This window comes from Pleurodeles waltl, chromosome 9, assembly GCF_031143425.1.
Source record: "Pleurodeles waltl isolate 20211129_DDA chromosome 9, aPleWal1.hap1.20221129, whole genome shotgun sequence".
Lineage (NCBI taxonomy): Eukaryota > Metazoa > Chordata > Amphibia > Caudata > Salamandridae > Pleurodeles > Pleurodeles waltl.
Genome location: NC_090448.1, coordinates 173,871,847 through 173,943,935, shown reverse-complemented (window position 1 = coordinate 173,943,935; position 72,089 = coordinate 173,871,847).

Here is a 72,089-nt window from a genome sequence, read left to right as displayed (position 1 = left end):
GAGAGCCATCTAAAGTGGGAAAGGGGAACCTAACAGGTACACCTAGCTTGCACATAGTAGTCAGAGACTACTATAAACATGGTTATGAGCTTTTTTTCTGGTATGTAATTTATTGTAGGAAATCACGGCTCTTCAAGGACCATCACCAGTCGTTAAGATCTCTCTCTCTCTCTCTCTCTTTTATCCATCCCCTTTCCCCCGGGGTGTTCTGATGCCAATCATGTGCATTTAAGTGGGAGGCACGTAACATCTAGAAGCAATTGGGAATAAGCAACTTGATCAATATTGTGTCTCCGTGGGACAAACAGATTAGTGCCTGACAGGAACAGATGTGAGCGCCATTGAAAGGGAAGCCTTTGCTGTGGTCTAGACACTGAAGACATTGAGATCATACCTGTTTGGGACTCACTTCTGGTTTCATACATACCAAGGCTCCTCAGGTGGTTAATGCAAATGAGGGGTGAGAACCCAAAATTATTGAGTGGTCCATCTCCCTACAGGGAAAGGACTTTACTGTAGAACACAGAACTGGGTCAGACTGTGCCAATACTGATGGTCTCTCTAGGTTCTTCTGTCTTAGTGATGAGAACTCCCATGAGGTTGGGTAGTTCTCCCTAACTTCAGACTAATCGCCAAAAGAAATCGCCCAGGTTTTCCCCTCATCTGCTGCATTTAAAAAAAGAATGCAAGCAGATGGAGAGGAAATGGAGGATATCATATGACCCTGGCCTAAAAAAGTTTTATAGGGACCTGACTCTCAGAAATCAAAGAGGCGCAGGCATCCTACTGTACCGTTAGGATTGAACAGTCCTCCCATTCCCCCAAAGAGATCTTTCCAATTGTCAAGGAAAATGACTCAGCTTCTTTCTGCCAAAAATGTGACAGAAGGCTCCAAGGAACATAGTAATGGACTAGCCTGCTTCTTTCAAAAGAAAGTATCTGACATTCTGGCAACTCTTCCTAATAATTTTATCAATGTGGATAAAGCGGTCTCGTCCACTGATGATCAAGGTTCTTGAGTCCTACTTTAAACTTTCCAGCTGATTAATTATGAGGTCGTGGATAAGCATCTCTGCTCTATAAAATCTGGGTCCCTTTGGACCCATTCCCTTCTTCTACCCTAGCCTTAGGATCAGAAGTCGTAACGCCGGTTCTAACTAAGATTCTTAACGACTCTCTGTCCCCTGGGCACATTCCCCATCACTGGAAACATGCTGTGGTCAAGCCTCTGCTAAAAAAAACCTAATCTTGACACAACCTCACCCAACAATTATATACCAATTGCTCTTCTCCCAATTGCATCTAAAATTATGGAGAAACACATCAACTCCCAGGTGTCAATTTTTCTTGAGAAAAACAATATTCTTCACAACACCCAAATGGGTTTTAGACCACTCCACAGCACTGAATCTGCCCTTTTGGCTGTTACCGAAGACAATAGACACTGCTTAAATGCTGGTGGACATGCAGCCATCATTCTTCTTGATTTGAGTGCTGTATTTGATACTGTGGACCTTTTACGCCCAATCACTCAAATGGGAATTGAAGTAATTTGGCTTAAATGGCTTTTGTTATTTCTTGAACAGAGGTCGCTTCAAGTCCTGGATCAGACATACTACCCAGACATTTTCTCCTTGACATGCAGGGTTCCTCAGGGCTCGTCCCTGAGTCCCACACTTTTTAACATTTTTATGGCCTCGTTTGGCAAAGACCGTGGAATCATACGGGTTATCACGTATCTACTATGCTGATGATATTCAATTGGTCTTTTCTTTTTTTACCAACAGTAACCCAGAATCTGCTGCCCTTTCGTCAGGCCTGGTGGACATTGCTGGTTGTATGGCTGATAGCAAATTAAAATTAAATGATGAAAAAACAGAGGTTATGCTGATAGGAAACTCTCCGTGCCTTCAGTCCCCTATGTTAGCCCCAGCATGACTAAACAACCTCCCCCGCCTAAAGAAACTATTAAAAGCTTGGACTTCTGGTTGGACACACAATTTACAATGGAATGCCATGCAAAGAAGCTAGCCACCTCTTGTTTTTATGTCTTGAGGACCTGTAGGGCAATTTTCACATTTCTCCCTTTTTTAGCCAAACGACTCATTGTTCAGGCCCCAATTTTATCTCATCTGGACTATGTGAATATTTTATTCATGATTTCTCCTAAAAAGAGGATGCAGGTGGTACAGAATGCCGCTGCCCATTTTTTGATGGGCACTCCTAGACATCTTTCAGCGAAATCCACCCTAGCCTCCCTTCATTGGCTACCCATTGAACAGCGCATCAACTTTAAAGCTGCCTGCTTTGTCCACCGAGCTCTTCATAACAGAGGTCCGGCCTTTCTTAGACAGACTATAAGCCCCTACATTCCCCAATGTCTACTCAAATCCTCTTCTGCATCCCTGATTAACATACTTCAGGTTAAGAAAGGGAGATGGGGTGGCAGATCTTTCGCCTTTAGGGCAGCTCATCTATGGAATTCTTTTGTATCTGAGCTTCGCTTAAAAGACTCTAAATGTTCTTTTCGTAAACTGCTGAAGACTTTCCTCTATAGTGTGCCAGTTTTGTTTGTTTAATTTGGTCTCGCACTAGCGCTGGGAGGCTTTCGGGTAGCCATGTGCTCTATAAATTACTAAAATAGAAATAGAAAATAGAAATAGACACATGTTAGACCTGACGGTCTTAGGGTGGTCTTCCATGAAACATTTTGCCTGCTTGCCTCACAGTTTTGCTTCTTTCTCTTGGTTGGCCTAGGACTCTGAGCACTTTACTACTGCTGACCAGTGCTATGGTGCATGTGCTCTCTCTTGGTTTGATTGGTATATACCTGATTGGCATATTTAATTTACTTATACATCCCTTTAATTTACTTATGAGTCCCTGTGCCCAGGGCATGTACATAAAATGCTACTAGTTTGCCTGCAGCACTGCTTGCGCCACCCACTTAAGTAGCCCTCTAAAGCATGTCCCAGGCCTGCCATTGCTGCCTGAATGCAGCATTGAACTGCCATGCTGACTTGGCATTTAAAACCCCTTGCCAAGCCTTTTACTCCCTTTTCATTACATATACGTTACTCCCAATGAAGGCCCTATGTAGCCCATAGGACAGGGTGCTATGCAATTAAAAGGCAGGACATATGTTTTTAAGTTTTATATGTCCTCGTAGAGAAAAACTCACAAATTTGTTTTTCGTTACTGTGAGGTCAACACCTCTTATAGGATAACATTAGGGATTCCTTATTACAGTTAATAATTGTAATTCCTGATTGAGAAGGAGTAGACCTGTCATGTGTAGTATCTATGTGTTAGAAATGGCAATTTCTGCATGGTCTCCCTAAATGTGTTTCCTTCCTCCTCATGTTTTTTCTGACCTTTTTTTGTTGGCTTTAGGCCTCTGAGCACTTTACCAATGCTAACCAGTGCTAAAGTGCATGTGCTATCTCCTCTAAACATGGTAATATTGGCTTAACCCCAATTTGAATATTTAATTTACTCATAAGTTCCTGGTAAAGTCTTCTACATGTACCCAGGGCCTGTAAATTAAATGCTGCTAGTGGGCCTGCAGCACATATTGTGCCACCCAGCTAAGGAGCCCTCGAACCATGTCTCATGTCTGCCATTGCAAGGCCTGTGTGTGCCGTTTCACTGCCACTGTGACTTGGCATTTACAACTACTTGCCAAGCCTTAAACTCCCCTTTTTCAACATATAAGTCACCCCCAAAGTAGGCCCTAGGTAACCCATAGGGCAGGGTGCTATGTAGGTAACAGGCAGGACATGTACTTATGTGTTTTACATGCCCTGGTAGTGGAAAACTCACAAATTCGTTTTCCACTACTGTGAGGACTGCTCCTCTCATAGGCCAGCATTAGAACTACCCTTATATACTTTTAAGTGGTAGAGTCAGATATGAAAGGAGTAGCCCTGTCATGTTTAGCATGGCCAGAATGGTGATAGAAAATCCTGCTTACTGATGAAGTTGGATTTATTATTGCTATTTTAGAAATGTCACTTTTAGGAAGTGAGTATTTCTCTGCACTTCCTACCATCTGTGCCTTACAGCCTGCTTCCAATCCACGTCTGGTCTGTGCTTGTTGATGGCTCCCCTTGAGCATTCCACCCAAACAGACATAAACACAGGACACTCAGTCACATCTGCATTCATCTGCCTTCTGAATGGGTTTCCCTGGACAGGAAGGGTGGAGGGGCTATCTCTTACACTTCAAAGGCCCGTGGCCTGCCCTCACACAAAGCACTGATAGCCCCCCCAATGGGATCCTGGCAGACACGACTGGGCTGAAAGGGGAACTTGTGAACTTCAAACCCATTCTTTGAAGTTTCCCCCACTTCAAAGGCATGTTTGGGCTATATATACTGGGTCTCTGACCCCACCAAATCTGACTCTTCTGGATCTACAACTGGGCTCCGTCACAGGGACTGCCTGGCTGCTCAAAGAACTCATCTGGACTGCTTTGCTGAGAATGACTGCTGCCCTGCTTGTTGCACTGTTGCTTGCTGACCTCTCACTCTGCTGGAAAGACTCTGCCTTCCCCACAAGTGTTCTCCAAGGTCTCGGATTGGCCTTGCCTTCTGTTCTGAAGTCTTAGGGCCAACAAAGACTTATTCTACAAGCTTCTACCTAGTTCACCGAATTTAATGACTCCTTCACTGACACAGCTGCCCGACGCTGCACCACTGTTCGTTCTGGCTCCTTGGTCCTCACTGCACGCAATGACCGTGGCCTGTAATGCAAGTCCAACATTGCCAGATTCCGCTAACATCCTGTTGTGCGATTGCAGCACTGCGAAGTCGACTCATAATGTCTTTACGGACTGGATTCATCGACCCCGCCGGGTCACAAGGCACCGATGCCTTGTCACTGACGCTGCAACAGCTCCCCTGCAATCGAACAGAACCAACGCCTCATCTCCCCTTCCTTGCAGTACAGAATCAATGTTTTACCTCCCCAAATGACAGAAGGGACTCATGCCCACCGTCTCCAGTGATGCATCATCCCTCCGACTCCGTGTGACGTCTTTGTTTCTTCGTTTTCAAAGGTACTGTGCCTGGGGGTCCATGAGACACAGTGACTAGTGCCAGTGGCATCGATTGTTGGGAATACCTCCGCCAATTATGTTGTGATAGCCCTAGTTCGAGCTATTACATGCTTAAGAGCTTTATTGGAATTTAATCTTTAAACATTCATATTTTGGCTTGTATGCATTGGATTGTTGACATTTTGAACTTATTTTATTCAGACAAATCTTATATATTATCCTAAGCTTCTGTGGAGTGCTTTTGTGGTGTTTTCACTATGTTATTGAGTTATTGCATAAACACTTTACACATTGCCCTCTAATTTAAGCCTGCCTGTTCTGTGCCAAGCTACCAGAGGGTGAGCACAGGATATTTGAGATTGAGTTATGACTTACCTGACTTGGATTGTGAAACCTAATTGGACAAGGGTGTATACCTCTGCCAACTAGAGACCTAATTTCTAACATTAATTTACTATAGAAAGAGGTTTTTCACAACAATGAAAAACCTGTGTGTGTAAATGTATGTGGGAGACGGTGTCTGCAGGTGGTATGTGTGTGTTAGTGTGTTTCTGACAGTTTTATGTGCAACTCACATGTTTTTGCAAAGGCAAATTGAGGTTATTTTTTAGCAATAGTTTGCTGTCACATTATTTGTTCCTGTATTATTGACTACAGTGAAAATGGCTTCTGCAGGCATTTTGTAAACGGAAAACAAGGCAGGTGCTGAATGGCCCTTCTTTGACATCTACAAAGAATGGCACATAAGTGCACATTAACTGATGTGGACCACATTAGCTTCCAGCTTTAGCCATCACATACTAAATTGTCATCAGCAAAAAACACCTAGACCAAGGAGAAATTCATCACAATGTCTTCTGGCATTTCTGCTTCTTACTACCCGAAGCCTGAATGTGCATTTCACTCTGTGGAAATCATCCCAGCAGAGTCGTTCACCAATTCATTTAAGGAAAGGTCATCTGTACTACAGTTCACTGCTGATGGTGTATCAGGAACTATTGATCAAGTGGCCGACATTGCACTCCATACAGAGCAGTCAATTACTTTGGTTTATTCTCTGAAATGCTGGCCAAGGTACCGCAAATCAATTTAGCGTCATATTCTTTTGTGTGGGGCACAGGGGTACCATATGCCAAGCAGCCAAGATGCAGTTTTTCTCTCTTTCTGGTTAATGTCTGTCGAAGCTCGATTACTTTAATTTCCCCATCGCGCTGTCAGGGACTCTTTGTTAAATATAACGTGTAGTGCATGTTTTCTCACTCCAACACTTCCACATTCTGAAATAGTTTTTCTAATAAAAGATGATTCTTGCAAAAACAACAAAAAAAAGTCAGCAACACACTGAGGCAAGCATAATTCGTTTATGTTAACAAATTCTAGTTTTAGCTTTCATGGATAGATAGCATACCTCTTAAACATCAAATTAAATTAAATGCAAATGGCCATAGACTTTCACGAAAATCTGAGGGCGTCTTGCAACAACATTTATGGTGTCTTAAACTTGTATTATTAAGTTGTCGGTAGCAATGATGCAATGCATTAGAAAGGACATTGTCTAAAATCCTAAAAAGACACACAGATGTGAGAACTTGAGAGTGTGGAAAGGCACATTTCTGCAATTTACTTGCAAGATATCAAGTGGGCTATTTCTGTCTGCATATTAGACGCTGCGGGTTGACAAGACAGGAAACAGGGTATTCGTCTTTCGCTTGCAAGGTGTGGCCGCACATACAGCGCTCATGGGAGACCAAAGGGTCACATGTAAAAGGCACATTCAAAGCACTTTTAGTGTCTAATGAACTAGCATGTTTTACTCATGTATTTAACTCCAGAAAAAGGCACAACATCGAAAATGTGTGGAGTCGAAAATACTTATTGAAAAGGATCAACTGTCTGCTTTCATATTTATAAGACTTTTCTGAATTAAATGGCATTCTGTAGTTGGTTTTGATTTAGGTGCCTGTCTTACCAGAACTACGAATGTAGGAGCCTTTCCAGGTGTCACCTAACATTTACCTGTGCGAGGAATGGTGCTATCACATACATTTAAGTTAAGGGCCCACCCTACAATGGTCTTTCTGCCAAGGTAAAAAACATCTTCCCAGTCTCCTGCCTTTGCTTGATAAATCTGACTTCACAATTGAGTTGGGCTTCTAAAACAATATGAAAAATAGTTGTTTATTCATTGTTCTAGCCTCCCTCTAATCAGAGACAGCATAATTTATATTTAGTATTGCTTCTACCTTTTTCCCAATGGGCCAGCCTGCCTCGGCAGTAAAGCTACAGTCAAAAAAGATTTTGGGTGTTAACCATTGTAAGGACTTGTTAATTTTAACACTCTAAATGACTGACTTCTAAATCCCATTCACTTTGCTTTTTGGGCTACAAGGTTTACATGGGATGACATCAATATTCTAAAATAATATTTTCTCCTATCAAAACAGTTATTTTGACAAGTCAGACTGCGGGTTTTAGGCTGCAACAGTGGCAGGCCTAGAGTCATGTTTGCCTGGTTGCATTAGTGGATGTCACAGTAGTGATGTATTCCATTGGTGACATTTAACTTTCAGTGCCATGGGTGTATTTTGGCACGATATAGTATGGCCTTTCAGAAAAAGTTAAAAATGCCAATTAGGAGGTAGCCAATTTAGACATGTTTTAGAAATCACAACAAATGCACAGGGACCTGGTTAGCAGGTTCCTAGTGCCCACAGGCAAATAATCAGCAGCATCAGCCCATAAAAACTGATGGTGACCACATAAAAAGAGAGACCTTCTTACAGTTTCTTTTTAGGGATCTGGTGTAGGCTATCATTGGTAGAGTATTAAGGGCTTGGCGGTAGTTTATTTTCAGTTTGGGGTGCTGTTTTTTAAGATTTAGGAACATGTTATTGGCTTTATAGAGGTTATGGGTGGGCAGTGTATTGTGTTTTTGGAGTAGTTTTTTTTAGTTTTCAGGAATAGTGTTTTCGTTTTGGCTATTAGAGGTTGCTAGTGTATCTATTTGGTGTGTTTGTTCATAGATAGGTTTTCAGGGTTCAGTGTTCAGGTTTCCACTGCTTTTGGTAGGTGTGTAATTTTTAGTTGTTTTGTAAGGGCTCAGGGTGACTTTGTTTGGGGATCGGTGGCGGGGTTCATATCATTGATTATTCTGAGTCTAAGCATGAGCAAGGACAGTCTATCATAGGTTAATAATTCTTTTAGTATTTAAGGGTGGGCTTATTGATATGGATTATTGAGTTTAAACAGCAATCAGCAATGTTTTATCAAATTAGACAAGTTGCACATCTAATTATTTTAAAAATGAATAAAAGAAAGGCAGTACAACATAAATATTAATTTCTAAACTATTATCTATAAATGTAAGTAATTTTAGTAAACTACATTTATTGTAATAAATAATCTGTGTTTATGAAACAAATTAAATGAAAGCATAGATAATTTAAAAACATACTATATGAATCCAAGTTAGAGATACACTTTTATCATAAACATAATCTAATAAATTTTTTCTTCTATTTCCCATTTAGTTCCACTGCTTTCTCTGGTGGAATTGTCCTGTTTTTGTTTTTTTGGAGGCGTCATTACTCTTCTTTGTTTCTGTTGCTGTGTCTGCTTCTTCAGTCAGTGGAAGTTTGTGGTCAAGAATGAATGGATGTTGCAACATTCATGTAACAAAACTTAGGGCCTGATTATGAGTTTGAGGTCCAGGGACTGCCATGGTGGCTGCGGTCCGACTGCCACCGTACTGGTGGTCCAACCATGGTATTACGATACATGCATTTACATAGACAAAATATTGCCGCAGTTCCGACGACCCCGCCATCAAATCTATACCATGGTGTTGCCGATATAGGCCAATGCATCTATTGGAGGGTGGACCCCCAGTGCAACTGCCGTCCCAATCACGATGTTGCTTCCCGCTGACATGACCATGGCAGTCCAACCACCACTTTTGAGCTGGTGGGAATGGAGGCATATAAGACTGAAACTCAACTGTAGGCAGCCTCAAACATCTGGTGCCACCATGGAGTCGATCCCATAAACCGCGCCGATGCTTGTGCTGCTCAATGGTGCACAAAATCAACGTCATTGTGGATGCAACCAATGGTAAGTCAAACACCTACCGTTTCCTCCAACTCCACAGTAACTCGATGGTCCGCCATGGACCTGGCATGTGTACTGTGCTCTGTGCCCCAAATTCATTTTGTGTGCCCCGGTTTGGAGTTGTACACAACGTATGTCCCAACATAGCCCCATGGCATTCCCTTTGGCCAGGTCACTGACACTGAACCACCACACTCTACAAAACTTGTTATGTGTGCGCATCTCAGTTTCAGGGATAGTGATGTCTTCATAACATTGTGTCACACAGTAGCAAACCCACATCAGTATCACACTGACAAATTGTAGTGACACCCTCACAATGTACACATGCCATGGCCTGTTGTGACAGAACATATACATCTGTATGGATGTTTCACTGAACCCAAACACATCTTCCCTGCAAAATTCTTGTAATGTACCCACGTATATCACCCACATTGCAAGACAATGTAAGGTAAATGGGATGCTGTTAGAAATTGGGTCTTTGGTTGACAGTCAGGTTACCCCCTGTTCAAGCAAGGACCCTCACTCTAGTCAGGGTAAAAGAGAATCACCCTCAGCTAACCCCTGCTCACCTCCTTGCTAGCTTGGCAGAGCAGTAGGCTTAACTTCAGAGTGCTAGGTGTAAAGTATTTGTACCAACACACACAGTAAATAGGAAATTTAGATCTAAACAAAAAAAGAGCAAAACAACAAAAATCCGACATACACAAGTCAAGTTATTAATTTTTAAAGATTAAACTCAAAAATAGCACTTAGAAACACAAAATGCTTCGATGAGGTGTTAACACGGCGTCGTAACGGAGTCGTTCCCAACAATCCGACACCAATGGCGCTGGACACGGAGTCACGTAGACCCCCAGGTACAGTACCTTGGTGAAGAAATGAAAACGAGCTGATGCACGAAGTTGGGGATCGTGGTGTCTGTGCGAAACGTTGAATCCGCGCACTTCGAGCGGCGTCAGTCACAACGTGGTGCATCGACTTCCACGGAGTCGCGGACTTTGGCAGGGCTGCAGCGATGTCGGGCCTGCGAAGGTCATTGCGTTCCAGCAAAGATCCCGGAGTCAGATACAGGCGGCGTCACCGGATTCAGCAGCAGTGTCGGTCCAAATTCATCCGAAGTCGATTTCCTTGGATTTTCACCAGCTTTCCTTTCAAGGGCCCAGGGACTGGATAGGGCACCACTGGTCAGAGCAGGAGTCTCTCCAGAGACTAGAGGTGCTGGTAGAGAGAAGTCTTTGCTTTCCTTGAGACTTCAAACAACAGGAGGAAAGCTCTAAATCAAGCCCTTGGAGATTTCTTCACAAGATGGAAGGCACACAAAGTCCAGTCTTTGCCCTCTTACTCTGGCAGAAGCAGCAACTGCAGGATAGCTCCACAAAGCACAGTCACAGGCAGGGCAACACTTCTGCACTGAACTTTGAGCTCTTCTCCAGGCAGAGGTTCCTCTTGTTTCCAGAAGTGTTCTAAAGTCTGTGGTTTTGGGTGCCCTTCTTATACCCAATTTCTCCTTTGAAGTAGGGACACTTCAAAGTAAAGTCTCTTTTGAATGTGAAATCCTGCCTTGCCCAGGCCAGGCCCCAGACACTCACCAGGGGGTTGGAGACTGCATAGTGTGAGGGAAGGCACAGCCCTTTCAGGTGTAAGTGACCACTCCTCCCCTCCCTCCTAGCACTGATGGCTCATCAGGATATGCAGGCTACACCCCAAATCCCTTTGTGTCACTGTCTAGTGTGTGGTGCAACCAGCCCAACTGTCAAATGGACCGAGACAGGGAATCCACAAACAGGCAGAGTTACAGAAATGGTATAAGCAAGAAAATGCCCACTTTCTAAAAGTGGCATTTTCAAACACACAATCTTAAGATAAACTTTACTAAAAGATGTATTTTTAAATTGTGAGCTCAGAGACCCCAAACTCCATCTGTCCATCCACTCCCAAGCGGAATCTACACTTTAATCCGATTTAAAGGTAGCACCCATGTTAACCTATGAGAAGGAACAGTGAAAAACGAATTTAGCAATATGTCACTGTCAGGACATATAAAACACATTACTATGGTGGTCATTCCAACCCTGGCGGTCCATGACCGCCGGGTTGGAGGACCGCGGGAGCACCGCCGACAGGCCGGCGGTGCTCCAATGGGCATTCCGACCGCGGCGGTAAAGCCGCGGTCGGACCGGCAACACTGGCGGTCTCCCGCCAGTGTACCGCCGCCCATTGGAATCCTCCAAGGCGGCGCAGCTAGCTGCGCCGCCGAGGGGATTCCGACCCCCCCTACCGCCATCCAGTTCCCGGCGGTCCGCCCGCCGGGAACCGGATGGCGGTAGGGGGGGTCGCGGGGCCCCTGGGGGCCCCTGCAGTGCCCATGCCACTGGCATGGGCACTGCAGGGGCCCCCGTAAGAGGGCCCCTAAATGTATTTCACTGTCTGCTGCGCAGACAGTGAAATACGCGACGGGTGCAACTGCACCCGTCGCACAGCTTCCACTCCGCCGGCTCGATTCCGAGCCGGCTTCATCGTGGAAGCCTCTTTCCCGCTGGGCTGGCGGGCGGCCTGAAGGCGGCCGCCCGCCAGCCCAGCGGGAATGTCAGAATTACCGCTGCGGTCTTTCGACCGCGGAATGGTAACCTGACGGCGGGACTTTGGCGGGCGGCCTCCGCCGCCCGCCAAGGTCAGAATGAGGGCCTATGTGTCCTATCTTAACCATACACTGCACCCTGCCCTTGGGGCTACCTAGGGCCTACCTTAGGGGTGTCTTACATGTAAGAAACAGGAAGGTTTAGGCCTGGCAAGTGGGTACACTTGCCAAGTTGAATTTACAGTTAAAACTGCACACACAGACACTGCAGTGGCAGGACTGAGACATGATTACAGAGCTACTTATATGGGTGGCACAACCAGTGCTGCAGGCCCACTAGTAGCATTTGATTTACAGACCCTGGCACCTCTAGTGCCCTTATATGGACTTACTAGTAAATCAAATATGCCAATCAGGGATAAGCCACTCACATACACATTTTGTAAAGGAGCACTTGCACTTGCACTTTAGCACTGGTTAGCAGTGCTAAAGTGCCCAGAGTAACAAAAATAGCAAAATCAGAGTCCAGCACACATCAACAACCTGTGGAACAGAGGCAAAACATTAAGGGGGACCACGCCAAGGATGAAAAGTCTAACAGATTCAGAATAATTTGTGTGACACACATTCTATGCACACAATGTAAACAATCCCTGCAGGGTAGGTATGGTGGCATCAGGGTGACCCCAGGAAGGCTGTTGTCCTGTAACACATTTCACTTTGCACATGCCTCAAAAAATACTAATTGCTTAGGAACTGTGGCCTGATGAATATCAGGGACAATCAATAGCATAACCAAGTGCCATGCCAATGCGGCAAATGCATAAGTGCAAGTCTAGAAAGCAAATGCACCAGTAACAGCATGGGTCACACATTGATATAAATTAGGTGTAAGGTACACACATTAAAATGACACTTCCTCATTCAATTGTATAGGAAGGTAGCACAATTGAACACCCTCCATTTGTGGACAAACAAACCTCTGGTTTGCACACAATAAACATATGTCCAACCTACATTGAGGGAGAATTATAACCCAATAGATGTTAACAGTAGCCAATAGGAAATACTTACTATATAAAACAACACCCAGTGTAATGCCAGCCAAATTGGATCACATCCCACACATCCATCCATGGAAAATTTCCCCTTGTCCTGGGTGACTTTGGCACTGGTTCTAAAGTCAGAAATTACCAACCTTTGCAAATGGATAATCGATCAGGGTGAAACAAATACAACTGTAGCTATACCTCACATATTAATCATGAACATCAAAAAGGTAGAAAAGTAATGGCAGGACCAATGTATAGTGAAGTAAACAACTGAAGTTTATTTTCAAGCATCCAAAAATTAAGAAGAGGCCAATGGCCAATCCTTGGTAAAAGGTGTGCTGAACACACTGCTATGCCCCACAACTTTCCTCACAGATCACTGCCACAGAAGCCTCCACAGGAAGGGGCATTTAGTGGGCATTCAGGCACATCAATGATCACCCATGGGTGGGATGGGGTAAGCTAGGGCTAAGGATGGGTGGGTTTTGTCTTTTGAGGGCTAGGCTTCAATTTCGGAGCGGTCAGTTTCTCCTTGGGTTTGGGTGGGGTATGGTGGGGTCTGTGATTGGGGCACATGCCACAGTGGAGGACTTGGATGTGGATGGGATGGGTTGGGGTTGTGGTCAGAGTACTTTTTGCTTTGGGAGGGGGGTGGGATCCACGGGGGTAAGGGCAAGGGCAAACATAAGATTTTCTTTGGGAAAATGGGGAGGGTGTACAAGAAGAATTAGGGGTTGGGAGGTTGAGTAAGTGCCTGTGTCAGGTATGGATTTGGGTGTTGTTGGCACTGGTGCATGTGTGTGTCTGATGTATGTTTGTGTTCAGTTGGTGTCTGTTGCATGTGTGTGTTTTGCGTTTGTGTCTCTTGGTGGGCTGTGATGAGGATGTATCTATGTGGGTAGGGGTAGTGTCTGGAGGTATGGTGGATATGGTGGCTGTGTCTGAGGGCATTGTGGTGGTGTCTGGAGGCATGGTGGATGTTTTGGCTGTGTTTGTGGGTTTTGGCGTGGTGTCTGGGGCTATGGTGGATGTGATGACTGTTTTTCTGGGTGTTGGTGTGAAGTCTGGGGGTATGGTGGATTTGATGGCTATGTCTGTGGGTGTTGGGGTGGTATCTGGGGGTATGGTGGATGTGGTGGGTGTGTCTGTGCGTGTTGGGGTGGATGTGGTGGTGGTTGTGAGTGGGGTTGAGTGATTGCATGCTTGTGTGCCTTTTGGTGTTTGAGTATACATGAGATGTTTGTGGCTGCTGAGGTGTGTGCATATGTGTGAGTGTGCTTTGCACAGGAATGGGAATAGGGAAATTAGATGGGGAAGAAGAAGGTGGTGAGGGAGAGGATTGTGGGGGTTGGAAGGCTGCCATGATCGAGGACACCAGAGCCTGAAAACATCTCTGTAGGGTGGACATAGCACTGTGAATGCCTTCCTGGTACGCACCTATCTATTGTTGCTGGGTGCTCCGCAGCTGGATGGCATTTAGAATGGCAGTCTGAGCCTCAGGGATGTTCCCCAGGAGGGCAATAGCTTACTCATTCTTAGCAGCAGGGGTAGCAGGCACAAAGGTTGAGGTGACAGGCAAGAAGGAGACGGCTACCATCTTTGGGGAGTGGACCCAGCCAACTGGGTGGGGAGAAACAGAGAGGGTGGAGATGGAACTGGGGGTGGTGGACAAGGATGGAGCAGGTGCAGGTCCTGAATGTTCCACCACCACTAGGGAGTGCCCACTGGAGGTCAACTCAGTAGATGATGAAGTTGAGCTGGTCTCCTCTGTGGCATTCCTTTCACCCTATGGGCTACTGGGTCCCTCTGTGTCGGATATCTTGTTACTAGAGGTACCGTGGCCAGCTGCTTCCTCACTGATGTCAATGCTGTCTCCTTCACTTGGCTGTGATGATGCTGAAATGACAAAGACAATTAGGGTCAGTCCATCTGCCAGAACACACGTGAACAACAGCTTTGATTACAAACCATTACCATAATGTACAGTAGCCCACAACCGCAAGATGCCTCCAACAATTACAACACCACATGCATGCAAGCTACATGAACTGTAAACATTGGCACACAGGAAAATCAGATATATGAGATTCACAGACAACTTCAGCTGCATTAGTGAAGTTCAATCACAGTACCCATGGATCAAGTAGGAGACATTGACACCTTGAATGGTTTAGCTCTTGTAGCATCCCTCACTAACCTGTTGGCATCAAATATATTGGCAATGCCAAGGACATTCTCACAGATTCCACACAAGGTCCTGCAACCAGAAAATATCCATATACACAATACCGCATTGGAATGAAATGGTGGGTAAATAATCCAGCCATGTTGCACTAAGAAGTACAGTAGCCCAATGAAAGTGACATGGAAACACCCATGTCACACTGTAAAAAGTCAACAATGGTAATTTCACAATATTTACATTGTCAAAATAGTGTAATCGAAGTTGTACTAATGTTGATTTGCTAGATAACACATCTTGCACAGAAACGTACACTGTAGACAGTCTGGCCAAAATGTCTGGGAGACTAGTTGACAAATATCCACAGCACAATGAATCAGCTAGGCTTAAGGAAATCACCTGTTTCGATTGGAACTGCTGAGAACACCCCTCTAATATTGCATTACTAAAAGGTAATAGTTCATTGAATGTTGTTGTGACTCAGGGAATCTAACACGTTTCTGAATGGAAAGGCACATCTCTGTACCTTTATGTCATGCAAACACAGATTCCTTTGGATTAATGAGTGTACACCCCCACATATGAGTCCACCATTTCTGCATGTCTCTCTTGGGTGCATGTCAACAGTCAGGTAATGAACCTTCAACAACTGGCTTGTGCAAAGCACTTAGCCAAATGATTCAACATCAATGGCATGGAAATGCACGTTGTGAGCAAGTAAATACTGGAGGTCTACCTGTCATGCCCTTCCTTGCGTCTGCAATTGTTCATGATAAATGTCATGGAGTAATGGGTTAGAGTATGTGTGACCCAACATGTGAACTGTACACCCATCATATGAAACTATTTAACAAGAGACTTTGGCATGCACACACATGTGATTGAATCAGACATCATCCCATGAAGACAGATAGTTCATGGTTGAAACAGTAGTGGAAATGTTTCTATGAAAGTGCAAGGTACGCATGCTAACATGTAGGCACAAATCCTGATGCCAACTGTGAGGTTATACAAATCATTTAACTCTACATTCCTCACTTACAAGGGGAAAGTATTGCTCAGTGACTACAAACAAAGGACAATGTCTGCTATGTGACATGTATGATGGCCACCACCACATGAGAGACAGTAGTGAGGCACCAGTACTCTTGACACACTGAAGACAAGTTGCCTGTTGGGTATTATATACCAATATACTCCGTTGACCAGACACATGGCTGAGTACAGTGATCTATTAACTCATGTTGTTTGTTACTGGGACTGGCACACTGAAGACAAGTGGACTGTTGAGTACAAATGACACCCACAATATGAAACAAGATAAGATGATTGACCACTGCACTAAGCCATGTGTCTGCTCAAGAGAGTATATTGTTAGTGAACTGTACGCTGTTGTTTACCTGGTCACTAGGACAAGTGGCAAGGCACATCATCATGCACCAACTGCCATACCTACACAAACAATAACTATTATTCTGTATTGCACATTGGCTATCTCCAATATTCATGGGGAAATGGCTGACTCTAACACATCAAACTGGCAATGTAATAAGTATGAATCTGCTTAGGATTCAGCCCCAGGTAGCTGCTGTGCTCCCCTCAAACGTCCATCAAGCTCGGCGAAGGCCATCACCAGTATGCATGCCGTTGGGGGGTTAGGGTCCGCCATGTGTGTCCATCATATTTGGAGGGAACCCCAGCTGGACCTCCGCTATCTTCTGGACCCAGCGTCTCAGGTCCTCCCACCTTTTTTGACAGTGGACACTCCACCAGTGATAGACCCGAAGGGTCTGCAACTTCCGGGCATTGGCTCTCCAAATTTCTTGCTTCTGATGGATATTGACCTGTATGGATACAGCAGACAAATGAAAAGATCATAGTTGCACTTTTTAAGGGTAACTGATTGTGTAACACACATTTGTGAAAAAACTAGCACAAGGATTTTGTAATTGACAACACAGAGCATGTGTAATGTTCACATGGTGATAAGTACAGGGACATAAATGTACAATTTTGTAGTCATCTGCTGGCTACCCACAAACCTGGTCATGGCCTACGCTGACCAAGCAAGCCCACTGATATATTATACCCCAATGCCAAGCAAAATATACTGTGATGTGAGCCACTAGGAAACACAACACACTATTGTGACCTTCGGAAGGGTAAACTACTTGTGTATGGCTGTAGAGACACCTTTACATCCAGGCACATTAACTCGCTGCATACTGTCAATACAGGCAACTATCATAGTACAGACTATACCCTAAGACTGATGTGACAATGAAAGGGCTGGCATGGGTGTCACTGGAAGATCCTTTTCTTTTGATCTGTTTAAATGTGGTCTACCTAATGGCATATCATCCCAATTCTGCGTGGGTTTGTTTAGTATGTACGAGTATCACAGGAAGCACCTCTTACCATATGTGGCAATCATTCAGAGATGACAGTCAATATACTAACGTATGTTTGGTTTGATTGGCTGCATGTAACAAAGCTAGTAATTTAAATGTCACGATTTCCACTGCATCAATCAACTATCTGATCTATGGGTTTGTCACTTGTTCAATAGGCCTGTACTGTACAAACAAGACTTTTGGAAAGATTACAGCAGGCCTGTGGGAGTAGGGGCCTGCCACAAGTCAATGACACATATTGACAATGAGGGTAAATGGAAAGAAGTCCCAGATCAGGTGGTTACCTCAGTCCACATTCCTAATGTAGTCAATGTAAAAGCATGCAAGCCAAATCTTGATTCAGAAGACTCATTTTGGCCACATCCAAGGATAAGAAGATCTACAGGGAGTGGGCAGAGTGCCTCAGTTGCATAGCCACAGTTACTGTGCACCAGCCTGTGGTATGTCCCATACTGTGAAAAGGCTTTTACCAGCCTTGTTCTTTGCAGGCTGAGCATGCAGAACCTACATGAACAGCACATTACCATGCATGATAGCACATCCTGTGGCCATCCTATATGTGAGTTCAGGGTTCTGTGACACTCTGAAGGGCTCAGTGAATTATACATGGATCTCATATGACAGATTGCCAAGGCCTATTCTGGGCTGAGTGTTTTGTGGGACTTTACACATTGCTACCAACATCGTCCAATGACTCAAAAAGTATACATATTCAGCTCATGCTGTAATGCAAATACATGTATTGTGTTATTTACCATCATCAGATCACCAAACAAATTATTGTTTGGGTGTAAATTTTACTTGCACAGATATTTGACTGCAACAGAAGTAGGATCTAGAGCTTATCACACTTCACAAAACACAATGGTCATTTGGTCAGGGTACAGAGCTCCATAATCCACAACCTGTACATCATATGGCTGGACCACAGATTGTGACAACGGGCAACCAAATGACTCACTGGGGTTCAAAGGCACATTTTTGCCTGTGAGGAAGGAAAGGATGCTCTCAAAAATAGACAAATATGTATGTAAGATAGTTACATGTTCCTCTGGTGACCCATTGAGATGACCATACAGGGGAAGGGCCTCCTCAACAAGTTTCTCCTGCTCCTCTGGAGAGAAGGCAGGGGCCCTTTCCCCTGCTTGGCCTGGCATGATTGCTCCCAGAGGCAGCACACAACAGCTGAAGTAGTGGAGGTGTCGATGGCAGCAGTGTCAAGAGGCAAGTGAAGTATTTTACAAACTGCAGCGTACATGTACACCACATACGCAGTCATCACCATCGACGGGCAGAGCCATTGGGTTGTGACTTTCACAGTCAACAATAGCCTATGGCTGTGTCCACCGTGGTTGGAACCACCCACAGCATGGTCGACTTCCACCGGTGGCAGGAGGTTGCTAAAGTTCAATTACTGAATTTGGCTTTATGTCTAATAGTTATCATTTTGAATTGGTGTCTTCTGCCTAAGTTTCTTTTGGACTTTTTGGTATCACAGCACATTTTCATTCAGTTACTCTTTTTTTGTAATCCCTGTTATGTCTCTGAGTTGAAAATTAAACTAATATGTAAGGTAGCACATCATTTCATTTTTTTGAAGCAATACTATTTTTATCCTTGTAAATTGGAATGTGTTACAATCCACAGAGAGACCAGTATACCACACTTGGGTGGCCTGTTTGTTGTGTCTAACCCACAGATCTTGGCCTGATGCTTGCCAAGCACCTTACCATTGAGGCCTGAGTCCATGCAAAGGTACAGCCCTGCACAGAGAGGACACATGCGGCCTCCATAAATACCCATTAGCAAGCAGCTGGAACACTATCCTGGAGGCCTGCCAGATGATATTACCACCCAGCGACACACCCTTCAAACCACCTCCATCAGTGCAGAACCCCTAAACAACCCTACACCAGTTTCCTAACATGCCTATTTGCCATCCCCTATGACTCTTCCCCCCTTCCACTTCACAGTCCCAGCCATTGGCTCATCCTTCAAGCAGATTAACACCTCAATGCCTCCCTACACTGGCCCTTTAAATGTGGGAAGGAGTAAGCAATTTATGTGCTGTGTATCTGTCATCTATAGTTTCCATTAGTGACTCATTGTATACAACAAAATGTAATTGAAAAGTGCAATAAAGATTACAAAAAAATAGAATGTGTTACCATCCCTTATTTTTTCCTTTAGTTTTGTTTCCTAGAATTTAATAATCTGGGATTTTTTGCCCTCATTATATGCTGAAGTGTTTCAGAATTATGCTGGCTTATCACTGTGGTACTTTTTCCCAAGGAGAGATGAGAAGGTGCTTCTTTTGTTTCAGTTGTGTTGTTGGGCATTTTTTCTTCTCTCCAGATTAAGGTTTACTGCCACACTTTTAATGGGCCAATGAACAAAATTGAATTCCAAACTATTTTATTTTAGTGCAGGTTAATTGTTATTTCTTGCTTGAAAATGTGTGTGCGTAACTATTTTATAAATGTACTTTGCAATGTTGTCTTCTTTCTCACAGTTTGGCAGTCATATTTTTACAGGACAGAATACTTATGTATTATTTTGTAGTAATCAATTTTCTCAAATAAAAGAGTTTTTTATGCTTTGCAACAAAATGTATTTTTTTAATGTAACTGGACATTATTTTTCTTGAAGTTGGTGACTCTCGTGTTGTAAAGGTGGTAGAATGCCATGACATAGCTGTCATCTTGGTTAGGAGCTTATTCAAATGTATCCTATGTTTTCACATTTTAAAAAAAAAATCCTGTGAAATCCATCACAATTAATTATTTCATTTGAATACACATTTTAAAAATGCAACTTTATTTAGTCATTCATATTTTCTTTAAAAAAAAATAAGAAGCTAATTTTCTCAATGCATTTCAAAATCATGCTTGGTAAAAGTAAAATATCCAGTAGTAATTACATAATGATGGCACAGCACACATTGAAGAAAGTTTTAGTTCAAATACTCCAACAAAATCTGAACATCATCTGTTGTCTTTCAACCTGTCAATCAAGGTTCACACGTAATCAGGAGACTAAAACTGCTCTCCATTGCTTCTGGAATGATGCCCTTAGGTTTGCAGATCAGGGAAGGAGCTGCTTGCTGCTCATGCCGAACCTCTCAATAGGTTTAGTCATTGAGGCTGCCTTCTCCGGTGATGCGCCAGGAAAAGCAATGCAGTGTTCGTTCTGAAGGTGATGCGCTGGTTCTATTCCATGCAACAGTGGTGATGTGTTAAATCTGAACTCACAGCAGAGGATGGGTCGGTTACGCTGGAGCAAACACCTTAAGCCTACTTCCAAGGGTCCACAACTGGGGTGGCAGCACTTGGCAGGGCAGACTCACAGATGGCAGACTCCATTTGCAGATTGTAGATTTCAGATTGCAGATTCAAGTGCAGGATAAGGGTGGTTGAAAGTTATTTAGGTCTCTGAGACTTTAAATCAGGAGGCCAGACAGCTAGCCTTTGGAGTTAATCTGGGTTCAAGTGATGCAGGTCCAGTCGTTCTCACTCAGGGAGGGGAACAGCAGGCAGCAAGCAACACAAGAAGGTAGATGGTAGTCCAGCTGAGAGGCAGTCCTTCAGCTGCACAGCAGTCTTTGTTCCTGGCAGAGTATTCACAGGTCCAGAAGTGTACTGAGTTTGTGGTGCAAGAATTCAAGTCCTCATATCCAGCTCAGCCTTTGAAGTGGAGGAGAATTCAAAGACAGGCCTTTGAAGTGCACAGAGGTCCTTCCCTTCCTCCCTTGCTCCAAACTCACTACAGGGGGTAAGGCACTAGTCCAATGACCTCTTGAAAGCTTTAATTTGACCCTCAGCCAAAAGCAGTGCAATCTCTATCCAATTATTTACATGAAAGAGGAAAACCCTCATATACTTTTTCACTTCAAGAAGAGCCAAGATACTCCTTTTGGAGTGAACAACTGTGCTTTACTAATTATGCAATCTAACCTAAGAAATCTTTCTAGTAAAGATGGTGCAAACCTTTTCTGTAATATGGGCTACTCATGTTCATTGAAAATCATCCCTATCTTCTATTATTATTTGTATACTAATTGTGATCTCATCAGACAAGATTAAATTAGTGACTACCATGTGCATGATTACTAGCAGTGGTCAACCCGTGCATCAGGTAGGGTGCACAAATGCAGCCCTTTGTGTGGGGGCAAGACACAGACTATTAAGGTGTAAGTGAGGCTGTGGCCAACTCTTTACTCCCATCCAGGTAAGATGGCCGATCAAGGCCCATCAAGTCAAGCCTAAACTCCTATTGTGGGTGTCTGTCTAGGGGGAATACACAAAGCCCAGCTGTTTCCTAACCCAGACAAGTGATCTGAGACAGACAACGGGCACCAAATGGCTAAATTAAGAAAATGACAACTCTCTAAGTGGCATTTTCAGATTAACACTTTAAAATCTGACGACACCATAATTAATTTTGCACTTGTTTTATCTGCAGCTTTTCAGCCCCCTGGCAGAACAAGAACTGTGTTTCTTTGTGTGGTCCATGATTCAACGGCCTTAGAAGTCTCTGTACGAAGCCTGCAGCTGGGAGCTTGGAGATTCACATCTGGCCTTGTTTTCTCTCATGCTCCTGGCTACTGCTCTTTTTTCTTTTACTCCAAAATGTGGGGATGTGTGGGTGTGAATGATTTTTAATTGATATAAGTAGCAATTTCTGTCTTTGAAGGGGATGGGGATGTTTGCCTATATCTATCATTTTTGATTATGTGTTCATTGTGTATTTTGATTTTTTGAAATGTAGAAAATAATGAATGCAATCATGTGTACCTGAAAATAATAAAGAAGATTACTGTTTATAAAAAAGGAAAGATATATAAACTCTCAAGGCATTTATTGAAACATTAAGCAAGTGATATATGTATCTATGTATGTTTAAATACAAAGTAGCCTGTTGTGTTTGTTAAGTGCATTCTTTCCTGGAAGGGCTACTATATTGTGTCAGGGACCCTCTGGTATTCAATAATTGTATCTATGAGAAACCTGCAGGAGTGCACAATGTGATCGGTGGCAGTAACATGAAGAAAAATGTTGTGGCCACCATTATGTGGGGCCAAATACAAATATAAAACAAAAAGAAAAAGCAGGCTGGGAGTCAATGGATTTTTGAGCACTCGTAGGGGTGATGGCCATCAGTGGGGTGGATGGAGTGGAGGCCAACTACTTAGGCAATGCCATGTAGCTAACCCACTCCTGGCACCACAGAGGGGTTAGCCACATGTGTTGAATGTGTTACATCCCTCAAACAGCATTTTCTGCTTATGTAGCATTATTTGATTGTGACATGCAAAATACAAGTACCTTGCCATAACATACTATCTTAATTGGGCCAGCAAGGAGGTAGCCAGTATGGCGGCAACATCCCCATCGGAAGTTCGGCAGACATAAACCGTCTGCCGAACTCATAATCAGCCCCATTGTTTGGCTTCTTGATGCTGTGCTGGTGGACATTCATTCACTTACGTAGCATTTATTTGGCTGGCTTCTCCAATGTAATAACCATTACCTGAACATTTCATATTCATTTTAAAGAGTTCCACATTGTTTCTAGCACAGGTGAATCCTTTGTTCATTTTGTAATCTTTCCCATGTATTGACTGTTTGAATCATGTTGTCATATTACACACCTCTTCTGGGTGGTATACTTAATATTTAAAACTAGGGTTCCATACTGTCAGAAATGGTAATTTTGACATGTCTGTCTGCAGGTTTAAAATCTACTGCAGTCAGGCTACATATGTATGCCTGAAACAATGTTGTCCTGGGCACTGCAATGGAAGAATATGTGCTACAACCCAGAGGTCACCTTTAATTTTCATGTCATGGGTGTATTTCTTTCTGAGATTATTCTATTCATATTGCTGCACAATTTGAATACGCATTTCTAGGAAAATAATTTGCTAGAATACAGGAAAAGTGAGAGTTGAAATTGTCAGCATCGGAAAAATCCAGAGCAGATATTTTATATTGCAAGAAACACTGATGCATGACTTTTGGAGGCTTCTGAAGAGCAGGTGAGTTCATACAGTTGTAGCATTCACATAGTAATTTTAAACACGATTTCTGTTTGCTAATGTAGCAGGGTAAAAATAAGGACACTGATGTTGGATCCATGTGAGTAATGTGATTTTGCAATATTAGAAGATTGTTTGCAAATTACCATTACTTGTGCCAGCTTCTAATGTCTGCCACATTTTGTCAGAATTTGACTTAATAAAATGGTACTTTATCTGAGTTAGATTGCTCACCCAGGCATGGTCTTTGGTGGAAGACGGTGGGTCAGTTAGGTTTAAGAGATGCTTGGCTTAAGGAGCACCTCATGGAAAAATGTTGTACCTTTTTTATTCAGATACCATTTTTTCTCAGCTAGACAGTTGTCAATGCTCAAATCAGGTAATAACAACAGGCTGTAGGATTGAAATCTTTCTACAGGTTATGTCTGATCATTTTATTGAGAAACTGTAGATTCCCTGGAGTTAGGGTAGGGTGCTGGAGGAATAAGCAAGGGTAACTTGTACGTTAGATGTTCCAAGCCTGGTCAATGGGGCAGCTGACAACTGCTAAGAAGGAGAATAAGGGGTCTTTTGAGTTTGGTGTTGTGTGGAATATTACTTGGGTTTTGGTTGCTAAATTGGAATAGGAACAATCAAGAGTATGTTCACCTTCATTAGTCAGAAACTTTCAGATACAATCCAGGCCAAACAGAGGGAGTTGAGGGCAACTTGTTTGTCCACATTGCAAGTTTTCAGTTTTATGCATGTATCATTTAGCTTTTCAGACTAAAATAATTGAAATGACAATTGGTTTGATAAGTTATAAATTAATTTGGTGACTATGACTACATATTAGGATATAACTTCCCTGTGTACCGCGGAGGGTAAGCTCTCTCAAAGAGAGACTGTGGTTGATTTAGAAGTCCCTGTGCTGTCTTCTGTCTTTGGTCTGCAAGGATAACTGTTGAAAGCTGAAGAAGCTGATAAATCTCTGAATAGGTGGTATGCCTCAGGCATGAATCTTATATCTGCAGAGAAAAGGCTATTGCCTCTTTGTGCATGCTACTATTTGTATTTTAAAGTTAAAGATCCCATACACCCTACACCATACATCCCAATGTTTTTGATTAATTGTGATGCAAAGATATTTGCAAATGAGGTATTGATTAGTCTTGAGAGGATCCTGGTGGCCTTCTTTCACCAAGATCACCAGGTCTTTATTTCAGGCAGGAAGCATAGGATTAACATTCTAGAGCTTCTGATGTTTCTCTCATTCTCAGCATTGCCCTTGAGAGTGGTGCTTGTGAATGTTGAGAATGATTTAATCAAGTGGATTGTGACTACATTTGGGCACTCCTCAGGACGTGATTTCTCTTCTCTCTTCCTGGGTGATCTCAAGTCTTTATTTCTGTGCCCTTAGCTAGGAAACATGTAAATTACTCATTTATAGACCATTTTCAATTTCCTTTAGATGATTAGTCTGAATCCATTATCTCATTGCTAAATACAGTTTCATGGTGAACTGTGTTGTTAATGTTTTGGACTCTGTTTTTTTACCTAACACAACCATTAGGATCTTTATTTAATTTTCTTCACCAAATGTTTTTAAAAGGTATGTTTAAAAATTATCCACTTGAAACAAAAAAAGGGAGAGGGAGGGATGGGAGCCATTCAGGATCCAGTATCTAGGCTAAAAAAAATCATTAATTTACCAAATTGTAGATGTACTGTTCCTCCCAAATAGAAAAAAGAAAGGAAGAGAGTGGTAGACAAACCACATGGTGGGAATCCTAAGGGTTATCGCTTGGTGGCTCACACATCCCTAAGAAAGTCATGCTTCATCATCGGACCTTCTCCTCATAGGGCCGGCACTGCTATTCCATCCAAGCCCCACAAAAGCTCGCTTTAGCTGATATTTTTTGAAGTCTTGCCATATGATTAGAGATGATAGAGTGAGAGGGTCAAGAATGTTCAGGGTGGGGTGGGGTGACAGTGTGTGTGAGAAAATAAAACTGTCTAATGTCGGTTTCAAAGTTTAATGTGATGGCTCCATTGGCAGGATTAAAAAAACTAATGGTTCAGCACTGCTGTGAGGGCATAATGTCCCTAGGTAGCCTCAAATCAGTGTCCAGTGTGCCCCTTTCCAGTCACCTACTCCAATTGGATGTTTATCTTTAACTCCCATGGCGACCGCAGACTCTACAATGGATTGCAATCTCTCTGACTGGTTGCTCTTTAAAAGACGGACCGCTGCCCCTGCTCAGTCTTGATCCGGGTGAGCAGAGGAGGACAGGTCTTCTGCGCTCTCCGTGCTGAAGCCATGTGAGTATGATCAACTCATGGGTTGCCACATTTTATCATTGATATGACAAGAACTCTTGTGTGGGTATTAGTAGTCTCTAGCCACTGACTGATTACTCTGTGACCCATTAATTATAGACTTCAAAATGCCACTTCCTTTCTTCCTTACAGTAAGCAGCTGTGGGCTAACCTTTGCTTTCAACTCATGGGCAGCTTTGATTGGTCCTTAGGGTAAGACTCCTTATTCACACCAAAATATGATCCATCACTTGTGACAGATAGTGTGACACCTACACAGTTTGTGTATTGAACATTTCACATTTGTCCACAGGCCTGTTACTTATGTGTGCACGCATATTTTATTTCATGCAAAGGCAACTATTTAGCACCATACACATCATGTGCATGTCTACCATTGGGAACATTACTACACTGTATGGTAGAATATCAATCATGATCACAATTTGCATGCGATTTATAAGAAATGCTTTGTTGTTTTCATATGTTCTCCCTTTTCTTTCATATTTACTTGTTCTAGGTTGGACAGTCAGTTTTAACTAATGTACCAGTACTGTTTTCCAGAGGAGTTCCTACTCTTCACATTATGGTTTAGGTATGGATAGGAATAAACCTTCCCTTTTTTTAGCTCCTGAAGAAGCACCGTGAATCCTTGTTGGGCCATAGGCACGAAACATGTCGACCTGGCTACACACATTGATTTAAGGCTACCTAGGGACATTATGCACGAACAGCAGCCCTGAATCATTTATTAGCTTTTTAATCCTGTAAAGTGTGCCATCATATTAAACTTTGATGCGTCATACCTGAGACAGTTTTATTTTTCTTCATACTCACACACACTGCCACCCCATCCTGCTAATTCAAGATACCCTCACTCTTTTATCTCTCATCATACAGCAAGGCATCAAAAATAAATCTCTTCTAAAGTGACCCTTCATGGGGCCTATAAGGCATTGCAGCACTGGTCCTGCAAAGAGAACGCCTGATGTTGAATCATGACATCCTTAGGAATGTGTGAGGGTGCCAAGAGATAACCTTTAGGATTCCCACCTTGTGTTTCATCCATCACTCATTTCTTTTATTTTTTCTATCTGGTCGGGACAGTACCTCTACAATTTGTTACATTAAACATTATCCACTGCATCTATCTGGCATGGGTGGAGACAGGAAGAAATTATGTACTCCTTGTGGACTGGGAATTCTGAGATTTTGCTGTATTCGGGAAGAAGCAGGTTGGGTCTGAGTGGATTAGACATTTGCCGATTTTTTAATACTGATTGTGTACTAAATGAAGTTCAGATTAGTGTAGGAGTATACTTTCTTCCTGACCTGCACATACAAATGTGCTTTATATCGAAAACAAGAATAATGAGTACATATTTTATGCACCTCAAACACAATATTGAGGCCAATATCTAGTTTAAGCATTTTCATTGATATAAGATCATGCATTGAGCAGAAGACCTAAGTCAGGGTGACTAGACTGAATATATGCAGAATGATAATACTTGTAAATTCACAAATTAGCAATTTCTCAATGTCTTCATAGTAGTTTTTTACTTGAAGCAGACACTATTTTTTCAGATGCTGCTTCTCCTGAGTCATAAACTTGAAGGTTCGAACCATTTTGTTGCACCATTTCTAAATGAGAGAAGGTATGATGATGCTCCCAACATGTACTCCTTAGAATAAAAGGCCAGGTTGATTCAGTAAGAATGTATGTGCCAATTGCTGCAACTTAAGTGGCCCGAAGACATAAACCTGCTTGTTGATAAAAAGACAATAGAAATGTTTAACCCCTTCGCTGCCAGGCCTTTTTTTGGCTATTTGGGGCAGTTTGCGCTTAGGCCCTCATAACTTTTTTTACAGATAAGCTAGCCAAGCCAAATTTGCGTCCTTTTTTTCCAACATCCTAGGGATTCTAGAGGTACTCAGACTTTGTGGGTTCCCCTGAAGGGGGCCAAGAAATTAGCCAAAATACAGTGAAAATTTCGTTTTTTTAAATAAAATTGGAAAAAGTGGCTGCAGAAGGAGGCTTGTGGCTTTTTCTATGAAAATGGCATCAACAAAGGGTTTGTGGTTCTAAAATCACCAGCTTCCCAGCTTTCAGGAACAGGCAGACTTGAATCAGAAAACCCAATTTTTCAACACAAATTTGGTATTTTACTGGGACATACCCAATTTTTACGAATTTTTGTGCTTTCAGCCTCCTTCCAGTCATTGACAGAAATAGGCCTGAAACCAATGCTGGATCCCAGAAACCTAAACATTTCTGAAAAGTAGACAAAATTCTGAATTCAGCAATTTGTGTAAATCCTACAAGGGTTTCCTACGGAAAATAACAACTGAAAAACAAATTATTGAAATTGAGGTGAAAAAAATAGCAATTTTTCTTCACGTTTTACTCTGTAACTTTTTCCTGCAAAGTCAGATTTTTTAAAGCAATACACCGTTACGTCTGCTGGACTCTTCTGGTTGCAGGGATCAATAGGGCTTGTAGGTTCATCAAGAACCCTATGTACCCAGAGCCAATAAATGAGCTGCACCCTGCAGTGGGTCTTCATTATATACCGGGTATACAGCAATTCATTTGCTGAAATATAAAGAGTGAAAAATAGCTATCAAGAAAACCTTTGCATTTCCAAAATGGGCACAAGATAAGGTGTTGAGAAGAAGTGGTTATTTGCACATCTCTGAATTCCGGGGTACCCATACTAGCATGTGAATTACATGGCATTTCTAAAATAGGTGTCTTTTTTACACACTCTCTTATATTTGGAAAGAAAAAATGTAGAGAAAGACAAGGGGCAATAACACTTGTTTTGCTATTCTATGTTCCCCCAAGTCTCCCGATACAAATGGTACCTCACTTGTGTGGGTAGGCCTAGCGCCCGCAACAGGAAATGCCCCAAAACACAACATGGACACATCACAATTTTTGACAGAAAACAGAGGTGTTTTTTGCGAAGTGCCTACCTGTGGATTTTGGCATCTAGCTCAGCCAGCCCCGGGGGGGCAGAAAAGGCCTAAAATAGATTTGCCCCGCAGGGGAGCAACCCTTGCCTAATGGGTCGCTCCCCATCTCTAAAAAAACAAACAAACAAAAAAAAAACACAAAAACAATTTGTCCTGGCACCTAGAGGTTTCTGCCCCCTCGGGGGCAGATCGACCTAATGACAATAGGCTGTTCTGCCCCCAGGGCAGAAATGGCCTAAAATAAATTTGCCCCCCCACCCCCCAACTCCCCCCCCCGGGAGCGACCCTTGCCTACGGGGTCGCTCCCCCTGCGTGACATTGGCGCAAAAAAAAAAAACCCCGGTGCCTAGTGGTTTCTGCCCCCCTTGGGAAAGATTGACCTAAAATTGTCCGGGGGCAGAAATGGTCTAAATACAGTTTGCCCCCCAGGGGAGCGACCCTTGCCTAATGGGTCGCTCCCCATCTCTAAAAAACAAACAAACAAAAATAAAAACACACATTTTTTTTTTGCCCTTGCGCCTAGAGGTTTCTGCCCCCATGGGGGCAGATCGGCCTAATAACAATAGGCAGATCTGCCCCCAGGGGGGGCAGAAATGGCCTAAATAAATTTGCCCCCCAGGGGTGCGACCCTTGCGTAAGGGGTCGCTCCCCTTGCGTAAAAAATTCACGTAAAAAAAAAAAAACTCCCTGGTGTCTAATGGTTTCTGTCCACCTTGGGGGTAGATTAGACTCATAAAAATAGGCCAATCTGCCCCCAAGGGGGGCAGAAATGGCCTATATATAATTTGCCCGCTAGGGGAGCGACCCTTGCCTAAGGGGTCGCTCCCCACCTGTAAAAAAACAAAACAAAACAAAAACAAAAAAAAACAATAAAAATTATCCCTGATGCCCAGAGGTTTCTGCCCCCCCTGGGGGCAGATTGGCCTATTATTAGGGGGCAGAAAAGACCTTCCAAAAAATGCCCCCCCTGGGAGCAACCCTTGCCCAAGGGGTTGCTCCCTTGTGCCAATTTCTAATAGAAAAAAAAATCCCTGGTGTCTAGTGGGCGTTTCAAAAGTCAGATTGCTTGCAATCCGGCTTTTGAAACGCTCAGAGAGACTTCAAAGGGAAGGAAATTCCTTTCCTTCCCTTTGAAGCCTCTCTGGCCTCCTCCACGTGATTGAAAGAGAAATGCATTGCGCGCTGACGTCACGGGGGTGGGGGGGTCGGTGGTGGAAGGAGAAGGGCTTCCCCTTCCATCCACCACCGGGAGGGGGGTGGGTGGTGAGCACATGGAACCGGTGCCTTGGACGAGATCACCTCATCCAAGGCACCGTAGGGGTTAAAAGGGTAAAAAAATAAAATTAAAAAAAATGTATGGAAAGTTAAAAGTATAATCACGTTTAACACTTATTGAAAGAGTGGCAGATTTTAACCTTCTCAGAACTAAGTAATAAATATAAACTTGAGCAGTCTGAGAAAGTGAATATTCAGAGGCAGAATTAGGCTATTGTGGGATTCATAAAACAAACATATGTCTACAAATTAACCTGAACTGCATTTTTTAAAGGGTTAAAGTATCTTTTTTGATCTTCAGTTGTATCATGAAATTGGGTGCAATAGTGTATTGTATTAGAAGTTTTTGAAATGTAATGCCTACTAGAAGAATAGGAGACACAAATCATGGAGTTAGAATAGGATGTACTTTATCAGTGATTCCAAAATATCTAATTGTCATGCTTATTACTTAATAGATTGGTATAGTGGACCTGTGAAAGGCTTTATTGAATACCATCTAAAATTAGAAAAAAATAACTGATTGCCAGAGATAAGAGCTGGGAATGCAGCAAATGGGTAGGTGTCTTCACAAATTATTTATTTAAAGGCCAGAAATCAAACTATTTTGGTAAAGAGTCACAAGTCATCTCACATTGATACTGAGCGAGATAATAGTAGTAGGTGAAAAGTTGAGAACATGATCATTTTCATTGATGATCTAAAAAGTTTTCTAATTAAACCCTGGCTTCAAAAACATTAAATGAGGAAATTAACTAAGGGCCTCATTACGAGTTTTGCAGTCGGACCAACAGACCGCCATGTTGGCAGTGGTGAAAAGACCACTATGTTGGCAGTCTTCCACACTGCCCTGTCATAAGTCATATAGACAGAACGCCGATCGCCAACCAAAAAAGGTAGCCCACCAATGTTGCGGTGACCTGGAAATAGGTGGTCCGACCTCCAGCTCCGACAACAACACAACCAAGCACTGACCTTATTAGAAGCACACAGTTGCCGTGGCAGGCCCCCAGGGCAGTTATTTAATGGCAAAGTGATACACAACTCCACATTGGATTAATTTGAAAACAACACAGCTGACACCCATTGCTGCACTGGACACACCTGCAAAGGACACTGTAAAACACAACCCTTCACAGACCACAATCATTGCACAGCAAGACACAGAAGCCAGAATGCTTTTGGTCCACAGAGTACATATGTTAGGCACCCCTTTTTTCACTTCCAATTGAACATCCTGTACACACATTTGTTCATTCACACCCTATTGAACTTCCCCTGTTTAGTAAGTCACTGTCACCCGTTTTTCTTTGTTCTACCAGGCCATGTTCCAAAAATCCCAGTTTTTCTGAAGATGAGTTATGAGTCATGGTGAATGAAATCTTAAGAGTGGAACCACAATTGTTTGGAGCACAAGTCCAGCATACTCCTCTCAGTGAGAAAATAGAAATGTGGGACAGGATCGTTGACAGAGAGAATGCTGTAGTCACCACTCAGCGCACAAGGGAGGACATCAGGAAGAGGTGGAACAACCTCAGGGGCAAGCTCCGTTCCCTTGTGGAGGCACCACCTGCAGGCAAAGATGGCTGGCAGTGGCTCTTCTAGTGCCCCATTACATCTCTTTCCCTGAGAGGAGAAGGTCTTAGCCATCCTGCATCATGAGGGCTTGAAGGGAATACCTGGGGAAGTGGAGTCTGGTAAGTCACAATGCTAAAATTGTTACAAAAATGCTATGCCATGCCTGCTCATATCTCACCTTTTGCCTCATTTACTGTTATTCCACTCACCAGCCCAGTGTTCACCTGTCCAAATACTTCTATTGAGCAACTCACAATTGAAGTGTACTCAGCTGGGGAGATGGCATTCATATAGTGTGTGTAATACAGGGACTGACTTGACTCCAAATCCTAGCAGATACTATTCCTGTAACCGCAAACACTAGCACAGTGGTCACATGCTACAATACATGTTAGTTAACTCTCAATTGCAGTGTACTCACCTGGGGGAGAACATTGGTCAACTTTGTGTAGTAGAGCGAGTGAACTGACTGCAACTCACAGGCAGCACTGTTTCTCTAACTCAAACCACCAGCACAGTGGTCACATGCCCTCAATACAACTGTTTCACAATTATCAATTACAGTGTACTTACCTGGAGGGGATAACATTTGTATAGTGTGTATAGTACAGAGAGTGACATGATTGCAACTCCCAGGAGGCACTGTTTATATAAACCCAACCACCAACCTAGTGTTCCTTTGTCCAAAGACCCTTGTTTGTCATCTTCCAAATGAAGTTTACTTACCTGGGGGATACTATTGGTCAGGTGTGTGAAGTAGGTGAACCTGACTGCAACTCACAGGAGGCACTGTTTCTCTGACTCCAAACACCAAAACAGTATTCAATTGTTGAAAGACCCATGTTTGGCAACTCTCAATGTACGTTTACTCAGCTGGGATGATACCATTTGTATAGCGTGTGTAGCAGAGGGAGTAACATGACTGCTAAGGCCAGGAGGCTCTGTTACTGTTACTCCACTCACTAGCCCAGTGTCCTCTACTCCAAAGACTCCTATCTGGTATGTCAGACATGAAGTGTACTCACCTGGGGAGATAATATTTGTATAGTGTGTTGACAGGAAGTGACATGACCGTAACTCCGAGGAGGTTCTGTATGTAGGAGGCTGGACTGGCTTGTAGTGAGTACCAAGGGGTACTTGCACCTTGCACCAGGCCCAGTTATCCCTTATTAGTGTATAGGGTGTCTAGCAGCTTAGGCTGATAGATAATGGTAGCTTAGCAGAGCAGCTTAGGCTGAACTAGGAGACGTGTGAAGCTACTACAGTACCACTTAGTGTCATATGCACAATATCATAAGAAAACACAATACACAGTTATACTAAAAATAAAGGTACTTTATTTTTATGACAATATGCCAAAGTATCTTAGAGTGTACCCTCAGTGAGAGGATAGGAAATATACACAAGATATATATACACAATAGCAAAAATATGCAGTATAGTCTTAGAAAACAGTGCAAACAATGTATAGTTACAATAGGATGCAATGGGGAAACATAGGGATAGGGGCAACACAAACCATATACTCCAGAAGTGGAATGCGAACCACGAATGGACCCCAAACCTATGTGACCTTGTAGAGGGTCGCTGGGACTATTAGAAAATAGTGAGAGTTAGCAAAATAACCCACCCCAAGACCCTGAAAAGTGAGTGCAAAGTGCACCAAAGTTCCCCTAAGGACAAAATAGTCGTGTTAGAGGGAGAATGCAAGGAAAACACAAATCAGCAATGCAACAACGATGGATTCCTGACTGAGGGTACCTGTGGAACAAGGGGACCAAGTCCAAAAGTCACAAGCAGCTCGGAGATGGGCAGATGCCCAAGAAATGCCAGCGGTTGGTGCAAAGAAGCTCTTACTAGGCTGAAGAACTGTGAATACTGCAGGAACGACAAGGGCTAGAGACTTCCCCTTTGGTGGATGGATCCCCCACGCCTTGGAGAGTCGTGCAGAAGTGTTTTCCTGCCGGATGGACGCCAACAAGCCTTGCTACATGCAAATCGTGCGTTTGGCGTTTTTGGACGCTGCTGGGGCCCAGGAGGGACCAGGAGGTCGCAAATTGGACCTGCAGAGAGAGGGGACGTCGAGCAAGACAAAGAGCCCTCACTGAAGCAGGTAGCACCCGGAGAAGTGCCAGAAACAGGCACTACGAGGATGCGTGAAACGGTGCTCGCCGAAGTTGCACAAAGGAGTCCCACGTCGCCGGAGACCAACTTAGAAAGTCGTGCAATGCAGGTTAGAGTGCCGTGGACCCAGGCTTGGCTGTGCACACAGGATTTCCGCCGGAAGTGCACAGGGGCCGGAGAAGCTTGCAAAGTCGCGGTTCCCAGCAATGCAGCCCAGCGAGGTGAGGCAAGGACTTACCTCCACCAAACTTGGGCTGAAGAGTCACTGGACTGTGGGGGTCACTTGGACGGTGTCGCTGGATTCGAGGGACCTCGCTCATCGTGCTGAGAGGAGACCCAAGGGACCGGAGATGCAGCTTTTTGGTGCCTGCGGTTGCAGGGGGAAGATTCCGTCGACCCACGGGAGATTTCTTCTGAGCTTCTGGTACAGAGAGGAGGCAGACTACCCCCACAGCATGCACAAGCAGGAAAACAGTCGAGAAGGCGGCAGGATCAGCGTTACAGAGTTGCAGTAGTCGTCTTTGCTACTATGTTGCAGGTTTGCAGGCTTCCAGCGCGGTCAGCGGTCGATTCCTTATCAGAAGGTGAAGAGGGAGATGCAGAGGAACTCGGCTGAGCTCATGCATTCGTTATCTAAAGTTTCCCCAGAGACAGAGACCCTAAATAGCCAGAAAAGAGGGTTTGGCTACCTAGGAGAGAGGAAAGGCTACTAACACCTGAAGGAGCCTATCACAAGGAGTCTCTGACGTCACCTGGTGGCACTGGCCACTCAGAGCAGTCCAGTGTGCCAGCAGCACCTCTGTTTCCAAGATGGCAGAGGTCTGGAGCACACTGGAGGAGCTCTGGACACCTCCCAGGGGAGGTGCAGGTCAGGGGAGTGGTCACTCCCCTTCCCTTTGTCCAGTTTCGCGCCAGAGCAGGGGCTAAGGGGTCCCTGAACCGGTGTAGACTGGCTTATGCAGAATTGGGCACCTCTGTGCCCAACAAAGCATTTCCAGAGGCTGGGGGAGGCTACTCCTCCCCTGCCTTCACACCATTTTCCAAAGGGAGAGGGTGTCACACCCTCTCTCAGAGGAAGTTCTTTGTTCTGCCATCCTGGGCCAGGCCTGGCTGGACCCCAGGAGGGCAGATGCCTGTCTGAGGGGTTGGCAGCAGCAGCAGCTGCAGAGAAACCCCAGGAAGGGCAGTCTGGCAGTACCAGGGTCTGTGCTACAGACCACTGGGATCATGGGATTGTACCAACAATGCCAGGATGGCATAGAGGGGGCAATTCCATGATCATAGACATGTTACATGGCCATATTCGGAGTTACCATGGTGAAGCTACATATAGGTAGTGACCTATATGTAGTGCACGCGTGTACTGGTGTCCCCGCACTCACAAAGTTCAGTGAATTGGCTCTGAACAATGTGGGGGCACCTTGGCTAGTGTCAGGGTGCCCTCACACTAAGTAACTTTGCACCTAACCTTTACCAGGTAAAGGTTAGACATATAGGTGACTTATAAGTTACTTAAGTGCAGTGTAAAATGGCTGTGAAATAACGTGGACGTTATTTCACTCAGGCTGCAGTGGCAGGCCTGTGTAAGAATTGTCAGAGCTCCCTATGGGTGGCAAAAGAAATGCTGCAGCCCATAGGGATCTCCTGGAACCCCAATACCCTGGGTACCTCAGTACCATATACTAGGGGATTATAAGGGTGTTCCAGTAAGCCAATGTAAATTGGTAAAAATGGTCACTAGCCTGTCAGTGACAATTTGGAAAGAAATGAGAGAGCATAACCACTGAGGTTCTGATTAGCAGAGCCTCAGTGAGACAGTTAGTCACTACACAGGTAACACATACAGGCACACTTATGAGCACTGGGGCCCTGGGTTACCAGGGTCCCAGTGACACATACAACTAAAACAACATATATACAGTGAAAAATGGGGGTAACATGCCAGGCAAGATGGTACTTTCCTACACAACCCCCCCCCAAACGAAGGACAATAAGACTAGCCATTACCTGATGAGTCTTCATTGTCTAAGTGGAAATATCTGGAGAGTCCATCTGCATTGGAGTGGCTACTCCCAGGTCTATGTTCCACTGTATAGTCCATTCCCTGTAGGGATATGGACCACCTCAACAATTTAGGATTTTCACCTTTCATTTGTTTCAGCCAAAGTAGAGGTTTGTGGTCTGTCTGAACAATGAAGTGAGTGCCAAACAGGTATGGCCTCAACTTCTTCAGAGCCCAGACCACAGCAAAGGCCTCCCTCTCAATGGCAGACCAACGCTTTTCTCTAGGGGTCAACCTTCTACTAATAAAAGCAACAGGTTGATCCTGGCCCTCAGAATTAAGTTGTGATAGGACTGCCCCTACTCCTAATTCAGATGCATCAGTTTGGACATAGAATTTTTTAGAGTAACAAGGGCTTTTCAGGACAGGTGCAGAGCACATGGCCTGCTTCAGCTCCTCAAAAGCTTTCTGACAGTTTGCTGTCCATAATACCTTTTTAGGCATTTTCTTGGATGTGAGGTCATTAAGAGGGGCTGCAATGGAGCCATAGTTCTTAATGAACCTCCTGTAATACCCAGTGAGGCCTAGGAAGGCTCTCACCTGAGTCTGAGTGGTAGGGGGAATCCAATCAATAATAGTTTGGATTTTCCCCTGAAGTGGTGCAATCTGTTCCCCACCAACAAGGTGTCCCAGATAAACCACCTTACCCTGCCCTATCTGGCACTTTGAAGCCTTGATAGTGAGGCCTGCCTTTTGCAGGGCCTCCAAAACTTTCCAAAGGTGGACCAGGTGATCATCCCAGCTGGAGCTAAAGACAGCTATATCATCCAAATATGCTGCACTGAAAGCTTCCAGCCCTTGCAGGACTGTGTTCACCAACCTCTGAAAAGTGGCAGGTGCATTTTTCAAACCAAAAGGCATTACAGTAAACTGGTAATGTCCTCCAATGGTAGAAAATGCAGTCTTAGGTTTAGCATCTTCTGACATTTTGATCTGCCAATACCCTGCAGTCAAATCAAAAGTGCTTAGATACTTGGCAGATGCCAGTGTATCTATTAGCTCATCTGCCCTGGGTATAGGGTGAGCATCTGTTTTGGTTACCAAGTTGAGACCTCTATAGTCTACACAAAACCTCATTTCCTTCTTTCCATCTTTAGAATTGGGTTTTGGTACCAGTACCACAGGAGAAGCCCATGGACTGTCAGAGTGCTCAACCACTCCTAGTTCCAACATCTTCTGAACTTCTTGCTTTATGCAGTCCCTGACATGGTCAGGCTGCCTATAGATCTTACTTTTGACAGGTAAACTGTCTCCAGTATCTATAGTTTGCTCACACCAAGAAGTGGTGCCTGGCACAATGGAGAAGAGTTCTGAAAATTGTCCTAGGAGATTTATGCAATTATCTTTCTGCTCAGCAGTAAGACAATCAGCCAAAACTACACCTTCCACAAGAGCATCTTGTTCTGTGGAAGAGAAGAGATCAGGTAGAGGATCACTGTCTTCTTCCTGTCCCTCATCTGTTGCCATGAGCAGGGTGAGATCAGCCCTGTCATAGTAGGGTTTCAGGCGGTTGACATGGAGCACCCTAAGGGGACTCCTGGCAGTGCCTAAGTCAACCAAGTAGGTGACTTCACCCTTCTTTTCAACAATTGTGTGTGGACCACTCCATTTATCTTGGAGTGCTCTTGGGGCCACAGGCTCCAAGACCCACACTTTCTGCCCTGGTTGGTACTGAACCAAAACAGCCTTCTGATCATGCCATTGCTTCTGGAGCTCTTGGCTGGCCTGAAGGTTTTTACTGGCCTTTTTCATGTACTCAGCCATCCTTGATCGGAGGCCAAGTACATAGTCCACAATATCCTGCTTAGGAGCTTTTAAAGGTTGTTCCCAACCCTCCTTTACAAGTGTGAGTGGACCCCTAACAGGGTGTCCAAAAAGAAGTTCAAAGGGGCTGAAGCCCACTCCTTTCTGGGGTACCTCCCTGTAGGCAAAAAGGAGGCATGGTAGAAGGATATCCCATCTCCTGCGGAGTTTTTCAGGGAGTCCCATAATCATGCCTTTGAGAGTTTTATTAAATCTCTCCACCAGTCCATTTGTTTGTGGATGATAGGGTGTTGTGAACTTGTAAGTTACACCACACTCCTTCCACATGGCCTTTAAGTATGCAGACATGAAATTGCTTCCTCTGTCTGATACTACTTCCTTTGGGAAGCCCACCCTGGAAAATATTCCCAGGAGGGCCTTTGCCACTGCAGGAGCTGTAGTGGTCCTTAAAGGAATAGCTTCAGGATATCTTGTGGCATGGTCCACTACCACCAAGATAAACCTATTGCCTGAAGCAGTAGGAGGGTCAAGGGGGCCAACTATGTCAACCCCTACCCTTTCAAAGGGAACCCCAACCACAGGCAGTGGGATAAGGGGTGCCTTTGGAGTGCCACCTGTCTTGCCACTGGCTTGACAGGTTTCACAGGACTTACAAAATTCTTTTGTGTCCTCAGACATCCTAGGCCAATGAAACAGTGGTACCAATCTGTCCCAAGTTTTCATTTGACCCAGGTGCCCAGCTAAGGGAATGTCATGTGCCAGTGTTAGGAGGAACTTTCTGTACTCCTGAGGAATCACTAATCTCCTGGCAGCTCCAGGTTTAGGATCCCTATGCTCAGTGTACAAGAGGTTGTCCTCCCAGTAAACTCTGTGTGAGTCACTGACATCCCCATTAGCCTGTTTGACAGCTTGCTGTCTGAGACCCTCTAATGTGGGACAGGTTTGCTGTGCCACACTCAGCTCCTCTCTGGCAGGCCCCCCTTCACCCAAAAGCTCAGCAGTGTCTGCTTCCAGCTCCTCTGGTGTAGGTTCTGCACAGGGAGGGAATTCTTCTTCCTCAGAAGTAGAATCCACTGTAGAGGGAGGGATAGTAGGAAGTGGTTTGCTTCTACTAGCCCTAGCTTTAGGGAGCACTTGGTCCATTGTTCCAGGATCCAAGCTTCCCTGTCCTTTTTGCTTTTTGGCCTGAGCCCTTGTCAAAGCAAAAATATGCCCTGGGATGCCCAGCATTGCTGCATGGGCCTCCAACTCCACATCTGACCAAGCTGATGTCTCCAAATCGTTCCCTAATAGACAGTCTACAGGTAAATCTGAAGCTACCACAACTTTCTTTGGACCAGATACCCCCCCCCAGTTGAGATTTACAACAGCCATGGGGTGGCTTTGTGTTATGTTGTGAGCATCGGTTACTTGGTACTGGTGTCCAAGTATGTGTTGTTCAGGGTGCACCAGTTTCTCAATCACCATTGTGACACTGGCACCTGTGTCCCTGTAGGCCTGGACCTCAACACCATTTATTAGGGTTAGTTGCTTGTACTTCTCCAAGTTATGGGGGCAAGCAACCAAAGTGGCTAAGTCAATAGCCCCTTCAGAGACTAAAGTAGCCTCTGTGGTCTCCCTAATCAGACCAACCCCAACTAAATTACCAAAAGTGAGCCCAGCTACTCCCTTGGATTGGCTATTAGTAGGTTTGCTCCCACCACCACTGCTATTAGTAGGGACACTAGGTGTAGCAGTAGGGGTTGTAGTGGTAGGAGCTGTGGTGCCTTTCTTTGGACAACTGGGATCTGTTGTCCAATGGCCTTTTATCTTACATAAATAGCACCATGGTTTCTTTTCCTTGTTCTGATTAAAGGAGGATTTGGGCCCACCACCCCCACCAGAGTGTTTTTGTGGGCCTGATGAAGACTCATTTTTAGATTTGTCCCCACCCTTGTCAGAAGACTTACCATCCTTCTTTTTGTTGCCATCTTTGTCACCCCCTGTATGAACTTTTCTGTTCACTCTTGTTCTGACCCATTTGTCTGCCTTCTTTCCCAATTCTTGGGGAGAGGTCAGATCAGAGTCCACCAAGTACTGGTGCAACAAATCAGACACACAATTATTAAGAATATGCTCTCTCAGGATCAAGTTATACAGGCTGTCATAATCAGTAACTTTACTGCCATGTAACCACCCCTCCAAGGCCTTCACTGCCTGGTCAATGAAATCAACCCAGTCTTGTGAAGACTCCTTTTTGGTATCTCTGAACTTTATCCTGTACTGTTCAGTGGTTAAGCCATAACCATCCAGGAGTGCATTCTTAAGAACTTGGAAATTGTTAGCATCATTTTCTTTTACAGTAAGGAGCCTATCCCTACCTTTTCCAGTAAATGATAGCCATAGGATAGCAGCCCACTGCTTTTGAGGGACATCCTGTACAGCACAGGCCCTCTCAAGTGCAGCAAACCACTTGTTAATGTCATCCCCCTCCTTGTAAGGGGGAACTATCTTATGCAGATTCCTGGAATCATGCTCTTTTGCAGGATGACTATGGGGAATACTGCTGCTGCCACCATGGGTATCTAAACCCATTTTCTGTCTTTCCCTCTCTATTTCTAAAGACTGTCTATCCAAATCCAGCTGTTGCTTCTTGAGCTTCAGTCTGGTTTGCTCCACTCTCAATCTATTGAGCTCCCTTTCCAACAATCTGTCATCAGGGTGGGTGGGAGGGACATTTCTAGATACAGAGGTATGATGGGAATGAACAGAAGGAGACCTGTCCCTTACAGAGGGCACCCTAACAGCTTGGCTACCAGTATAATGTGAGAGCACATCCTCAGTATGATGTGATTCAACCTCTGTACCAACTATGCTAGACTGTCTAGTAATGGGCAGGCTGAGAAGTTTCTTTCCTGAACCTTTTCCTGGGGGAGTCCCTGGATCAGATTGAGAACCATTAGCTACTTTTTCTACAGATTGGGCACTTATGGCCTTATCCTGTACTCTAAGCATATTAATTAACAGTTCTAAGGAAGGATTCTTCCCTACACTCAAACCTCTCTCTATGCAGAGACTCCTTGCTCCTTTCCAGCTAAGGTGATCATATGCAAGTTTGGACAGTTCAACTTTTTGGCCTGTGCCAGACATTTTTAGAGAGAGTTAAAGTGATAGACAAAAGAGAAAAAAAGTTTTCAGAACTTTTTGGAAAGACAGAAAAAACTTTTTAAACTTTTAAGAACTTTTTGAAAGTTTAGAAGTACTTTTCAGCACTTAGAAAAGAGTGAAAAGAGGAAATGCAAAACTTTTTGTCTATGTGTATATACACTGACCTTGTTTTGTATATTTTTCTCTTATGAAAAGTACAATGACAAGAGTGGTAAGTAGTCTCAAAGCACTTATCCCACCACTGCACAACCAATGTAGGAGGCTGGACTGGCTTGTAGTGAGTACCAAGGGGTACTTGCACCTTGCACCAGGCCCAGTTATCCCTTATTAGTGTATAGGGTGTCTAGCAGCTTAGGCTGATAGATAATGGTAGCTTAGCAGAGCAGCTTAGGCTGAACTAGGAGACGTGTGAAGCTACTACAGTACCACTTAGTGTCATATGCACAATATCATAAGAAAACACAATACACAGTTATACTAAAAATAAAGGTACTTTATTTTTATGACAATATGCCAAAGTATCTTAGAGTGTACCCTCAGTGAGAGGATAGGAAATATACACAAGATATATATACACAATAGCAAAAATATGCAGTATAGTCTTAGAAAACAGTGCAAACAATGTATAGTTACAATAGGATGCAATGGGGAAACATAGGGATAGGGGCAACACAAACCATATACTCCAGAAGTGGAATGCGAACCACGAATGGACCCCAAACCTATGTGACCTTGTAGAGGGTCGCTGGGACTATTAGAAAATAGTGAGAGTTAGCAAAATAACCCACCCCAAGACCCTGAAAAGTGAGTGCAAAGTGCACCAAAGTTCCCCTAAGGACAAAATAGTCGTGTTAGAGGGAGAATGCAAGGAAAACACAAATCAGCAATGCAACAACGATGGATTCCTGACTGAGGGTACCTGTGGAACAAGGGGACCAAGTCCAAAAGTCACAAGCAGCTCGGAGATGGGCAGATGCCCAAGAAATGCCAGCGGTTGGTGCAAAGAAGCTCTTACTAGGCTGAAGAACTGTGAATACTGCAGGAACGACAAGGGCTAGAGACTTCCCCTTTGGTGGATGGATCCCCCACGCCTTGGAGAGTCGTGCAGAAGTGTTTTCCTGCCGGATGGACGCCAACAAGCCTTGCTACATGCAAATCGTGCGTTTGGCGTTTTTGGACGCTGCTGGGGCCCAGGAGGGACCAGGAGGTCGCAAATTGGACCTGCAGAGAGAGGGGATGTCGAGCAAGACAAAGAGCCCTCACTGAAGCAGGTAGCACCCGGAGAAGTGCCAGAAACAGGCACTACGAGGATGTGTGAAACGGTGCTCGCCGAAGTTGCACAAAGGAGTCCCACGTCGCCGGAGACCAACTTAGAAAGTCGTGCAATGCAGGTTAGAGTGCCGTGGACCCAGGCTTGGCTGTGCACACAGGATTTCCGCCGGAAGTGCACAGGGGCTGGAGAAGCTTGCAAAGTCGCGGTTCCCAGCAATGCAGCCCAGCGAGGTGAGGCAAGGACTTACCTCCACCAAACTTGGGCTGAAGAGTCACTGGACTGTGGGGGTCACTTGGACGGTGTCGCTGGATTCGAGGGACCTCGCTCATCGTGCTGAGAGGAGACCCAAGGGACCGGAGATGCAGCTTTTTGGTGCCTGCGGTTGCAGGGGGAAGATTCCGTCGACCCACGGGAGATTTCTTCTGAGCTTCTGGTGCAGAGAGGAGGCAGACTACCCCCACAGCATGCACAAGCAGGAAAACAGTCGAGAAGGCGGCAGGATCAGCGTTACAGAGTTGCAGTAGTCGTCTTTGCTACTATGTTGCAGGTTTGCAGGCTTCCAGCGCGGTCAGCGGTCGATTCCTTATCAGAAGGTGAAGAGGGAGATGCAGAGGAACTCGGCTGAGCTCATGCATTCGTTATCTAAAGTTTCCCCAGAGACAGAGACCCTAAATAGCCAGAAAAGAGGGTTTGGCTACCTAGGAGAGAGGAAAGGCTACTAACACCTGAAGGAGCCTATCACAAGGAGTCTCTGACGTCACCTGGTGGCACTGGCCACTCAGAGCAGTCCAGTGTGCCAGCAGCACCTCTGTTTCCAAGATGGCAGAGGTCTGGAGCACACTGGAGGAGCTCTGGACACCTCCCAGGGGAGGTGCAGGTCAGGGGAGTGGTCACTCCCCTTCCCTTTGTCCAGTTTCGCGCCAGAGCAGGGGCTAAGGGGTCCCTGAACCGGTGTAGACTGGCTTATGCAGAATTGGGCACCTCTGTGCCCAACAAAGCATTTCCAGAGGCTGGGGGAGGCTACTCCTCCCCTGCCTTCACACCATTTTCCAAAGGGAGAGGGTGTCACACCCTCTCTCAGAGGAAGTTCTTTGTTCTGCCATCCTGGGCCAGGCCTGGCTGGACCCCAGGAGGGCAGATGCCTGTCTGAGGGGTTGGCAGCAGCAGCAGCTGCAGAGAAACCCCAGGAAGGGCAGTCTGGCAGTACCAGGGTCTGTGCTACAGACCACTGGGATCATGGGATTGTACCAACAATGCCAGGATGGCATAGAGGGGGCAATTCCATGATCATAGACATGTTACATGGCCATATTCGGAGTTACCATGGTGAAGCTACATATAGGTAGTGACCTATATGTAGTGCACGCGTGTACTGGTGTCCCCGCACTCACAAAGTTCAGTGAATTGGCTCTGAACAATGTGGGGGCACCTTGGCTAGTGTCAGGGTGCCCTCACACTAAGTAACTTTGCACCTAACCTTTACCAGGTAAAGGTTAGACATATAGGTGACTTATAAGTTACTTAAGTGCAGTGTAAAATGGCTGTGAAATAACGTGGACGTTATTTCACTCAGGCTGCAGTGGCAGGCCTGTGTAAGAATTGTCAGAGCTCCCTATGGGTGGCAAAAGAAATGCTGCAGCCCATAGGGATCTCCTGGAACCCCAATACCCTGGGTACCTCAGTACCATATACTAGGGGATTATAAGGGTGTTCCAGTAAGCCAATGTAAATTGGTAAAAATGGTCACTAGCCTGTCAGTGACAATTTGGAAAGAAATGAGAGAGCATAACCACTGAGGTTCTGATTAGCAGAGCCTCAGTGAGACAGTTAGTCACTACACAGGTAACACATACAGGCACACTTATGAGCACTGGGGCCCTGGGTTACCAGGGTCCCAGTGACACATACAACTAAAACAACATATATACAGTGAAAAATGGGGGTAACATGCCAGGCAAGATGGTACTTTCCTACACAACCCCCCCCCAAACGAAGGACAATAAGACTAGCCATTACCTGATGAGTCTTCATTGTCTAAGTGGAAATATCTGGAGAGTCCATCTGCATTGGAGTGGCTACTCCCAGGTCTATGTTCCACTGTATAGTCCATTCCCTGTAGGGATATGGACCACCTCAACAATTTAGGATTTTCACCTTTCATTTGTTTTAGCCAAAGTAGAGGTTTGTGGTCTGTCTGAACAATGAAGTGAGTGCCAAACAGGTATGGCCTCAACTTCTTCAGAGCCCAGACCACAGCAAAGGCCTCCCTCTCAATGGCAGACCAACGCTTTTCTCTAGGGGTCAACCTTCTACTAATAAAAGCAACAGGTTGATCCTGGCCCTCAGAATTAAGTTGTGATAGGACTGCCCCTACTCCTAATTCAGATGCATCAGTTTGGACATAGAATTTTTTAGAGTAACAAGGGCTTTTCAGGACAGGTGCAGAGCACATGGCCTGCTTCAGCTCCTCAAAAGCTTTCTGACAGTTTGCTGTCCATAATACCTTTTTAGGCATTTTCTTGGATGTGAGGTCATTAAGAGGGGCTGCAATGGAGCCATAGTTCTTAATGAACCTCCTGTAATACCCAGTGAGGCCTAGGAAGGCTCTCACCTGAGTCTGAGTGGTAGGGGGAATCCAATCAATAATAGTTTGGATTTTCCCCTGAAGTGGTGCAATCTGTTCCCCACCAACAAGGTGTCCCAGATAAACCACCTTACCCTGCCCTATCTGGCACTTTGAAGCCTTGATAGTGAGGCCTGCCTTTTGCAGGGCCTCCAAAACTTTCCAAAGGTGGACCAGGTGATCATCCCAGCTGGAGCTAAAGACAGCTATATCATCCAAATATGCTGCACTGAAAGCTTCCAGCCCTTGCAGGACTGTGTTCACCAACCTCTGAAAAGTGGCAGGTGCATTTTTCAAACCAAAAGGCATTACAGTAAACTGGTAATGTCCTCCAATGGTAGAAAATGCAGTCTTAGGTTTAGCATCTTCTGACATTTTGATCTGCCAATACCCTGCAGTCAAATCAAAAGTGCTTAGATACTTGGCAGATGCCAGTGTATCTATTAGCTCATCTGCCCTGGGTATAGGGTGAGCATCTGTTTTGGTTACCAAGTTGAGACCTCTATAGTCTACACAAAACCTCATTTCCTTCTTTCCATCTTTAGAATTGGGTTTTGGTACCAGTACCACAGGAGAAGCCCATGGACTGTCAGAGTGCTCAACCACTCCTAGTTCCAACATCTTCTGAACTTCTTGCTTTATGCAGTCCCTGACATGGTCAGGCTGCCTATAGATCTTACTTTTGACAGGTAAACTGTCTCCAGTATCTATAGTTTGCTCACACCAAGAAGTGGTGCCTGGCACAATGGAGAAGAGTTCTGAAAATTGTCCTAGGAGATTTATGCAATTATCTTTCTGCTCAGCAGTAAGACAATCAGCCAAAACTACACCTTCCACAAGAGCATCTTGTTCTGTGGAAGAGAAGAGATCAGGTAGAGGATCACTGTCTTCTTCCTGTCCCTCATCTGTTGCCATGAGCAGGGTGAGATCAGCCCTGTCATAGTAGGGTTTCAGGCGGTTGACATGGAGCACCCTAAGGGGACTCCTGGCAGTGCCTAAGTCAACCAAGTAGGTGACTTCACCCTTCTTTTCAACAATTGTGTGTGGACCACTCCATTTATCTTGGAGTGCTCTTGGGGCCACAGGCTCCAAGACCCACACTTTCTGCCCTGGTTGGTACTGAACCAAAACAGCCTTCTGATCATGCCATTGCTTCTGGAGCTCTTGGCTGGCCTGAAGGTTTTTACTGGCCTTTTTCATGTACTCAGCCATCCTTGATCGGAGGCCAAGTACATAGTCCACAATATCCTGCTTAGGAGCTTTTAAAGGTTGTTCCCAACCCTCCTTTACAAGTGTGAGTGGACCCCTAACAGGGTGTCCAAAAAGAAGTTCAAAGGGGCTGAAGCCCACTCCTTTCTGGGGTACCTCCCTGTAGGCAAAAAGGAGGCATGGTAGAAGGATATCCCATCTCCTGCGGAGTTTTTCAGGGAGTCCCATAATCATGCCTTTGAGAGTTTTATTAAATCTCTCCACCAGTCCATTTGTTTGTGGATGATAGGGTGTTGTGAACTTGTAAGTTACACCACACTCCTTCCACATGGCCTTTAAGTATGCAGACATGAAATTGCTTCCTCTGTCTGATACTACTTCCTTTGGGAAGCCCACCCTGGAAAATATTCCCAGGAGGGCCTTTGCCACTGCAGGAGCTGTAGTGGTCCTTAAAGGAATAGCTTCAGGATATCTTGTGGCATGGTCCACTACCACCAAGATAAACCTATTGCCTGAAGCAGTAGGAGGGTCAAGGGGGCCAACTATGTCAACCCCTACCCTTTCAAAGGGAACCCCAACCACAGGCAGTGGGATAAGGGGTGCCTTTGGAGTGCCACCTGTCTTGCCACTGGCTTGACAGGTTTCACAGGACTTACAAAATTCTTTTGTGTCCTCAGACATCCTAGGCCAATGAAACAGTGGTACCAATCTGTCCCAAGTTTTCATTTGACCCAGGTGCCCAGCTAAGGGAATGTCATGTGCCAGTGTTAGGAGGAACTTTCTGTACTCCTGAGGAATCACTAATCTCCTGGCAGCTCCAGGTTTAGGATCCCTATGCTCAGTGTACAAGAGGTTGTCCTCCCAGTAAACTCTGTGTGAGTCACTGACATCCCCATTAGCCTGTTTGACAGCTTGCTGTCTGAGACCCTCTAATGTGGGACAGGTTTGCTGTGCCACACTCAGCTCCTCTCTGGCAGGCCCCCCTTCACCCAAAAGCTCAGCAGTGTCTGCTTCCAGCTCCTCTGGTGTAGGTTCTGCACAGGGAGGGAATTCTTCTTCCTCAGAAGTAGAATCCACTGTAGAGGGAGGGATAGTAGGAAGTGGTTTGCTTCTACTAGCCCTAGCTTTAGGGAGCACTTGGTCCATTGTTCCAGGATCCAAGCTTCCCTGTCCTTTTTGCTTTTTGGCCTGAGCCCTTGTCAAAGCAAAAATATGCCCTGGGATGCCCAGCATTGCTGCATGGGCCTCCAACTCCACATCTGACCAAGCTGATGTCTCCAAATCGTTCCCTAATAGACAGTCTACAGGTAAATCTGAAGCTACCACAACTTTCTTTGGACCAGATACCCCCCCCCAGTTGAGATTTACAACAGCCATGGGGTGGCTTTGTGTTATGTTGTGAGCATCGGTTACTTGGTACTGGTGTCCAAGTATGTGTTGTTCAGGGTGCACCAGTTTCTCAATCACCATTGTGACACTGGCACCTGTGTCCCTGTAGGCCTGGACCTCAACACCATTTATTAGGGTTAGTTGCTTGTACTTCTCCAAGTTATGGGGGCAAGCAACCAAAGTGGCTAAGTCAATAGCCCCTTCAGAGACTAAAGTAGCCTCTGTGGTCTCCCTAATCAGACCAACCCCAACTAAATTACCAAAAGTGAGCCCAGCTACTCCCTTGGATTGGCTATTAGTAGGTTTGCTCCCACCACCACTGCTATTAGTAGGGACACTAGGTGTAGCAGTAGGGGTTGTAGTGGTAGGAGCTGTGGTGCCTTTCTTTGGACAACTGGGATCTGTTGTCCAATGGCCTTTTATCTTACATAAATAGCACCATGGTTTCTTTTCCTTGTTCTGATTAAAGGAGGATTTGGGCCCACCACCCCCACCAGAGTGTTTTTGTGGGCCTGATGAAGACTCATTTTTAGATTTGTCCCCACCCTTGTCAGAAGACTTACCATCCTTCTTTTTGTTGCCATCTTTGTCACCCCCTGTATGAACTTTTCTGTTCACTCTTGTTCTGACCCATTTGTCTGCCTTCTTTCCCAATTCTTGGGGAGAGGTCAGATCAGAGTCCACCAAGTACTGGTGCAACAAATCAGACACACAATTATTAAGAATATGCTCTCTCAGGATCAAGTTATACAGGCTGTCATAATCAGTAACTTTACTGCCATGTAACCACCCCTCCAAGGCCTTCACTGCCTGGTCAATGAAATCAACCCAGTCTTGTGAAGACTCCTTTTTGGTATCTCTGAACTTTATCCTGTACTGTTCAGTGGTTAAGCCATAACCATCCAGGAGTGCATTCTTAAGAACTTGGAAATTGTTAGCATCATTTTCTTTTACAGTAAGGAGCCTATCCCTACCTTTTCCAGTAAATGATAGCCATAGGATAGCAGCCCACTGCTTTTGAGGGACATCCTGTACAGCACAGGCCCTCTCAAGTGCAGCAAACCACTTGTTAATGTCATCCCCCTCCTTGTAAGGGGGAACTATCTTATGCAGATTCCTGGAATCATGCTCTTTTGCAGGATGACTATGGGGAATACTGCTGCTGCCACCATGGGTATCTAAACCCATTTTCTGTCTTTCCCTCTCTATTTCTAAAGACTGTCTATCCAAATCCAACTGTTGCTTCTTGAGCTTCAGTCTGGTTTGCTCCACTCTCAATCTATTGAGCTCCCTTTCCAACAATCTGTCATCAGGGTGGGTGGGAGGGACATTTCTAGATACAGAGGTATGATGGGAATGAACAGAAGGAGACCTGTCCCTTACAGAGGGCACCCTAACAGCTTGGCTACCAGTATAATGTGAGAGCACATCCTCAGTATGATGTGATTCAACCTCTGTACCAACTATGCTAGACTGTCTAGTAATGGGCAGGCTGAGAAGTTTCTTTCCTGAACCTTTTCCTGGGGGAGTCCCTGGATCAGATTGAGAACCATTAGCTACTTTTTCTACAGATTGGGCACTTATGGCCTTATCCTGTACTCTAAGCATATTAATTAACAGTTCTAAGGAAGGATTCTTCCCTACACTCAAACCTCTCTCTATGCAGAGACTCCTTGCTCCTTTCCAGCTAAGGTGATCATATGCAAGTTTGGACAGTTCAACTTTTTGGCCTGTGCCAGACATTTTTAGAGAGAGTTAAAGTGATAGACAAAAGAGAAAAAAAGTTTTCAGAACTTTTTGGAAAGACAGAAAAAACTTTTTAAACTTTTAAGAACTTTTTGAAAGTTTAGAAGTACTTTTCAGCACTTAGAAAAGAGTGAAAAGAGGAAATGCAAAACTTTTTGTCTATGTGTATATACACTGACCTTGTTTTGTATATTTTTCTCTTATGAAAAGTACAATGACAAGAGTGGTAAGTAGTCTCAAAGCACTTATCCCACCACTGCACAACCAATGTAGGAGGCTGGACTGGCTTGTAGTGAGTACCAAGGGGTACTTGCACCTTGCACCAGGCCCAGTTATCCCTTATTAGTGTATAGGGTGTCTAGCAGCTTAGGCTGATAGATAATGGTAGCTTAGCAGAGCAGCTTAGGCTGAACTAGGAGACGTGTGAAGCTACTACAGTACCACTTAGTGTCATATGCACAATATCATAAGAAAACACAATACACAGTTATACTAAAAATAAAGGTACTTTATTTTTATGACAATATGCCAAAGTATCTTAGAGTGTACCCTCAGTGAGAGGATAGGAAATATACACAAGATATATATACACAATAGCAAAAATATGCAGTATAGTCTTAGAAAACAGTGCAAACAATGTATAGTTACAATAGGATGCAATGGGGAAACATAGGGATAGGGGCAACACAAACCATATACTCCAGAAGTGGAATGCGAACCACGAATGGACCCCAAACCTATGTGACCTTGTAGAGGGTCGCTGGGACTATTAGAAAATAGTGAGAGTTAGCAAAATAACCCACCCCAAGACCCTGAAAAGTGAGTGCAAAGTGCACCAAAGTTCCCCTAAGGACAAAATAGTCGTGTTAGAGGGAGAATGCAAGGAAAACACAAATCAGCAATGCAACAACGATGGATTCCTGACTGAGGGTACCTGTGGAACAAGGGGACCAAGTCCAAAAGTCACAAGCAGCTCGGAGATGGGCAGATGCCCAAGAAATGCCAGCGGTTGGTGCAAAGAAGCTCTTACTAGGCTGAAGAACTGTGAATACTGCAGGAACGACAAGGGCTAGAGACTTCCCCTTTGGAGGATGGATCCCCCACGCCTTGGAGAGTCGTGCAGAAGTGTTTTCCTGCCGGATGGACGCCAACAAGCCTTGCTACACGCAAATTGTGCGTTTGGCGTTTTTGGACGCTGCTGGGGCCCAGGAGGGACCAGGAGGTCGCAAATTGGACCTGCAGAGAGAGGGGACGTCGAGCAAGACAAAGAGCCCTCACTGAAGCAGGTAGCACCCGGAGAAGTGCCAGAAACAGGCACTACGAGGATGCGTGAAACGGTGCTCGCCGAAGTTGCACAAAGGAGTCCCACGTCGCCGGAGACCAACTTAGAAAGTCGTGCAATGCAGGTTAGAGTGCCGTGGACCCAGGCTTGGCTGTGCACACAGGATTTCCGCCGGAAGTGCACAGGGGCCGGAGAAGCTTGCAAAGTCGCGGTTCCCAGCAATGCAGCCCAGCGAGGTGAGGCAAGGACTTACCTCCACCAAACTTGGGCTGAAGAGTCACTGGACTGTGGGGGTCACTTGGACGGTGTCGCTGGATTCGAGGGACCTCGCTCGTCGTGCTGAGAGGAGACCCAAGGGACCGGAGATGCAGCTTTTTGGTGCCTGCGGTTGCAGGGGGAAGATTCCGTCGACCCACGGGAGATTTCTTCTGAGCTTCTGGTGCAGAGAGGAGGCAGACTACCCCCACAGCATGCACAAGCAGGAAAACAGTCGAGAAGGCGGCAGGATCAGCGTTACAGAGTTGCAGTAGTCGTCTTTGCTACTATGTTGCAGGTTTGCAGGCTTCCAGCGCGGTCAGCGGTCGATTCCTTATCAGAAGGTGAAGAGGGAGATGCAGAGGAACTCGGCTGAGCTCATGCATTCGTTATCTAAAGTTTCCCCAGAGACAGAGACCCTAAATAGCCAGAAAAGAGGGTTTGGCTACCTAGGAGAGAGGAAAGGCTACTAACACCTGAAGGAGCCTATCACAAGGAGTCTCTGACGTCACCTGGTGGCACTGGCCACTCAGAGCAGTCCAGTGTGCCAGCAGCACCTCTGTTTCCAAGATGGCAGAGGTCTGGAGCACACTGGAGGAGCTCTGGACACCTCCCAGGGGAGGTGCAGGTCAGGGGAGTGGTCACTCCCCTTCCCTTTGTCCAGTTTCGCGCCAGAGCAGGGGCTAAGGGGTCCCTGAACCGGTGTAGACTGGCTTATGCAGAATTGGGCACCTCTGTGCCCAACAAAGCATTTCCAGAGGCTGGGGGAGGCTACTCCTCCCCTGCCTTCACACCATTTTCCAAAGGGAGAGGGTGTCACACCCTCTCTCAGAGGAAGTTCTTTGTTCTGCCATCCTGGGCCAGGCCTGGCTGGACCCCAGGAGGGCAGATGCCTGTCTGAGGGGTTGGCAGCAGCAGCAGCTGCAGAGAAACCCCAGGAAGGGCAGTCTGGCAGTACCAGGGTCTGTGCTACAGACCACTGGGATCATGGGATTGTACCAACAATGCCAGGATGGCATAGAGGGGGCAATTCCATGATCATAGACATGTTACATGGCCATATTCGGAGTTACCATGGTGAAGCTACATATAGGTAGTGACCTATATGTAGTGCACGCGTGTACTGGTGTCCCCGCACTCACAAAGTTCAGTGAATTGGCTCTGAACAATGTGGGGGCACCTTGGCTAGTGTCAGGGTGCCCTCACACTAAGTAACTTTGCACCTAACCTTTACCAGGTAAAGGTTAGACATATAGGTGACTTATAAGTTACTTAAGTGCAGTGTAAAATGGCTGTGAAATAACGTGGACGTTATTTCACTCAGGCTGCAGTGGCAGGCCTGTGTAAGAATTGTCAGAGCTCCCTATGGGTGGCAAAAGAAATGCTGCAGCCCATAGGGATCTCCTGGAACCCCAATACCCTGGGTACCTCAGTACCATATACTAGGGGATTATAAGGGTGTTCCAGTAAGCCAATGTAAATTGGTAAAAATGGTCACTAGCCTGTCAGTGACAATTTGGAAAGAAATGAGAGAGCATAACCACTGAGGTTCTGATTAGCAGAGCCTCAGTGAGACAGTTAGTCACTACACAGGTAACACATACAGGCACACTTATGAGCACTGGGGCCCTGGGTTACCAGGGTCCCAGTGACACATACAACTAAAACAACATATATACAGTGAAAAATGGGGGTAACATGCCAGGCAAGATGGTACTTTCCTACACTGTAACAATCACTCTATCCTCCAGTCCAGTGCTCTCTTCTCCAAATACCATTGTTTGGTAACCCACAAACGAAGTGTACTCACCGGGGGGAATGAAATTTATCAAATGTATGAAGAAGAGATAGTGGCATGACTGCTAAGATCAGGAGGCTCTGTCACTGTTACTCCACTCACCTGCCCAGTGTCCTCTTCTCCAAAGACTCCTGCTTTGTAACTCACACATGACGTGTACTCACCTCAAGGGATGACATTTATCAAGTGTATGAAGTACAGGGAGTGACATGACCGCAACCCCCAGGAGTCTCTGTTATTATCACTCCAACCACCAGCCCAGTGTTCTGCTCCCAAAAAGTTTTTGGGGTGACTCACAAATTAAGTGTTCTTACCTGTGGGGATGACATTTATCAAGTGTATGAAGTAGAGGGAGTGACATGACTGCCCAGACCAGGAGGCTCTGTCACTGTTATTCCACTCACCAGCCCAGTGTTCACATGCCTAAATACCCATGTCTGTTAACTCTCAATTGAAGTTTACTCACCTGGGAGGAAACCATTTGTTTAGTGGCAGGAAGTAGAGGGAGTGACTGGAATGCAAAGCACAATAGGCCTTGTTTCTCTAACTCTAACCTCAAAACCAGTGTTCACTTGCCCAAATCCATCTATCAGTGAACTCTCAAATGAAGTTTACTCACCTGGGAGAATAACATTAACCGAGCGTTTATAGTATAGAGTTACATGAGTGCAAATCCCAGGAGGCCCTGTTTCTCTGACTCCAAACACCAGACTAGTGGTCACATGTCCAGATACACATGCTTGCTAACTCTCACTTGAAGTTTACTCATCGGGAGTGATAGATACACCTCATGCTCAATTCTGAGATGTGTCTGGCAACCTAACTCCATCTTGACCTGCTAACCTGAGATTAAACTTTTGAGGAAAGGAAGGACAGCTTACCCAGTGTACAAAACAATGATACCAAAGGCCTAAATATGCATAACCAGAATGGTATTGGCAGCAGACACATTCACAATGCACTGACAACATGATGAATCCAGTCACATATGCAACAAACACCTGAGTCTGCCTGCATCACAATCAACTAGGCCTCAAAATGGCCAAAGACATATCTTGCCTAGCTACTGTTTAGCATGCACTGGTGACAACATGGCATTCTCAGGCAATCCTCCCAAGGGTTAATGACCTGCACATGTCAGGAGCTGCTTCCGTCAAAAAGATCTGCCATGCTCCACAAATGTCATGTCAATACAACCAATACCATGGGTAATTGCCACAATAGGATTAACTGTAACTTAACTTTGTACAGGGTCTCTGCTTATTGTAACAGTAAACTGTTGGAGGTAGATGTCACAATACAACCAATAACATTTTATCTTTCACATCAACAGGTCGAGATGCCACTGAGCACACAGAGGCTACAGAAGAAACTGCCACTACCCTCATGGATGAAGCCCTCAGTGAAGAAGACACTCCTGGACGTCTGTAACTGGAGGACAGTTCTGGCCTATCCTGGGCAACCCGGTCAAACACTAACAGTGAGCCTTACTGAGGCCGCATCAACATCTCCCAGGACCTTTGCCTCATCATCGCAGGAAGTCATTTGCCCCCAACCTGTGTACCATGCATGGTGTCTACCATCTTGTACACCCCAGTCCTGGATCCTGAGTTGCAGCACAACACTTCAGACAGTCAGGTTCCAGGGCCCTGTGGGAGAGGACACCCTGTTGCCAGGGCACAGACCCTTGGGGGTAGGGTGCGTGGGAGAGATGCTGTGGCCAGCAAGGTAAGGCCACTGGGGCTGCTCCTGATCAGGATACCATCAACCATGTTTTGGAGGTCTATCAGGAGTCCAAAGGCATGATGGGCCAGGTCTTGACCGAACTCCGGGAAATCAAGTAGCTACAGAGGAAATGCATAGGGACATGCAAGAACAGATGGAGGCCCATAATATCAACATGGCCTTCCTCACAGGGGTGATGAGGGACAAACACATAGGCCCTCATTACAACCCGGGGGGTCGGTGTTAACGTGGCGGTAATACCTCCAACAGGCTGGGGGTAAAAAAAATGGGATCACAACCATGGCGGAAACCGCCAACGCAGACATCCACTTTAACACTCTGACCGCCACGGCGGTAGCAACAAACACCGTGGCGGTAACCGCCAACAGACAGGCGGAAGACAATGTACCGCCCACACTATTACAAGGCACCAATCCGCCAGCTTTTCCGGGGCGGTACTAACGCATCAAAAGCACGGCGGAAACAGTACACAGAAGGGAAACCACTAACCTCTCGACACCCAAGGAAGAACTAGGATGCCATGGAGCCCGAATTGCAGATCCTACCAATGTTCCTGCATCTCTTAATACACCACGAAGTGGAAAGAAGGCGGCGGCGGCGACGACGACGGTGAGTACTGCACCTAGCACACAGGGGAGGGGAGGAGGGAAAAGAGAGTGACACACACATGCGACACCCCCACACCTCACCCACAACAACATAAACACACATATTCAATAACATCACAGATACACCCCGTTACCCCTTGGAAGAACGCAAGGACCAAGAGAAATGAGTTTAACTAGTGTAATATTCGAACAATCAGATAGATCAAGAGAACAGCAAATAATCAGTATACACAAATATTTGCAGCAAGTACACAAGTCTGTACACTGTCCCATGAAATGTCCGTGGACCAGTGGTCCCAAAAAGCATTGGCGAAGCCCACACATGACACCTGCCTCAAAACGGAGAGACCACTGCAGGGGCATCAGGTCGAAAAAAAAACAGGCACCACAGGAGGAAGGGGAGGTGGGGCACCTCAGCCGGATGATGGGATGACGCCACTGCTCCTCGAGGGGGCTCCATGCCCACTGCCTGGTCCTGGGGAGTGCAAAGCCACAGTATCTTAAGTCTCTAAAGTGGGTGGTTTCCCCACTGCTTTGTCCTGGGAAGTGGCTGCAAAGCCATAGTCTCTCAAGTCTCTCAAGAGGGTGGTTTGCCCACTGCTTAGTCCTGGGGAGTGCAAAGCCACAGTCTCCCAAATGGATGCCTTTCTCCACTGGTTCTGGAGGGGGCTTTGTGCCCAGAGTGCTTCATCCTGCCAAGGATTGGGTGAGTGGATGCCTTTTTCCACTGGTTCTGGAGGGGGCTTTGTTCCCAGTGTGCTTCATCCTGCCAAGGAGGGGGTGAGTGGATACATTTCTCCACTGGTTTTGGAGGGGGCTTTGTGCCCAGTGTGCTTTATCCTGCCAAGAATTGGGTGAGTGGATGCCTTTCTCCACTGGTTCTGGAGAGGGCTTTGTGCCCAATGTGCTTCATCCTGCAAAGGAGGGGGTGAGTGGATGCATTTCTCCACTGGTTTTGGAGGGGGCTTTGTGCCCAGTGTGCTTTATCCTGCCAAGAATTGGGTGAGTGGATGCCTTTCTCCACTGGTTCTGGAGGGGGCTTTGTGCCCAGTGTGCTTCAACCTGCCAAGGAGGGGGTGATTGGATGCATTTATCCACTGGTTCTGGAGGGGGCTTTGTGCCCAGTGATGCTGCACCTGGGGTGTGGCAGCTGACTTCATCTCACCTGGGAGTCTCAGCCACGCGATGTACCTGGAACAGGTAGCATGATACCCCATGGAGGCAGAGCCACACGCCATCCTGCGGCGACTTAGGCTGCCAGTTGCTGGTTCGTGTCAGTGCTAGAGGTGGTGTCTCAAGTGGCGTGTCTAGGGTCCAGGATGTCACCTGCAGACTCTGACGGCTGCACACTGGGGATGGGGATGATGTCCGACAGAGTGGCATTGGCTGTGCATGTGGCGGTGCTGATGGTGGTTCAGGTGGCGGTGTCTGCAGCGGAGATGCTGCCAGTGCTGGCCGTGGTGCAAGTGACTGTTGTGGTGGATGGAGACACCATACCGTTTCCGGCATCCTCGGGTGGCTGATCCTTGGGGAGGATGCTGCAGACTGATATTGTGGCAGCAGCGGTGCAGGTGGCGGTGCAGGTGGCAGGGCAGGTGGCGGGGCAGGTGGCGGTGCACATGGCGGTGCAGGTGGCGGTCGGAGCGGCAGTGGTAAATGTGGTGCATGTGGCTGCCATCCTTGATGATATGGTGGTCGCCAGCCAGGACGTGATGGGCCCTTTGGCTTGTGGCCCTTCCCCATCTTGACAGAAGCTGCAGGGACGTTGGCACTGTCCACTCGGTGTTTGGACGAGGCCTTGCTGGGTGGGTGGTGTGACTGTCCCCTGCTGGAACCCGGCCCCTTTTTGACCTCTGCAGGTGGTGGGATAGGGTGGTCCTTCTTTTCTGTCGGTTGTACAATGGCAGCTCTGACGGGTGCCCCTTAAACCGTACTGGAGTAGCGGGGTCCACAGCGGATGCAGATTTGGTGGCTGAGGTGCTGGGCTGGGATCTAGACATCCTGGCCGTAGGGGAAGGATGAGGGTGAGGAGGTGTAGGCGAGAGGTTAATGTTTGCTAGGAAAACTTTTTTTGACACACTGGGACGGGAAGATGGAGGGGGTGTGGGAGTGGAGGAAGAAGTAGTGGTTCTAGGAGGTATACGTCTGCTGAGTTTGGGTGAGGGTGCATGGGTTGGAGGCTGTTGTGAGGTGGATGGCTGTTGAGTGGATGTGTGCCTGCGTTTGTGTACTTTTGGAGGAGGGCTTACAGACACACTGGGAGAGGACACAGCAGACGTGTGAATGGTAGTGGGGTGGTGATTGAACGTGAACGGTGTGTAGTGATGGACATGCCGGTGATGGAGGCAGTGGCTGATGATGTAGTGCATGCAGGTCTGAGTGGAGACGAGACTGGGAGGGAGGTGGAGGACTTGGAGGAGGGGGACACAGAGGAGGAAGTGGATGTTGGTATGTGTGCATGGGTATGGTGCTTGTGTGAGTGCCTGTGGGATGTGTGGTGCTTATGTTTGCCTGAGCCACTTTTGTGTGTTGATGTGTGTGCATGCTGGTCTGGTGGTGTGCTTGGGATAGGCTGAGGTATAGGGGATTGGGTCTGGGTAGTGGAAGTTGGAGGGGGAGGCTGGACACAGGGACAATGGCTGCCATCAGTGCTGAGGCCAGAGCCTGAAATGCTCTCTGTTAGGCCGCCACACCAGAATGAATTCCTTCCAGGTGTGCATTTGTTTGCTGCAAATGCCTCTTGACGCCCTGGATGGCATTCAGAATGGCTGACTGCCAAACAGTGAGGGATCTCAGGAGGTCAATAGCCTCCTCAATGAGGGCAGCAGGGCTGACAGGGGCAGGGCCTGAGGTGCCTGGGGCAAAGGAGATGCCCACCGTCCTGGGTGAGCGGGCATGGGAAACACGCTGAGGGGCTGCTGGGAGGGCGGTGCTGGTAGGGGGGGTGGCGGCTGTACCTGTTGTTGGGTTGGGCACAGAGGTGTCTGCCACCGCCAGGGAGCTCCATCAGAGGAGGAGTCGCTGTCACTGGCATCCTCTCCTGTCCCCATCGTGGAGTTCCCCTCGCCCTCCGTTTCACTAGTGCCTTCACCCTCCGTAGATTCACCCTCCAGGGCCACGTGGGATGCAGCTCCCTCCATTGCCAGTGCCTCTGCTCCTCTGCCAGATGATGCTAATGCACCCAGAGCCCACATCCCCAACCCAGACACTTCGTAAAGCTCGCAGAGTCAGCTTAATGACACTGTACTCACCACGTTGTGGCGGCTGTGATGGCCTCAAGCTCCCATCCAACTCTGGATATGCCACCGCCAGGATGCAGAATATCAGGGGGGGCCATGGTACGACGGACACCCCTTCCACATTGGGGGACCAGCCCCAGCTGGGCCTCCGCCGTCTTTTTGCTCCAGCGGCACAGGTCCTTCCATCCCTTGCAGCAGTGGGTGCTCCGTCTATGATAGACCCCCAGGTTTTGCACTTCCTTGGTGATGGCACACCAAATACCCTTCTTCTAGTGGGTGCTGACCTAGAGGAAAGGTACAGGAGAAAACATAATTACTCACCTGTCCGGACCATCATACTCATTGCCCACCAGTTCCCACCCATGCCCTGACGCACATACACTCACCATCCTCACATACAGGCCTCAGCCCCCCCCCACATGTATCTTCCATCCACACCACTCCAAACAGGCATTGCCCACGCATCATGCTCACAGCGTACTCAACTGTTTGTCTGGAGGACCGTAGAGTAGCATGTACTGGGGGAGGACCAAGTCCACCAGTTTGTCCAACTCCTCCGCAGTGAAGGCAGGGGCCCTTTCCCCAGACACTCGAGCCATTGTCGCTTCCAGACTCAGGTCACAGCAGCACTTGCAGTGTAGGTCCTCTCCTGTTGAACGTCAGGTATCAAGTGAGTGAACAGATAGAAAATGGCAGTCACGTCAATGGCGGTGTGTACCGTCACCGCCGGCTTACATCGCCATTGGCTCCTGGAACCCATAGGGCCCAATGATAACCAATGTTGAAATGCGCGGCGGTCTTCGACCGTCTACCTCGACGCTGCACAACGCCAGCGCAGTTACCTCTTTTCCCCTTGTCCCTCCTCACAGGTCAGGCAGCCGCCTTTTCAGGGGGGGCACATGACATGGCACCTAACTGTCACAGCACAATTTGGTAGATATACAGACAAACTATTCCACACACGGATTTACTCAAATTACTGCAAACACACTTGTGCAACCTATGTGGTACATGACCCTCTGCTCACCATTCTCCTCCATAGGGCACATCCGCTGGGGCAGATGATGAGATGACATCATCCTCCGGTGTACAGACCCCTGGTGGACATGTCGACAATGGAAGAAAGACACATCATTACCACCTACAAACTTGATTGGGCCACAATCCAAGACCTGTGTGCCCAATTGGAGCCAGACCTGATGTCAGCTATCCGCCAACCCACAGGAATCCCCCTTCTAGTGCAGGTCCTGTCAGTGCTCCATTTCGTGGCAAGTGTCTCCTTATAAACTACAGCGGCAATGGCATCTGAGATGTCTCAGCCAATCTTTTCTAATGTGTTGACCAGAGTGCTGTCTGCCCTGCTGAAACACATGCGCAGCTACATCCTGTTTCCACAGGTGGAGGATTTGCCCACAGTGAAAGCTGACTTTTATGCCCTGGGACATATCCCCAACATCATTGGTGCCACTGATGGTACACATGTGGCATTTGCCCTCCCCCGCAGAAATGAACAAGTGTACAGAAATCAAAAAAGCTACCATTCTATGAATGTGCAGATGGTTTGTTTGGCGGACAAGTACATCTCTCACGTGAATGCCAAGTATCCTGGCTCTGTGCATGACGCCTACATTTTGAGAAATAGCAGTATCCGTTATGTGATGGGCCAACTCCAGAGGCACCGTGTGTGGCTAATAGGTGAGCCCAAGGTCCCCCACACAGTTTGAGTAGGTGTCTGGCTATGGGGTAGTCCCTAAGGGTTGGTGTGTGTCTAACAGGTGTCCCTCGACATTTGCAGGTGACTCTCATGGCTACTGACCCCAGTGCGGAATGCCAGGACAACAGCAGAGGAACGCTACAATGAGGCAAATGGGCGAACTAGGTGTATTATTGAGAGGACGTTCGGCCTCCTGAAGGCCAGATTCCGGTGCCTCCATCTAACAAGTGGCTCCCTATACTACTCACTGAAGAAGGTGTGCCAGATAATCGTGGCATGCTGCATGTTGCACAACCTGGCATTGCGACGACAGGTGCCTTTTCTGCTGGAGGATGGGCCTGATGATGGCAGAGGAAGAAGATATTGGCAACCAAACGAACATCATCATGCAGTACTTCCAGTGACACACAGGGTATAGACTGTCACTGCTCCTCACATTTCTGAATACTGTAGGACATTGTATAAGTCAGCCTCTTCACCTCTGTCGATGGATACTGAAAGTTCACTTTGGCTTTCCATTTTTCAGATCTGGGTACCTCATTCTGCCTTCTGCTGTATATACTGCTGCCCAAAAACTGTCATACATTGGTATGACCAAATTAACATTTACATTGATATTTGTTAGTGATGTTGTAATAATACATTTGTGAAAGAACAGACTGACTCCAGATTGGTTTGTGATTCAAGGGTGTTTATTTAGGGGCTAATGTGTATAGGGGTACATGCAAGGGGCTGGGTTTATGGTGGAGAAAGGTCCATAGTAGAGTCCAGTATCTTGGTATCACAGGTGCATTGTCCAATGGGGCATAGGAAGGGGAGTAATGACAGTTCAAGGTGGACAGGGTGACATAGTGGGACAGAAGGGTGACAATCAGGAGGGTCCTATTTCCTGGCGGGGGTCTTGGCAATGTTCTCTGTCTTCTGCCTGGATTGCAGGGACCGTTTGCGGGGTGGTTCTCCTTCTGCAGGGGGTGGGGTGCTGGTGGGCTGTTGTTCCTGTGGTGGGGCCTCCTATCCACTAGCGCCGGCGGAGGTGGAGGGCTGTTCCTCGATTTGGCTAGTGTCAGGGGCCCTTAGTTGTGGCACTGCCTCCCTCATGGTCTTGCCTATGTCAGCCAGCACCCCTGCTATGGTGACCAGGATGGTGTAGATGTTGGTGAGGTCCTCCCTGATCCCCATGTGTAGGAAAGTCCTCCTTTTTGCCCTGGTCACCCCCACACTTTTTGGACAGGTACTGGTGGTTACTGACCCTTGCCTGTGCCCTGGGTACTGCTTACCAGTCCTAGGGCCAGTGCTCTGTGTAAAGTGGATATGCAAATTAGGCTAATTATAATTGGCTAAGTTAACCTACCTATAAGTCCCTAGTATTTGGTAGGGCATGTAGGTTTAGGGACCACAGCATAGGTAGTGCACCCACAGGTACACTGCTGAGGTGCCCAGTGTAATTTTAAAGGCAGGCCTGCCTTGCTGGCTGCTTTTAAATTAAAGTTATATGCACATTTGACTTTGGAATTAAAAGTAGTTCCAAAGTCTTAAACTACCTTATTTTTGCATATAAATCACCCCTAAGGTGTGCCCTATGTGCCCCTAGGGCTGGGTGCCATGTAACTATATGCAGGGACCTTATAAAATGTGTTTTGGTTTATAAGCCCTGGTGAGGTAAAAATAGCCAAATTAGTTTTTCCCTCATTGTAGTAAATGGACGTCATAGGCTAGAATGGGGAGACTTTATTTTAATTTTTAAAGTCCCCTTAAATGATGGATACCGAGAGTTTGGTATCAAATTAATTGTTATAATAAATCCCACAACCTTCAGTTGTTGGATTTAATATAACTTGTTCAGGTAAAGAGTTTAAAACTTTACCTGAAAAGTTGCCAGTTTCAGCCCTGCATTGTTGTTGCTGCTGTGCCCTGATTGGCCAGCCTCTGGCAGCCTGGCCAGGCTGCCTTGATGAGGTGTGAAGTGGCCTGGCTTCACACAAAGAGATGTGCCTGTGGAAGGGAATTTCCCCTCAGCAGATGGTAAGGCAGGAAGGAGGAAGGCTGCCAAACTGGTCTTCAGAGGCAGAGAAGGACATTTGGAACAACCCAGCAACACCCCCACATCCTGCAACCCCAGACAACTAGGTGCCCCCTTGATTAGATTAGGAGAGGGGTGTGTTTATGATTTTTCACCACACCAGTGGGTGGGCTCAGCCAGATGTAACCCTCAAAAATCAGATTCAGCCATGATGGATTTTTGAAGAATGTTGCCTCCTGGGATAGATTTTTGCCACACTTCCCAGGAAGTGGTCATCACAGGGGAAAGGACCCTGCACCTAATTGGAGAACCAGGACCCCCCTGAGCAAGGATAAAACTGGCAGACCTGCACCCACACATCAGATCCCCATCAGATTCCAACAAGGAAGAACCAAAGGAGAAGAAGGACTGCCCTGCTGGACCCCTGGCCTGCACCTGGAACCTGCACTCAGAAGGACTGCACCAGCTGCACACTTGGGCTTCACCACAAGAAGGACTTTGCCTGGCTTCAACTGGTTCAAGGAGGGACTCCCTGTTTGCTACAGGTGAAAAATTGCTAACCAGAGTCCCCTTCACCAACTCCTGAAGAAATCAACCAGCTGACCAATGCCCGGTGGCCAAAAAAGAGTTTGCACCAGGTGCATTCTGGGAGTTGTAGTCCGCATCCCCAAGGATCATCTCAGAGCTTCTGGACCCTTGGGGCGAGCTGTGGACCCCAAAAGAACCTTAAAAGAACATCTGGGAGAAGCTCCAGAAGTTTTGAGAAGTTTTGAGAACTTTTGAAAAAAAGCTCCATAGAGGGACCGACCCGCCGCCGCAACTCTAGCTGGCTTGCCTCAACCCTGACCCGGCCTGATTTGCAGGTTCGTCCCGGTAAACAAAATCTCCAAAAAAGAGGCTAAGTCTGAAGGTAAAAAGTTGACCGGGACCTCCCAGACAGCGTATCCGAGGAGGGCTCCAGGGAAGTCAGATCAAGATCCAGGTTTACCCCGGTTGAAGGATTTTGACCTTAAAAAAACAACTAAGTCTGAAGGTAAAAATCTCCACTGAGGATTCCCGCGACGCGTATCCGGAGAAGGGCTCCAGGAGGTCGGATTGGACTGGCAGGTTCGTCCCGCTGAAGAAAATCTTCAGAAAAACGACTAAGTGTAAAGGTAAACTTTTGACCGAGGCCTCCTGCGGCCTGTAGCCGAGCCGGGCTCCATCGCGGTCGGCCTGAAACTTTGACTTTGCCCAGTTCGAGGTGCAACCAGATGACCCGATTGGCGCTTTTTGTTTCTAGGCGCTAAAAAACAATAATTCTTTAAAAATTCATATCTCCGGTTCCCCTTATCCGATTTTATTTGTTTTTGTGTCATTTTAAAGATAAAAATGTAATCTGTTTTTATGAATTGGTTTTGGATTTTTAAACTGTTTCCTGTGTTTAATTTAATTATTGTTTTATGATATTTGAATGCTTTACACTCTGTCTCCTAAGTTAAGCCTTGACGTTCGTTGGCAAGCTACCAAGGGTTGAGCTGGGTTTAATTTACTGAGGCCTAACTGGTCCTAAGTGGAGGTTAGTGGCCTATGGCTAAGTGTAGGTACCTACCTGCCCTTACCAATAACCCATTTTCCAACACCATGTATTATCCCTCCTGCAGCCACTGGGTCTCCTGAAATTTGGCCAGTACCATGCCCATGGTCTCCTGGGAATGGTGCTAACCTCCCATGATGTTTGATAGTGCCTCGTGGAGGGTCGGTTCCCTAGGCCTGTCCTCCCCCGTCGCACAGAAGTCCTCCCAGCTTCCCTGTTGTCCTGTGCCTCCGTCCCCTAAACCGTGTGCCCCCTGCCACTGACCCCAGGTCCCTGATCATCCTGGGTTTGTGGGGTTGCCTGAGGTCCCTGTAGTGGTGGACACACTGCTCATTGATGGGCCTGTTGGGTGGGTGCTGTGGTCGTGTTTCCTGAGGGGAGAGGGACTGTGGCAGGGGAACCGACTGTCCAGAGGTCCCTGATGGGCCAGGCTGGTCATCTTGATCCAGGCGTGCAGAGATGCTGTTGTCACTGTGGGCCTCTTCTGTGTGGGGACTGGATATGGCTGGCACCTCCTGTCCGGTGACGTTGGGTAGGGATCCTGTTGGGGTGGAAATGCATTGTTATTTTATCTGTGTGTGCCATCTTGTGCAATGGGTGTGTTTCCCTCTATTACTGTGCTTGCACTATCGCTTTGCCCCTTGTGTGAGTGGTGATTGTGTGCCCTGGGTGAATCTCTCTATTGGACATGCTTTGGTGATGGGTGTCCCTGCATGTCTGTGATGGGTGTCCATGCATTGTTGTTGCATGCAGGTCTTGGTTGTGGGAGTGGTGGGGTGTGATGGTGGGGTGTGCGGGAGATGGTGGAGTCATGGGAGTGAGGGTAAGGGTGAGGGTGGGAGTATGTGATGGCATGCAGGTAGGATGGGGGATATATTAGTAAAGATTTGACTTACCAGAGTCCAGTCCTCCTGCTACTCCTGCGATGCCCTGAGGATGCATTATCACCAAGACTTACTTCTCCCATGTTGTTAGTTTTGGGGGAGGAGGTGGGGGCCCACCGCCAGTCCTCTGTATGGCTACCTGGTGTCTGGATACCACGGAACGCACCTTCCCCCGTAGGTCGTTCCACCTCTTCATGATGTCATCCCTTGTTCTTGGAAGCTGTCCCACTGCGTTGACCTTGTCGACAATTCTCCGCCATAGCTCCATCTTCCTTGCAATGGATGTCTGCTGCACCTGTGATCCGAATAGTTGTGGCTCTACCCGGATGATTTCCTCCACCATGAACCTGAGCTCCTCCTCAGAAAACCTGGGGTGTCTTTGAGGTGCTATGATGTAATGTGAGTGATGTGTGAGCTGATGGTTGATGTGATGTGTGGGGTGATGTTTTGGGGTGTGTGGTGTGTTGTGCGTGGATGGTGTATGAGTGATGGTGTTGTGTGCCTCTGGATGCAGGTGTGGTCTTTGCTTTTCTCTCTCTCTGCCTCTTCAAAAAAAATTGGTGTAAGGGGTTGTGGGTAATGTGGGTGTGTGTTTTATAGTGTTGTGGGTTATGTGGATGTGGTGTGTGTATGTTTGTCAGGTGTGTGTAGTTTGAATTGTCCAATGAGGTGTAGTTTTGTAATTGTGTGTGTATTTTGAGTGCAGCGGTGTGTGCCGCCAATGGTTTACCGCGGTTGAAAGACCGCCGCGTTGATTCGTGGGTCGTAATACTGTCGGCGTATTCCTGTTGGCGTGACAGTGTGGGTTTTGCTATTGCCAGTTTCTCACTGACCTTTGCTCTGGCGGACTTGTGTGGGTGTCTGTATAGTGGCGGAATTCTCAGTGTGGGTCATAATACCCATTGCGGATTTCCACCGCGGACACGGTATGTTGGCGGCCATCGGCAAGGCGGTCAGCAGGATTTACCGCCAGGGTTGTAATGAGAGCAATAGTCTTGAGCAGGGAAGGGATTTTAAAACCAATCTTCCCCTTTCTTTGGCTCATCAACAACAGGCACATCAACAATAGTGCCAGCCACTGAAAGGGAGGCTCCACCAGAGGAACAACCCGCCCCAGATGCCCCAGCTTCTGCAGCAGCTGATCCCCCCATGCAAGCGGGGACATCCAGCAAAGAATCCAGGAAGTGCAGATGACAAGACACCCACTACTGCCAGCAAGTGATCTTTTCCTACAGGGACTCCTTTGTGTGTCACATGTTCACTGTGTTGATTGATCCTCAACTACCTACCAGTTCCAATGGGAGGAGTACTCAGGACTTTGGACTCCCAATAATGTGGCTTTTACTCTAGTGGTTTCATTCACCATGACTAACACCTTCATTTTACTTTTTTGTACCTTTCTGTCCAAATTTTATTTTCTGCATCAGCATTATAATAAATTTACCCATCACAAATTAATTTTCTGCTTGCGTAATTTCCACATTTTGCTATGTAGAGATATAGGACCATGTGAACCATATGATGAGGACATAAGCTTCTTGTGCAAGGAGTGATATGTTACCGATACACAGCATCCTTCCCAGGATTACAACCATTACACACAATCACATTAGTACTAGTGTCTGGTCACACCAAATATTGTCTATATGTCTGGACTTTTTGAAACAAGAATGTATGACTCATACTGAGTCAAAGCACATATTCCAAGGTACAGCCTCCCCACACCACAGAAGGAAGGGATTTGTCAGACATTGTCCTGTAGAATAGGCAAACAGTAAAGTAGATGATGTCACCAATTCAAGCCTTACCACATGCCACACCAAAGTAATCCAACATCATATAATCCAAGATACAGACACATGACTGTACAACAGGCCCGGATCACACACCCATCATAATCCAATTTCCCATGCATTTGGTGGCATGTCACAAACACATCTTACTGTTCACTTTCATCATATACTTTATTCGACCATAGGTCATAAAAGTTACATATTAAATTGTACAAAAAAGGTACGTTTTCTTCATTATACTTTTAAACTGGCTGAAAATAGTAAGATTTAGAATAGGAAAAGCTTCTGTAGGCAATGGCCTACTATAATCCACCATTGATCCCGATACATAACTTAACATTTAGATACCAGGGTTTCTGAGACAATTGCTTCATAACGTTAAAATAGTACAAATATTTAAAACTCTTAAAACAATATGGGGTGATTTCAAATACATATTTCCCAGATGGTATCATCATCAAGATAAATACAAACTATCCGACCCAAGATGTAAAAATTTAAAGTGCTGATTTGATGTTACATAATAATATAATTCCTTAATAATTTAGATGGCATACTTTAACAAAAAGAGCCTACTACCGGCACAATCATTTGGCAAATTTAAGCACTGTCAAGTCGTTAAGGCACAAGCACAGTGTGATAAAAAGCTTATATATTAACTTAAAATGGTTATCGGATTCATGTTAAAATGGCACGAGTACCAGACAGATGCATAAAAAATAGCTCTTTATGGCTAAAACTAGTGTTAAAATGGCAGAAACACATAATGATTACCTACATAATGTCTGAAAAATCTATTCCAAGCCCTATCCAACCCACTTCATCCAGATCATCTTCATCATCAACTTAGTTCATCAATGACCATAAAAGCACATAAAACAGAATATAATAATTCTTAAGTAAATAAATAAATACATGTCTGTAAATAGGTGTAAAATATTAAAACAATAACTTGATTTGCACATATGGCTCTAAATCTTACCTATATAGAGATAAGACCTTAAATAACTTTTTGAAGATGGCAACGTATGCGCCAAGCTGTTGCTAAATACTTACTTACTGAAAGAATTACGTCTGCTGAATTATGGCTTTTTAGAACCCGTAGAGCCAAGGAGCAATTCTTGAATCCCATGTCCCTGCAAATCTTGCGGATCCATTTTGTTCGCGGAATCGCATAGGCTGGGCAGAAGAACATAAAATGCTCAATGGTTTCAAAAATACTACCACAGGCAGGGCATGTATCGGGAAGATTAATCGACCCCCACCTATGAATCAATGACATCAGGGGCAGTGAGCCAAAACGAAACCTTGCGTATAAGCTCTTGCCTTGCAAGTCGGGTATCACATCCAAATAGGATTCAAACTTTGGGGACCATTTAATATCAGTAAAGGAATTAGTTAAGCGACCATGGGATTTATGGATTATGTAGTTGTCCTTAACATAAGACCAATAGGTTAACTTTAAAACATTTTTGTGCCGTCTCTCTAATTTGTGGGGATTTTCCCAATAGTCACCCAAGCCCAAAAGCCTAAGCCAATGGGCCACATGGCGAATCCAGGGAAGAGTATTAGCATTTTGGCATTTCAGTAAATCGAGTAATGCGGTCTTATATATATCTAGTTCGGGGGTTGTCCATAATCTAATCCAATAAAGGAGAGGTCTTAGAGTAGCTAGATCTGCTACTCGGCTTAACCCCAGATCTAGAAATAATGGAAGCAAGGGTGTAGTGCGTGGACATGCAATTAAAGCCCTTGCAAAGTTGTTTTCCCCCACACTGATCTTATTGCAGTTAGCGTAACCCCATACCTCCGCTCCGTACAGGGCTGCACTTTGAGCCTTAGCCGTGTAAATTTTTATTGCTGGGGAAACAACCTTTGTAAAGGAGCTTTGATAAAAACGCAATATGGATGAGGCTCTATGTTGAAGGAGCCCTGCACTTTTCGTAATCTGCTCTTCCCATAGTAGTTTACTGGTTAACCTAACTCCCAAGTAATCTATAGAGCTTACTTCCTTCAGCGGTACTCCCTCAATGTGGATGGAACATCTTTTCCTAGGTCCCTTGGATAAGACCATCAATTTTGTTTTGTTAATGTTAACCTCCAGCCCATAATCGCTACAGAATTGGTTAAACCGGTCAACAAGGGTCTGCAACCCCATTGGTGTCTTAGAAATGAGGAGTGAATCATCGGCAAAGAGCAGGATAGGGATTTTTTGTGTATTCAGGGAAGGGGCATCATTCTGGCCTGTGGACACAGCCTTTACTACTTCGTTGATAAATATAGTAAACAGTAGGGGGGCTAACACGCAACCTTGGCGAACTCCTCTTCTGATTGGAATCCGTTCTGTCAGTTCGCCTTGTTCACCCCACCTCACTTGGGCATAAGTGTTCTCATGCAGTCGTTTTAACAGGAGTAATAGATCCTCTGGGATTCCCAATCTGCCCAGCACTTCCCACAGTTTGGCTCTTGGGACCAAATCAAAAGCCGATCGCAGGTCTATAAATACCACATACAGGCATTGTTTGGCCACAAGTACATATTTCCAATGCAATATGGCCAATCGAAAAACCTGGTCTATCGTGCTTGTTTTTGCACGAAACCCTGCCTGTAGATGGGAAAGGATTTGGTACTCCTCAACCCAATTGATTAACCTCTGTAAAATTTGTTTTGCAAAGATCTTTTGTAGGTTGTCTATAAGGCTAATTGGCCTGTAGTTGGCTGGGAGATTAGCATTCCCTTTTTTATAAATGGGTATGATCTCTGCCCCCTTCCATGTACCTGGAATTTGCCCCCCTGCCGCTATACTATTTGAGATGGCGTTTATATACCAGGACCAGATATGTGGTTCTGATCTATAAAGATCTCCAGGAAGCTTATCTGGTCCAGGTGCTTTGCCAGGTTTTAGGCTATTTATAGCCTCAAGGGTCTCTTCTATTTTAAAAATGAGGCAACGCTCAGGGACACACTGAGACTCCACTTGGGGGGCCATACGGGAATTTGGTTCCAACAATTCTGTTGGAGAGTGGACCACATTGGTGTCCATTGGGCCCTCTGGTAGGGCATAGAGAGTAGTAAAATGCTCTACCCAGCTTTCTGGTTGGATATGGTTGCTGGGACAACTCCTACCTCCATTTTCCCTTTTAGACAGAAGCTCCCAGAAACGCTTATTGTTCTTCTCTCTGGAAGCATCTAATAATTCCTGCCACAGGGAATCCTCCCACTGCTTTTTAGCATAAGACAAAGTTGCTTTGTATAGGGACCTGGCTTGTTTAATTTCCCCCTGGGAACCAGACATTACTGCAACTCTTAACCCAGACTTAGCCTTTGAGCACCTCTCATCAAACCATCCCTTGCTTGCCCCTTTCCCTTCATGTGTCTTTGACCGCCTTGTTTTATAAAAAAAAGACCGTAGTTGGGTATACATGTTGTCATGTATTTTGAGAATCGGAATATTCCCCACTGCCTGGTCTTCATACTCTGCCAAATTATTTAAAAAAATCTGATATATTGCTCTGATATGATGAGGGTTGGACACCACTTTTGGCCATGTAATCTTGGTGAATTTGTTATTCCAACAAGATGGCGGAATGATTGTGACATGGTTATTAAGTGTTCTCCTGAACGTTTCTCCAGAAAGAGTAAGGAGCAAGGGGAAATGGTCACTGTCACATCTTACTTCTATTTTCATATCTACCAATTGGGGCCACAACCTAACATCGACCAAGAAGTAATCAATAGTGCTTGTCGACATGCCCCTTTTAAAAGTAGGTGCGCTGTTCATATCAGATGGAGTTCTACCGTTACAGGCCCTAAGGCCATGATTTAAACATAATGTGGCTAATTGCGTGGCCACCCGAGATTTTTTGCAAGGCTGGGTAATAGATAGTTGTGGGATCCCCCACTGCTCATCTTCTTCATCAGTTAAACCACTTGTGAGAATAGAAGGCTCGAAGGTACAGTTAAAATCTCCAGCTATGATTAGAATAGTTGAGGGGTGGAGGCTGCCTACAAATTCAGACAGAATAGCCAGGGTATGGGACTCGGAGCCATTTGGGACCGATCGTATATAAGCATTAACAATAACAATTGATAATCTTCTGTTAAACGTAATACACATGGCTTTTAGATCTACAGAATCAATTCCCAAAAGCTTGTAGTCACACTGCAAATTCTTGTTAACAAGTAATAAGAGCCCACCTTTTGCCCGGCCCCTCCCCTTCTCTGGAGGTATAGCAGGTGCACTAAATGAGAGAAATCCATCTATGTTGGTGGCATCCTCCGCCCAAGTTTCCTGAAACAAACATATGTCTGTTTTTTTAATAAAAGAGGCCCATTCACCATCATCTAGTTTCTTTGCCAGGCCGGCAACATTCCATGACATAAGTTCTAATGTACATTTATCTTGGTTTGTCACCACGGGTGTGCATCCAGCGTCTACCACACTCGAGTCAGTACTACAAGGGTTTGGTGATAATGTTTTGTCATCCCCCGTAAAATGTAAGGCCTTGGAGCAGGCCGTCACATTAGTTACTAGTTCAGTAGTTAGTCATACAGGATTGGGCAACAGCCTGGGATTAACTTCCTTTCTTGCAGCACCTCCGCGGGAATTAGTTAGACCATCAGATCCTGCCAGTCCCATGGCTTGTCCAGTATTTTGTGGGTGTAACATGAGTCTAATTCCCTCCCTGGTTGTTGCATATTCCAAGTGGGTACGACGATCAAAATCCATTAATTGTGTCACCATATACTTGTCTTCAAAATAGATAGTTATTATGTCAAGATTGGTCCCTGTGATGCTGCTTCTCTTGGCCGATATTATGTCAGAACGAATAACAGAGAGACAACTTCGTCGGGAACGTATCCAATGTGTGACTTTGTTGATCAAGGAAGCTTGATTCTCAGCTAACCCTGGCGATAGTTTTGGAACATTAGTCAAATAGATTTTATTTGTTCCCTGACTTATAAACAGGTCCTGTTCTTTATTAACTATACTCTCAGTATTGTATCGGGAGAGAGTGATGTTGTTAGAGGGAGTCTTATGTGACTTGTTGGGGGGTTGTGTAAGGCTGGAATCTTGGACAGTTTCCGGTGGGTCGGATTTGCTAGTCCTACCTCTGGCCCTGTCACTAATAAGATTACTTGACCAACTACCTTGACGGTCTCTGTGCCTAGGTACATTTGTAGACCTCCTGGGTCTCATGTTGTCGATATTGGGATCACAACGGTAGTCTTCCCTCCCTAGAAGAGCTGCCCCCCTTCTAGTGGGGAGACAACAATTGTCCCTTAGCTCCGTCCCCATTGGTGGGGCAGATAATGGGAAGGCTTCTTCCCCCCTGACCTCCCCACAGACTTTACAAAGTCCAGCACAAGCACGATTGCTCTTCATAAGATCTATTAATACTAAAACCAGTCCCTTAACTTCATCAACTCTCTGGAGAACTGTAGCCAGGTTGTCTCTACTAGCTGCTGGTTCTTTGCCTTCTGGCTCGAGCTGGGGGATCGGTGAAATAACACTAGGGTTGGGTTTTCCAACTACTGACTTGCACTTGGACACACTCGTGGGCACGGGCGAGTCCTCTATTACCAATAGAGGTTCAAAACGATTAGTACAGAATAGACTAGGGACCACCTTGATCACCGGAGTCAATGGTAGAAGGGTTGGTGTATGTGGTACGTGTGGGAGACCCAGCTGGGATACTGGAGAGCTCGCTATGTTATAAGTGGGTAGCGGTAGGGGGCCCTTGCAATTATGCGGGCCCCCGTCTCCATCTACCCCTATTATAGTATCTGTAGGATCCCTTGACCCCTTCTTTTTAAATAACTCTGGGATTTTCCTATCGTTAGGGGGGCCTCTCTTTAAATTAGTTGCCCCTAGAGTTGTTTGTGTACCTAACATAGACTCAACTTCTTTAACTAGGAGATCTATTTCATCCAAAGGGTTTGACCCATTGGGTATAGCTGGATTCAAAGGTCTACTTGGGCGTTTTTTTGCGATTTTAGTACCCTTGGATTGTGCTGGTAAATCTATAGCCTTCCTTTTCCCCATATTGGGAAGATGCCCGCAATGGGGTAGCTTAGAGGAGGAATTAATGGGGGAAGGGCTGAGTGAAGAATAGGCTTCTCAATTTAGGAATAGTAGGATGGTGCTATAATCTGTACTCTCTTAAACAACTCTTAGATAACAAGTAATTCTCTTACTACAGGTGAAAGAGATGGGGCCCAGCCCAGCCTCCTCCGGTCTCTGACGGGCTAAGGACGGGCCCGCCCTTGGC